A 69,424-nucleotide genomic window follows, 5' to 3' on the forward strand; every position below is an offset into this window, starting at 1 on the left:
GCAACACCCTCCGCAGAGATGACATGTCCCAGATAACGCACCTCTGGCTTAAAAAATGCACATTTATTCAACTTTACTTTAAGGCCTTCACCTTGAAGTCGACTCAAAACCACCTCCAACCTCTCCAGGTGTTGTTGGACTGTGGAGGAAAAGACAACAATGTCATCCAGGTACAAAAGAAGACTTTTACACTGCTGATCACCAAATAGCCGCTGCATCAACCTTTGGAAGGTGCTGGGTGCATTACAGAGACCAAAGGGCATACGAGTCCATTCAAAGAGGCCAAACGGAGTGCAAAATGCAGTTTTAGGCTGATCTGCCTCCAATACTGGCACCTGGTTATATCCACTCACCAAATCCAACGTGGAAAACCAGCGTGCCCCACCTAGTGCATCCAGGGATTCCTCTATACGAGGAAGGGGAAAGGCATCTTTTCTAGTTTTAGCATTTAAGTGCCTATAATCAACACACATGCGCAAAGACCCATCCTTCTTTTTAACCAGCACAATAGGACTAGCATATGGGCTGCTGCTTTCCTTAATTACTTGTGCCTCCAGCAATTTGTGAATATGTTCCTTAGCCGCCTCATACTCAGAAGGAGGTATGCGCCTGTAACGCTGTTTAACTGGTGTGTCATCCAAAAGAGGGATATCATGGGTGACTAAATTAGTACACCCCAAATCGCCATCATGTGCAGAAAATACTGAGCAATAACCCTTAAGTAAGGCTCTTACCTGACCCTGTTCCTCAGCTGACAGTCCAGTCACATCCAATGCATCTATTTGCTCGTGGACTGAAGGAGCAACAATTTTCTCTCCCACAGAGGTAATTTCTGATTGTACTGCTTGGACACCTGCAGGTAAGCTGACAACATGAACAGAACTCAATGTACCGATGCAGGTACGAGGGTGTAAAACCACATCTGTAATACCCACATTCACAATGGGGATATAAGCAGTTCCCCTTGCGACCTGTACCAAAGAAGGTGAAATGAGGAGCCCAGCAGGGAGGCTGGAGTCCAAAGACTCAAACAAAACAGCTTTACCTGAATAGCTCTCTGAACAAGTGGCTGGTATGGTTTTCAGTGTGCCACCAGGAATATGGTGAGCCTTCTTACCACACACTTTTACTTTACCATCATCTGGAGGTCGAGTAGTGGCATGATGGCATCTGTGGAGAGCCTGTTTAATGGACTCTGGAGCCATGGAAACAGCAGGTGAGTTGAACAAAGTTGAACCATGATGTTTAAAAAGCTCACCATAATAGCGACCAATCACATTCATCCCCAAAACACCGGGAGCCTGTAATGATACACCACCAGGGGGGTCTTTGACCACCAATACCCCACACTGATGAACGACCTTACCACAAAGTTCAATATCCAGCTCTAAATAGCCTATGTAGGGAATGGCCAGGCCATTGGCTGCTCTAAGCTGAAGCCAATGACAGGACTGTAGTTTCTCCTGACCCCACATCTCAAAATGTTGAGTAAAAAAGCTCTCAGTAACTGTAGACACCATAGAACCAGTGTCTACCAAACAAGGGACTTTGACTCCACCCATGCTCACAGCCAAGTGTGGACACGATGACACCAGATTAGAACCTTCCTGAAAAACCCCACCCCTAGAGCCGACAACTACCCCACCTGAATCGTGGCTCAGCGACTCGGTGGGAAATAGTTTTCCGCCGCCTGAGGTGATTCCTCAGAGGCCCGTACAGGAACCCGAACCCCATCACAATCCCTGGCAAAATGGCCAGCTTTCTGGCAGCGCCTACAGATAATGGAATCTCGAGAACGGCCCTGCTGGCTGGGTTTCTGCAAGCGAGCCATACTCTGGGCAAGTTGATCAAGCTGCGACTGCTGTTGCTGCAACATGTTCCTCAGTTGGTTCAGTTCAGAGGTGTGTGAACTAATCGCCCCTTGGGGGCAGCTCTGAACGCCATACTGCGAACCAAGTGCTAGAGGGGCAGAAGATTTTAAACTGAGTACACTACTCGGTCGCACCTCACGCTCCCAGCGAAGTGCCTCTGCCCTAACCTCAAGCAAGGTGGCTGTTGGCTTCCCGCGCACAAACTGCTTCAACTCACGACGAAGAGCCCCATCACTCACATGCTCGACAAATTGATCACGCAGCAATGACTCTGCATTTTGAAAATCTCTAGGAGCACGGGATTTTACAGCCTCCATAAGACTCATTAGAGCCAGCGAAAACTCCTGCAGTGTTTCACCATCCCGCTGACGGCGAGAGAAAAATGCTTCCTGTAGTGCCACATAGGATTCATAACACCCATACAATTCTTTTAAGACGGCCATAATTTTGGTGGGATCTTCACGCTCCGTGGTAGGTCGAAACTTTATTTCATCGCGTGCCTCTCCCTCTAAGTGATCAAATAAAAAGAAGGCCTGATCAGCTGTGGACAAATGACGTACCCTCATGCAGGCCTGTACTTCCTCAAGCCACTCAGATAACCCAATGCCTCCCTTCCCTCTAAACATGGGACATTTTCTATCACGTGGCACAAAAACAAACCTCTCCGTTGTAGAAGGGCTTGCATCGGAATGTGACGCGGCTGTAGATTGTGCAGCGCTAGGTCCAGGCCTGGCTGCCGCCTGTTCTTGGCGTAACTTCTCATTTTCAGCTCTCAACTGAACAATTAAGCTTTTCAGGTCCTGCATTTCTGCCTCCATAATTGGACCGTGGCACGTAAAGAGGTGATACAATTATGCCAGACTCCAAACGCAAGAGAGGGAGAGAGAAAAAAAAAAAAAAAAAAAAAAAAAAAGTTAAAATTCCACCACTTAACCAGCTGCTGCTTTGCCTAAAAACAATAAAACAGATTCTTAAAAAAAAGTAAAACACTTGAAACACAGTCTCTGCTTAAATTTGCAAATAAAATCCTGCCAACAACGCCAAATGTGGCATTCAGTGGTTTTGACCATATGATTAGTTTGTTGCCAACAACGCCACCTGGGGTTATCACCCAGGAATTAATAGAAGGACGCAGGTCCGGTTTTGCAATCAGCAGGAGACAGGTTTCAAGTCAATAATTTATTATCTCAAAGAATAAAAATACCTGTACGAAAAAAAGAAAATGCGCAAAATAAATCCAACTAGGCTTACCGGTGGGTACAACCAGGTCCTGGATGGTAGGCTCCAAATCAAAGAAATCAAAACAAACACCGGTGAAGTCACTCACTCTTTGAAATGCCCTCCACCCATTTGTGTAAAGCGCTGCACAATCACACCAAAAAGGGACGCCACCTCCAGGTCCGAGCGCACCACCGGCTATCCTCTAAGGAAAATAAAAATCAAACAAATTGTTAAAATACAGGCAGTAAAAGAAATATAAAAATATGTGTAAGTAAAATAATAAAAGTCCTTGTGCTTGACAAGCACGGCAAAACAAGCGATCCAGCCCGAAACGGAGCGCGCAGCCGCTCCTTGTGCTGGCCTTCAGTGGGGGGTGGGCGTGTCCCACACGCCGGTTTCTCTTGGCCGCTAAGTAAGCGGTTACTCAGTCCGGGCAAAGCAGCAGCGTTATGTGTGGCGATCAGTTGAGATTCCTAAATATAAAAACATTTTAAAACAAAGAAATAAATATAAGATTTGTCACTGAATCCACCTACCGATCAGGCCAAGCTCTTCTCACTTGCACCCAAATGGGAACGCTCACAAATGTCGGCACTTGTTGCAGGAACCACTCCACTCACGATCAAACGTGGAGGTAAATACGCTCGTACGTTTCTGCTGATAAAAGGCTCTATATAACTACAATGTACAAGCAGTTATAAATACGCAGGCAGCCAACCTCACCTGTACTCTGCATACAGACAGCTCAACACGGAAGCGCAGCGCGCGACGTGTCAACAGCAAACAACAAGTGTCAGTCCGCAGCTCACCTCAGCTTTTATACTGAGCGCCCTCTGGCGCAATTGGCTCACTTGTAATCACCCCGCCAGCAGGTGCAGCCTCCACCTTCCTCCTGCCACATTATCTCCCAACTTTCTGAGGGTCCTCTACTGCCCCCTGGTGGCCAGAACTTGCGCGCTAACCCAAAAGAACTCACCGCAGTTCCTCTGTGATGAAGGGCCTGGCGAAATCAAAGTTTTTAAAAGAAAGATATGAAATCCTGCTTTAGTTAAGGATTTGGTTTTGATCAGTGAAAAAGAGCAATTATCCATCCATCCATTTTCTTCCGCTTATCCGGGGTCGGGTCGCGGGGGCAGCAGCTTCAGAAGGGAGGCCCAGACTTCCCTCCCCAGCCACTTCTTCCAGCTCCTCCGGGGGAATCCCAAGGGAAGAAGGGAGCGGGAGATCGACAGGCGGATTGGGGCAGCGTCTGCCGTGAAGCGGGCGCTGTACCGGTCCGTCGTGGTGAAGAGAGAGCTGAGCCAAAAAGCGAAGCTCTCGATTTACCGGTCGATCTACGTTCCCACCCTCATCTATGGTCATGAGCTTTGGGTCATGACCGAAAGAACGAGATCACGGATACAAGCGGCCGAAATGGGTTTCCTCCTCCGCAGGGTGGCTGGGCTCTCCCTTAGAGAGAGAAGCTCGGTCATCCGGGAGGGACTCAGAGTAGAGCCGCTGCTCCTCCATAACTCAAAACGCTGTTAGAATTTTTGCTTTACTCAAAATAAATAGCTAAAATACAAATGAAGTATCTTCCCTGATTTGTTCATTTTTATATTTCCAGATATGAATTAAAATTGTTTACTGTTAAAAGCTGACAGGGCTCTTCTAGATGATTTCTCTCCTCTGGTGTTTGAAGGTTTGTTCGTTACATTGACAATCTGCAGAATTTACCACTGGACTCAACATGCAGTTTGTTTCCACTGACAATCATTTGCACACCTGGTCATGCTCACTGCTTTCATATTTGAATACTAAACTGACTTTTATGCTCCTTCCTTTTCTGGAACTGTCAGTTTCCACAGAGTTTTGAATCAATCAAATATTATTTGTATAGCACATTTCAGCAGCAAGGCATTTCAAGGTGCTTTACATAACTGAAGAAAAAATAAAAACAGCATGTGACATTGAATAAACAGTAAGAAAGAGAGAGATTTTGAACAAAAAAAGATAAGAACATACTTTTGTAGCGGAGTCTAAGCACCTGTCGTCGTCCGACTCCGTCGTCCGTTTAACACGAGTATTATCCAGGCCCTGTGCACAGGACAAGGTCCTGTTTGAATGCAGCTTGAGTGAAAGGTGTGTAGATATTAATATTCATTAAAAAATGCAGAAATGTCTGACATCCAAAAGTCACCGTGGCAGTTTTTAACTGCATGATTTTGGCATCAAAACAGACCTTGCTGTTTCTGCTCAATAAAACAGAAACTGTAAAGTTTTGTTTTGTGTCAGTCAGTCCTCTGAGAATTCAGGTTAGATTATTTTCTTGACAGAACTGACTGCAAAAGAGTGAAAGCATTGATACCCTACAAAAAAGCATTAAAATATTCCATTGGAGACACGTATGGACATAAAGCTGCAAACAATTCAATACTCTGATCTGTAACAATCTTCAGGCTGCAGGAGACTAAACTAAATAATCTTTCACAGATTCTTAGACTTTCATTTGTCTGTCACTCTGCTGCTGTCAGTCCTAATTCTCTGCCATGAGGTCCAGTGAAGGATATTTCTATTAACCCCATACTAGTTCAGTAGCCAGAGCCAAAGGTCTTTGAGGAGAAAGCTGCCAACAACAGCATGGCTGCGTTTGGCCTCAGAGCTACTCAGACTTCCTACCTTATACCAAACTGAGGCCCAGGCAGTTGATTGAATGAAGGAAACTATTTAAGTTTTCTTGTCAGCAGCTCAGACAGATCCATCAGAATTCCTGTTTTGGTAAAACTCATGAGGTTTATGGGCCTGGATCTGATGAGTGACATCAAATTGACCACAGGGCCAAATGTGGGGTACCAGAAGAGCGTCAGTACGTGTCGCTGCAGCCAAAGTTTTGAGTTATTATTGTCTTTGATGAGCTGTTGAGCATTTATGATTCCATGAATTGTGTTATATAAATAAACTTTGTCTTGTTTTACCAGGTCACAGTTCACCATGTCCAATATTCGTCTCCTTCTCAGAAGCTTCATGTCTTTCTGCTTCCTGATGCTCTGAGGTTTTCCATCACATCACTCACTCATGAGCCGAATTTGCTCTTCTGCGGCATCGTGTGGACAACAAAGGTACAGCAGGCAAAATGAAGATGGGATGAGTGAAACTTTACAATTATTTTATTAAAAATTAGATTTGTGATGCTAAACATGGTCTGAATTTTGTCTCAATCTGTTTTTATGACACAATGACTAGATCAAAAGAAAACTGGAAACAAATGGAGGAAAATGGTTTAGTTTATTCTGCAGCATATCTCCTCTCTACTGACTTTTCTGCTTCATCGTTTACCTCTTACATGTTGCAGCTTGGACACATTGTCAGCGACGAACCTACGATCATCATTCTTCCCTGCCAAGAAGTATTTGCTGTGCAAATTTATTCACATAATTTCAATTTGCATATTTGAATAAAAGATGCATAGTTAAGCCAACAAGAGGACTAAAGCTGCAATTTTAATGCTTTTCCCCTAACATATACTTTAAATCTGAGTGTCTTGACCAAAATCTAAATGACACAAGGAATGCTGAATATCATATTTGACATTTATTCATATTACATCTGAGATAAGTTGCATAATATCTTTGTTCTGTGGAGCATTGGGCTGCCACCCAATCAGAGGGAAAATATCACTGCATCTTTTTATAATATAAAAACTTTATCATACTGCAACATATATTCTAGAAAAAATCAATTTCTTCATAGTTGAAAAAATGTTAATAAAAAAATCAAATGACACCAGCAAATATTTAATTTAACAGAGACATAACTATATAACAAAGAAAATATAATTTGTATAAATGCTTTTTCATCAATTTTCAAAACTTAGACAGATTCCTAAATTAATTTTTCATACTCAAACGTTTGCTTGCTTTTTCCATTAAAAAATAAAACTGCTCATATATTACTATAAAACATTATTATTATTATTATTATTATTATTATTATTATTATTATTATTATTATTATTATTATTATTATTATGCTGGAAATAAGACTTGATGTTTCCATAAATTTGTCATTTTACCGCCACTAATGTTTGTAAACATTCTGCTACATGATGCAGAATGTCACCATCTAGTGGCCGGACACGAAAACACAAGAACAAAAATCCACAAAGATTCACAAATTTATACAGAAAAATTACTGAGATTATTTAGTCCTTTTTCTAATACAAGTCAAGTTTAGCTGTAAATTTACGCAAGAGGATTAGGGCCACTGGAAAAAAAATATAAAACAGTCCTGACTTTAATCTCAGAAATCTGAGAAAAAAAAATTTCACAATTCTGAGAAAGATGTCAGAATTCTGACTTTAATCTCAGTAATTTCAGAATTCAGAAAAAAGTGACAAAACAGACAAAAAGATGAATATTTGGGACAAAAACAAACCTTTACAGTGCATGTTGTCAAGCAAATTTCTTATCATCACAAACTAATACTCAACCCTCAACATTCATTCAAAACTTATAAATATGTAGCATATTAATGGACTTTCAATGCAACCTTTAGAGCACCTTTGCATTAAAAGCATCATTATTTACCGAACGACACTTCATGACAACTGTCATAAACATTCATAGAGACTTCTTTATGTTCATGACAGTGTCATGTCATGTTTAAGACAGTGTCATGTCATGTTTAAGACAGTGTCATGTCATGTTTAAGACAGTGTCATGTCAGTCTGATCTCCTGATTCTTAGACGTTACACAACACAATGAGGCCCCAAGCTGGTTAAATGCAATTTTCCTCAGAAAAATATACAAAGATGAGTCTGCAAGAGGACTAAGGAAAAGACCAATTGTAGACACAGTCCAGAAGACGGAATTTTCCCAGTGTTTTTCCAACAGATAATATATCACGTTGGGGATGAAAAGCAGAACGTATGTGAGCAAAACCACAACCAGAATTGAAACAATTCGACGTTTTTCCTCAGCAGCAACACTGCGAGTTCCAGACAGAGTTTTAGTGGTTCCAACCAGGCAGAAGATGAACAAGGGAAGAGGGAGAAGGAGACCAACAGCCTGGATGATTTTTACTATATGACTTTCCAAAAGGAGATAAATGCCAAGATTATAAAGAAGAGAAAGGATCCAGACTGCGACACAGATCAACACAGACGTCTTGATGTTTCGTTTAAATCTGTACCACAGCGGCTTGGAAATGGCCAGATACCTGGAATAAAAGATACACGCTGTCAGACGTTACTGATGTAATGGTGTGAGACAGAAACAACAACATGCATGGAAACAGATATTTACCTTTCCAGGGAGACACACATCATGAATCCAATGCTGGCTGTAAGGCCAAAATCGAGGGCACAACGAGACGCATCATTAGCAGTAAGAGATATTACAGGAACTCTGCTGCAGTACTGGATGACATCAGAAAGTAGAAGGTTGAAGATGTAAACTGGAGCAATGTGATCTTCTTTCACCTGCAGGGGAAACAAAAAGAAAATAAAAACAGAAAATGTATTTCTAATTTCCTGCAACAATTATTTGTTTCTATTTCCACAAAAATATCACAATATATATTTTTTTATTATTTTTGAATAACTATTCTTACCCTCAGGCTCAGAAAGAACCAATCGTAATATAAAATGTTCATGTCAAACATACAGCTAAATCAGTGGTTCTTAACCTGGTTCGATCGAACCCCAGGGGTTCGATGAGTCGGTCTCAGGGGTTCGGCGGAGCCTCTGCAGTGGAGGTAAAGACTCACTTGTGTAAAGTCGTGATGACGCCCCGCTTTGCCATCACTTGCTGCAGAGGATCACGTTACATTCCTTAGCCAATCAGAGGATCACGTTACATTGCTTAGCCAATCAGGGGATCACGTTACATTGCTTAACCAATCAGAGGATCATGTTACATTGCTTAGCCAATCAGAGGATCACGTTACATTGCTTAGCCAATCAGAGGATCACGTTACATTGCTTAGCCAATCAGAGCTACGGAGGAGCCCTGATTGAAGGAGCTCCTCTCAGCAGGGATTTGAACTTGTGTCTTTATTTACTTCAGCAAAGCTCACAGTTTTTACCAAATCCTGTAGCTTTCAGTGAACTTCTAAATCTGCTCTTTAGTCGCATCTTTTCGGGGTTGGTACTGCCTCTAGTGGCGTGGAGGTGGTAACACAACTAATATAATTACATTACTAAATCAGAATACCACAAAGTATTTATTGTTTATTATTAATTTTTCATTCTCTTAAGAATGTAAAGCTAATTAAATGACCTAAACACCTAAAGACCTTAAAGTGGTTCCAGTTTCTCTCGATGGCCAACCTGTTGAAACTGTGGTAAATGTTAAATACCTTGGGTCGTTCCTGGACAGTCAGATCAACTTTGCTGAAAACACTGACTATATTTTGAAGAACTGTTCTCAGAGACTCTACCTTTTAAGAAGACTTGGTGATCATGGGGTGACCCAACTAGAATCTAGTTGGGTCAGATCATTGGTCCCCCAGAGTTGCGTTGCGTATATGACAATATGCTCTAGTTGGGTCACCACTATGTCTTGAATTTGGGGGAAAAAATCATATTTTATTTATCACTACAGAAGGGTTCAGTGAAGGCGCATATGAAACTGGTGGGTTTGGTACCTCAAAAAAGGTTAAGAACCACTGATCTAAATATAGGTTAACATGTACTCACCTTTGACAAAACAGCAAACATGGCCACCAGAGTCACAGGAAATCCAATAGCAATAGAGACACAATTTGCCACATACAAGACTTGAATATATACATTGTTACTGGTTCTGTTAGATGCATCACTGTAGTTGGAGATGATCTGACTGAGGGAATCTTCCATTCTTCAATGTCAAACCTGCATGAGTCAAATAATGAATAACAGAAACTAGATTTTTAGCTTAGCTTAGTTCATAAACAAAGTATTAATTTTCTTTTAAAGGGAAAATCCTGGGAAAGAATGTTTTGCAAAGAATAAACATTTTAAGTGTTTTTAGTAGAAAAAATTAAACTTATATTTAAAAAAAAGCTGCAGAATGTAATTCTTGAAAATAATGAGGGGAAAATAATCCTTATTTAACATATGTACTCAGTTTCTGCTGTTTAAGCAGTTCCCTAAATTAAACACATGGGATATATTATTCAGCAACATATTATATTGAATGTGTTTTTCTCTTTCTGTACAGTCAAAGAAAATATATATTATTTACCTTTCAAAGTTTAAAGATCCTGAAATGGTTCCCGTTTGTAGCCAGTTATCTTCTCAACTCAACCGTCTGCAGGCTGAGCGTTCTGCAGACAAACCAACTTTATCATGTCTGAACAATGACTTCTGACTTTTGTTTAAAGGAAATGGGTGCAGAGATGATGTGATAAGTAAATTTCTTTATCAACAGGAAGAAAACATCTAAGATCACAACAAAATGTTTAAGTTTTTAAAACTCAGTTTTCATGAATCAAGTTGTTTCAATTCAATTCAGTTAATTTATATAGCACCAATTAACAACACATATCTCAGTGTTCTTTAGAAAACAAGTGCATTTAACTTAAATTACTAGTTTAACTTACATCAGTTTAAATCATTCATGTTCTGGACTCTGCTCCACAAGCAGCTCCTCATCTGTAAACTATTACTGTAGAGAAGAAAAGCTGCAGTCATGGAACATTTCACATTAATACACATGTATGCAACAGGGACCAGTATGGAGATGCTGGTGCAGGATGTTCTGCATTGGTCTCTTCTGCTGTTGCTTCATCACCATGTTGGTTCTTCTATCTCCTCTGTGTGGCGTCAGCTGGTGGCTATGACTCAAGATGGGGTTTTCCAGCTTTGGGCCACATGACAGACTGGTGGGGGTCACTCTAACACATTATTGTGTTTTATGCTGTTTGAGAAATGAGGCCCTGCACACTGACAACTACTCTGTTTCTATCTGTGTGCAAAATAAAATAATACACATTGTCAGAGAATATTGTTACAGAAATTTAATTCTGAATACAAAGTTATTCTTTCAGATGAAGAGACAAGAAGATGAAAAAACAAACCTTCACAATGTCGTCAAGCAAATTTCTTATCAAACTCCTACCAAACCCTCAACATTCATTCATAACTTACAAATATTTTCATACCAAGAAAGTTACATTTTTACATTTTTCCAGCTCATCATGCTGTGTTCATAAAATCCAAATAAAATGTGACAGACCCAAATAATCTTCATGTGTACATGGTTGTACAATGTTCAGAGAGTCAACAGCGTAAAAATAATTTTAAAAGGCTCCTGTAGCCACCAGGCTGTGTTAAAATGTGTCTGTTTTTTACACCATGTCAAACACGAGATGTTTCCTGTTTCTGCCAATTTCTCACAATCTAAGCAGCAGTTTTGCTTCATCACAAGAGATTTTCGGGTTAAAAAGTCTTGAGTTTTGGAGAAATGTTAGTTTCTCCAGGGACTGTTTCTCTGTCCAATTGAATGCTTTTGTTCTATATAATGAACATTTCAATTAAATTCCTCATATTACTATTAGATACACACTATGTGGTTCAGAACAGTTAATTTGCTGAAAAGCTGAATTGGTTAATCCAAAGCAGAATAAAGAAAGTCTTACTGTTTTCAGCATTTTTCAAACATTTCAAATGACACTTTCTAAATGTTGTACCTGGTTTAATCCAACATGTCGGATACATTAAAAAGTCAAATAACTTAAACATGTTGGAGATTCAGAAGCTGAGACAACTCTGACAAGCAGGTTGTCATTTCAGTTGTGGATTTAGTATTTAAAAGATCATAAAAAAATCTAAATATATAATCTGAAAGCAATATATTTGCAAATAATCCCAAAGTTCACTTTGAAGATATGTGTGTTTCACGGGAACCTAAACTGCTGTAGACCGAACAGCGGACATGCTGACATCATCAGTGCTGCTGATCTCCTGATTCCTGGACGTTACACAGCAACACAATGAGGTCAAAAGCCTGTCAACTGCACTTTCCTCAGGAAAATATACAAAGCTGAGTCTGCAAGAGGACTAAGATAAAGACCAATTGTAGACACAGCAAAGAAGATTGAATATTTCTTGTGATTCTCCAACAGATAATACATCACGTTGGAAGAAAAAGCAAAATATATATGAGCAAAACCACAACCAGGATGGAAACAATTCGACGTTTTTCCTCAGCAGCAACACTGCGAGCTTCAGACAGAGTTTTCGTGGTTCCAACCAGGCAGAAGATGAACAAGAGAAGAGGTGGGAGAACACCAGCAACCTGGATGATTTTACAATATGATTTCCAGAAGTAGATAAATGCTAAGATTAAAAGAAGAGAAAGGATCCAGACTGTGACACAGATCAACACAGACGTCTTGAAGTTTCGTCTAAATCTGTACACAGCGGCTTGGCAATGACCAGATACCTGGAATAAAAGATACACGCTGTCAGATGAAGTAGCACAATAGTATATATTACTGCATTGTTATTTTTACAGACATGTCTGTTTAATTCTTTTACAAGTAATCATGTCAGCAGTTTTTAGGCACATAGTGCAAGAAGCACGTGCACCTGAAAGGTCAGTTAAAGTAAGTGATAAGTACAGCGGGCAAGACAGGTTTAGAGTAGGTGTCGATGTATCAAGTTGGTTCTTATTTCCAATGTGTGTATACGTGTATGTGTGTGTCAAAGCTGGATGTGGTTTAACAGATTTGTATAAAGATTATGTACAGCTGCACTGTGCTTGTCGTCACCAGCGACAGCCTCAAACGCTTCAACGACCTTGAAATAAAACATTTAAAGACAAAGATCGATCTCCATCATTCCTTAAGTTTCTCTGTCCTTTAAGAATTTCCATAGCACAGACTTTATTGATGTTATTATTAATGCACATGTAAACAGTATTTACCTTTCCAGGGAGACACACATCATGAATCCAATGCTGGCTGTAATGCCAAAATCGAGGGCACAATAAGAGGCATTATTAGCAGTAAGAGATATTATAGGAACTCTGCTGCAGTACTGGATGACATCAGAAAGTAGAAGGTTGAAGATGTAAACTGGAGCAATGTGATCTTCTTTCACCTGCAGGGGAAACAAACAAGAAGAAAATGAACAAGGGGAAGGGCAGGAAGAAAATAAATGTCAAGATGTATGCATATATCTGCATGTATGGATTGAATGTAATAGCTAGCAATAAAGGAAGAGGAAGGACCCAGACCACAATGCAGACCACAACAGATGTTCTGCTGTTTCTCCTGAATTTGTACCAAACTGCTTTGCCAATGACCAGATACCTGAAATAAAAGATCAACTTATTTAGTATTTGGAGGCAGGTGAAGAACAGACACGCTAATGGAAATATAGAAATATAAAATTCAGAGAAACATGATCACCTTTCCACTGAGATGCACATCATGAATCCCACACTGACTAATATTCCCCATATACAGAAGAAACCAGGGATGACATCATCCGTAGACAAACTCATAGGAATTCTGCTGCAGAGCTGAACGAGATCAGAAATGAGAAGGTTGATGATGAAGACTGGAGATCCCTGATCCTTTTTCAGCTGCAGGACAGAAAACAGGAAAAAGTCAAACAGGAATGTTCATAACATGTGGGACGTTTCCTGTTACTGAGGGAGGAACAATGTTTAAAGGGAGAAGCAATATGTCAAATAATTTATTTAAATTTCACTGTACTCACCTGCAGAAAAACGGCCGTTATGAGCACCAGAGTCAAAGGAAGTCCAATCCCGATGGTGATCACATTTATCCAGTCTAAGAATCCACCGTTCTCATCAGTGTTGTTGCTTCTCTCGCTGTCGTTGAAGATCATGTTGCCGGAGTTGTAACAGTTTTCCCATGATGTCCAGTTGATGTGGAAAACTTTCATTCCTCAGTGTGGAAGCTGATTTGTGAAGGCAGTTTCTATAAACAATGATGGTTTGATTTCATGTAAACATTGTTCAGTTTAAGTTTTTGCATGTGTGTACAAGTCTTGAATAGAATATAAAAACGTCCTCTATGTTCTTCTTGTTTTTCAAGTACTGGCTGTAATTCAGCATGTTTAGGTTGACCAGATTTGATTTGGACACTTCGGTGTCACAGTAGATGTTACTGTTACTAAGGGTTAGGATTACAATGTTTTAATCAACCGTTAACGGATTGGAGATGTTTTTTAGCTTCCATCCACATCAACATCCTGGTTCGGGTTTCTCCATAGAAAGTAAATAGTTTCAAAGACAACAGTCAGTTTGTATAGTTTGTGAAGAAACTCTGTTTTATATTTGTCTGAGTTTTTCATCAAATAGGTAACCATGAAAGTCCTTACAGGTCACGAACTTCAGGTTGTGTCAAGTGCAGGGAATCTCCTTCAATCAATATGTTAGACATTAATCTTCAGAATCTGGATTTGCTTTAGTAAAACCAAATGTTCACCATCCGCATGTGCAGCAGATCTGAATGAAAATCCAGAGTACTGAATTGGAAATCTTCATCACTGTTCATCGTCTCAGTAAATGTCTTTCAAATGATAAAAGCGCAAGAAATTTCCGTTTCAGTCAAGCACAAAACAATGTTCACTATAGAAGACATAAAACAAAACATTTCATCCTGTAACAGTTAAACTTTAAAAACATTAATCATTTGCTCTCTTTGATTTCCACCATCTCAACAGCAGAATGGCAAGAAAACAAACATAACTCTTAAATGTGCAATGTTATTAGCAATAATAATCTTATGAGTGCATGACTTACATTTTGCTTGTCCAAAGCCAGTTAGGTTCATGCAGCCAGAGATTCTTTAACACGCTCACACATTCATCTATGGGCAGAGAGCTACTGTTCTGATGTTTCTGTAGCATTAATTGATTTGAAGAAACTGAGCACTCCTAAGACTGTAGGATAAATTATCTCTTATTATGTTGGTTTTAATGCTTTCCTAAGAAACCATTTGGAAGAAAATCTTATTATTAAGTAACGGCTCCTAGAGTCTAATGGGTTGTGATGATGTAAGACTGAATAAAAACTGCTAAGTGCGCTAAGATTATTGTGGGTTTTTAAAGTAACATGTGGAACATTTTGGTCATGTGACGATGCCGACTGCTGCAAACTGCACCAAAAATCACAGCCATCATTGATGCACCTCAAACTGAAAATGTTTTTTCTTTGACTGTTGGGAAGTGATGGATATTTTATTCCCAACTTGGAGACGTCACATGGAAGTGGAGAGTTTGTAAAAGGTGTAAGATATGCTGACACCACAACAGTCTTTGACTCACTTCAGTTCACCAGTACTTACCTCACTTCCCAGTTTGCGTTTCCTTTGGCTTGAACAAAGCAGCCTGATAAATTTGACTGGCAGCCAATTAGAAGGATGAGTTTCACCATCCATCCTCTTACACCCTTGTCCCTCAGTGGGGTCAGAGGGTGCTGCTGCCTCTCCAGCTAGTGTACCGGGCGAGAGGCAGGGTCACCCTGGACAGGTCGCCAGTCTGCCGCAGGGCAACACAGAGACACACAGGACAAACAACCATGCACACTCACACCTAGGGGCAATTTAGACAGACCAATTAACCTGACAGTCATGTTTTTGGACTGTGGGAGGAAACCGGAGTACCTGGAGAAAACCCACCATGCACAGGGAGAACATGGAGACTCCATGCAGAAAGACCGGGGCCGGGAATCGAACCCAGAACCTTCTTGCTGCAAGGCAACAGCTCTACCAACTGCGCCACTGTGCAGCCCAGATGAGTTTCACATTTTAATAAATTATTTTAACTTATATTTTAAAATACCAAGCATGTAAAAATAGATCAAATTTTATGGTAAAAATATACAACTAAACATTTATTATTAGATTTTTTTGCATTTCCTTCTGATCTCCAACTTTCTGAGGGTCCTCTACTGCCCCCTGGTGGCCAGAACTTGTGCGCTAACCCGAAAGAACTCACCGCAGTTCCTCTGTGACGAAGGCCTGGCGAAATTCAAGCGTGACAAGTTTTTAGTAGAAAGATATGAAATCCTGCTTTAGTTAAGGATTTTGGTTTTGATCAGTGAAAAAGAGCAATTAGTTCTGATAAAAATCTGAGTGGATATCAAAAAGCTTTTACTCAAAAGTTTCAGGATATTTGATTTGTAAAAGAAATAACTCAAAACGCTGTTAGAATTTTTGCTTTACTCAAAATAAACAGCTAAAATACAAATGAAGTATCTTCCCTGATTTGTTCATTTTTATATTTCCAGATATGAATTAAAATTGTTTACCGTTAAAAGCTGACAGGGCTCTTCTAGATGATTTCTCTCCTCTGGTGTTTGAAGGTTTGTTCGTTACATTGACAATCTGCAGAATTTACCACTGGACTCAACATGCAGTTTGTTTCCACTGACAATCATTTGCACACCTGGTCATGCTCACTGCTTTCATATTTGAATACTAAACTGACTTTTATGCTCCTTCCTTCTCTGGAACTGTCAGTTTCCACAGAGTTTTGAATCAATCAAATATTATTTGTATAGCACATTTCAGCAGCAAGGCATTTCAAGGTGCTTTACATAAAAAAAGAAAAAATAAAAACAGCATGTGACATTGAATAAACAGTAAGAAAGAGAGAGATTTTGAACAAAAAAAGATAAGAACATACTTTTGTAGCGGAGTCTAAGCGCCTGTCGTCGCCCGACTCCGTCGTCCGTTTAACACGAGTATTATCCAGGCCCTGTGCACAGGACAAGGTCCTGTTTGAATGCAGCTTGAGTGAAAGGTGTGTAGATATTAATATTCATTAAAAAATGCAGAAATGTCTGACATCCAAAAGTCACCGTGGCAGTTTTTAACTGCATGATATGGCATCATAACAGACCCTGCTGTTTCTGCTCAATAAAACAGAAACTGTAAAGTTTTGTTTTGTGTCAGTCAGTCCTCTGAGAATTCAGGTTAGATTATTTTCTTGACAGAACTGACTGCAAAAGAGTGAAAGCATTGATACCCTACAAAAAAGCATTAAAATATTCCATTGGAGACACGTATGGACATAAAGCTGCAAACAATTCAATACTCTGATCTGTAACAATCTTCAGGCTGCAGGAGACTAAACTAAATAATCTTTCACAGATTCTTAGACTTTCATTTGTCTGTCACTCTGCTGCTGTCAGTCCTAATTCTCTGCCATGAGGTCCAGTGAAGGATATTTCTATTAACCCCATACTAGTTCAGTAGCCAGAGCCAAAGGTCTTTGAGGAGAAAGCTGCCAACAGGCATGGCTGCGTTTGGCCTCAGAGCTACTCAGACTTCCTACCTTATACCAAACTGAGGCCAGGCAGTTGATTGAATGAAGGAAACTATTTAAGTTTTCTTGTCAGCAGCTCAGACAGATCCATCAGAATTCCTGTTTTGGTAAAACTCATGAGGTTTATGGGCCTGGATCTGATGAGTGACATCAAATTGACCACAGGGCCAAATGTGGGGTACCAGAAGAGCGTCAGTACGTGTCGCTGCAGCCAAAGTTTTGAGTTATTATTGTCTTTGATGAGCTGTTGAGCATTTATGATTCCATGAATTGTGTTATATAAATAAACTTTGTCTTGTTTTACCAGGTCACAGTTCACCATGTCCAATATCCGTCTCCCTCTCAGAAGCTTCATGTCTTTCTGCTTCCTGATGCTCTGAGGTTTTCCATCACATCACTCACTCATGAGCCGAATTTGCTCTTCTGCGGCATCGTGTGGACAACAAAGGTACAGCAGGCAAAATGAAGATGGGATGAGTGAAACTTTACAATTATTTTATTAAAAATTAGATTTGTGATGCTAAACATGGTCTGAATTTTGTCTCAATCTGTTTTTATGACACAATGACTGGATCAAAAGAAAACTGGAAACAAACGGAGGAAAATGGTTTAGTTTATTCTGCAGCATATCTCCTCTCTACTGACTTTTCTGCTTCATCGTTTACCTCTTACATGTTGCAGCTTGGACACATTGTCAGCGACGAACCTACGATCATCAATCTTCCCTGCCAAGAAGTATTTGCTGTGCAAATTTATTCACATAATTTCAATTTGCATATTTGAATAAAAGATGCATAGTTAAGCCAACAAGAGGGCTAAGACTGTAATTTTAATGCTTTTCCCCTAACATATACTTTAAATCTGAGTGTCTTGACCAAAATCTAAATGACACAAAGAATGCTGAATATCATATTTGACATTTATTCATATTACATCTGAGATAAGTTGCATAATATCTTTGTTCTGTGGAGCATTGGGCTGCCACCCAATCAGAGGGAAAATATCACTGCATCTTTTTATAATATAAAAACTTTATCATACTGCAACATATATTCTAGAAAAAAATCAATTTCTTCATAGTTGAAAAAATGTTAATAAAAAAATCAAATGACACCAGCAAATATTTAATTTAACAGAGACATAACTATATAACAAAGAAAATATAATTTGTATAAATGCTTTTTCATCAATTTTCAAAACTTAGACAGATTCCTAAATTAATTTTTCATACTCAAACGTTTGCTTGCTTTTTCCATTAAAAAATAAAACTGCTCATATATTACTATAAAACATTATTATTATTATTATTATTATTATTATTATTATTATTATTATTATTATTATTATTATTATTATTATTATTATTATTATTATTATTATTATTATTATTATTATTATTATTATTATTATTATTATTATGCTGGAAATAAGACTTGATGTTTCCATAAATTTGTCATTTTACCGCCACTAATGTGACGTGTTTGTAAACATTCTGCTACATGATGCAGAATGTCACCATCTAGTGGCCGGACACGAAAAAACAAGAACAAAAATCCACAAAGATTCACAAATTTATACAGAAAAATTACTGAGATTATTTAGTCCTTTTTCTAATACAAGTCAAGTTTAGTTGTAAATTTACGCAAGAGGATTAGGGCCACTGGAAAAAAAATATAAAACAGTCCTGACTTTAATCTCAGAAATCTGAGAAAAAAAAATGTCACAATTCTGAGAAAGATGTCAGAATTCTGACTTTAATCTCAGTAATTTCAGAATTCAGAAAAAAGTGACAAAACAGACAAAAAGATGAATATTTGGGACAAAAACGAACCTTTACAGTGCATGTTGTCAAGCAAATTTCTTATCATCACAAACTAATACTCAACCCTCAACATTCATTCAAAACTTATAAATATGTAGCATATTAATGGACTTTCAATGCAACTTTTAGAGCACCTTTGCATTAAAAGCATCATTATTTACCGAACGACACTTCATGACAACTGTCATAAACATTCATAGAGACTTCTTTATGTTCATGACAGTGTCATGTCATGTTTAAGACAGTGTCATGTCATGTTTAAGACAGTGTCATGTCATGTTTAAGACAGTGTCATGTCAGTCTGATCTCCTGATTCTTAGACGTTACACAACACAATGAGGCCCCAAGCTGGTTAAATGCACTTTTCCTCAGAAAAATATACAAAGATGAGTCTGCAAGAGGACTAAGGAAAAGACCAATTGTAGACACAGTCCAGAAGACTGAATTTTCCCAGTGTTTTTCCAACAGATAATATATCACGTTGGGGATGAAAAGCAGAACGTATGTAAGCAAAACCACAACCAGAATTGAAACAATTCGACGTTTTTCCTCAGCAGCAACACTGCGAGTTCCAGACAGAGTTTTAGTGGTTCCAACCAGGCAGAAGATGAACAAGGGAAGAGGGAGAAGGAGACCAACAGCCTGGATGATTTTTACTATATGACTTTCCAAAAGGAGATAAATGCCAAGATTATAAAGAAGAGAAAGGATCCAGACTGTGACACAGATCAACACAGACGTCTTGATGTTTCGTTTAAATCTGTACCACAGCGGCTTGGAAATGGCCAGATACCTGGAGTTAAAGATACACGCTGTCAGACATTACTGGTGTAATACTGTGAGACAGAAACAACAACATGCATGGAAACAGATATTTACCTTTCCAGGGAGACACACATCATGAATCCAATGCTGGCTGTAAGGCCAAAATCGAGGGCACAACGAGACGCATCATTAGCAGTACGAGATATTACAGGAACTCTGCTGCAGTACTGGATGACATCAGAAAGTAGAAGGTTGAAGATGTAAACTGGAGCAATGTGATCTTCTTTCACCTGCAGGGGAAACAAAATGAAAATAAAAACAGAAAATGTATTTCCAACTTCCTGCAACAATTATTTGATTCTATTTCCACAAAAATATCACATTACATATTTTTTTTATTATTTTTGATTAACTATTCTTACCCTCAGGCTCAGAAAGAACCAATCGTAATATAAAATGTTCATGTCAAACATACAGCTAAATCAGTGGTTCTTAACCTGGGTTCGGTCGAACCCCAGGGGTTCGGCGGAGCCTCTGCCCCGGAGATAAAGACTCACTTGTGTAAAGTCGTGATGACGCCCCGCTTTGCCAGCACTTGCTGCAGAGGATCACGTTTCATTGCTTAGCCAATCAGAGGATCATGTTACATTGCTTAGCCAATCAGAGGATCATGTTACATTGCTTAGCCAATCAGAGGATCATGTTACATTGCTTAGCCAATCAGAGGATCACGTTACATTGCTTAGCCAATCAGAGGATCACGTTACATTGCTTAGCCAATCAGAGGATCACGTTACATTGCTTAGCCAATCAGAGGATCATGTTACATTGCTTAGCCAATCAGAGGATCACGTTACATTGCTTAGCCAATCAGAGCTGCGGAGGAGCCCTGATTGAAGGAGCTCCACTCTCAGCAGGGATTTGAACTTGTGTCTTTATTTACTTCAGCAAAGCTCACAGTTTTTACCAAATCCTGTAGCTTTCAGTGAACTTCTAAATCTGCTCCTTAGTCGCATCTTTTTGGGGTTGCTACTGCCTCTAGTGGCGTGGGGGCTGTAACACAACTAATATAATTACATTACTAAATCAGAATACCACAAAGTATTTATTGTTTATTATTAATTTTTCATTCTCTTAAGAATGTAAAGCTAATTAAATGACCTAAACACCTAAAGACCTTAAAGTGGTTCCAGTTTCTCTCGATGGCCGACCTGTTGAAACTGTGGTAAATTTTAAATAACTTGGGTCGTTCCTGGACAGTCAGATCAACTTTGCTGAAAACACTGACTATATTTTGAAGAACTGATCTCAGAGACTTTACCTTTTAAGAAGACTTGGTGATCATGGGGTGACCCAACTAGAGCCTAGTTGGGTCAGATCATTGGTCCCCCAGAGTTGCGTTGCGTATATGACAATATGCTCTAATTGGGTCACCCATATGTCTTGAATTTGGGGGAAAAAATCATATTTTATTTATCACTACAGAAGGGTTCAGTGAAGGCGCATATGAAACTGGTGGGTTTGGTACCTCAAAAAAGGTTAAGAACCACTGATCTAAATATAGGTTAACATGTACTCACCTTTGATAAAACAGCAAACATGGCCACCAGAGTCACAGGAAATCCAATGGCAATAGAGACACAATTTGCCACATACAAGACTTGAATATATACATTGTTACTGGTTCTGTTAGATGCATCACTGTAGTTGGAGATGATCTGACTGAGGGAATCTTCCATTCTTCAATGTCAAACCTGCACAAGCAAAATAATGAATAACAGAAACGAGATTTTTAGCTTAGCTTAGTTCATAAACAAAGTATTAAATTTATTTTAAAGGGAAAATCCTGGGAAAGAATGTTTTGCAAAGAATAAACATTTTAAGTGTTTTTAGTAGAAAAAATTAAACTTATTAAAAAAAAAAGCTGCAGAATGTAATTCTTGAAAATAATGAGGGGAAAATAATCCTTATTTAACATACGTACTCAGTTTCTGCTGTTTAAGCAGTTCCCTAAATTAAACACATGGGATATATTATTCAGCAACATATTATATTACATGTGTTTTTCTCTTTTCTGTACAGTCAAAGAAAATATATATTTACCTTTCAAAGTTTAAAGATCCTGAAATGGTTCCTGTTTGTAGCCAGTTATTCTTCTCAGCTCAACCGTCTGCAGGCTGAGCGTTCTGCAGACAAACCAACTTTATCATGTCTGAACAATGACTTCTGACTTTTATTTTAAAGGAAATGGGTGCAGAGATGATGTGATAAGTAAATTTTCTTTATCAACAGGAAGAAAACATCTAAGATCACAACAAAATGTTTACGTTTTTAAAACTCAGTTTTCATGAATCAAGTTGTTTCAATTCAATTCAGTTAATTTATATAGCACCAATTAACAACACATATCTCAGTGTTCTTTAGAAAACAAGTGCATTTTAACTTAAATTACTAGTTTAACTTACATCAGTTTAAATCATTCATGTTCTGGGACTCTGCTCCACAAGCAGCTCCTCATCTGTAAACTATTACTGTAGAGAAGAAAAGCTGCAGTCATGGGAACATTTCACATTAATACACATGTATGCAACAGGGACCAGTATGGAGATGCTGGTGCAGGATGTTCTGCATTGGTCTCTTCTGCTGTTGCTTCATCACCATGTTGGTTCTTCTATCTCCTCTGTGTGGCGTCAGCTGGTGGCTATGACTCAAGATGGGGTTTTCCAGCTTTGGGCCACATGACAGACTGGTGGGGGTCACTCTAACACATTATTGTGTTTTATGCTGTTTGAGAAATGAGGCCCTGCACACTGACAACTACTCTGTTTCTATCTGTGTGCAAAATAAAATAATACACATTGTCAGAGAATATTGTTACAGAAATTTAATTCTGAATACAAAGTTATTCTTTCAGATGAAGAGACAAGAAGATGAAAAAACAAACCTTCACAATGTCGTCAAGCAAATTTCTTATCAAACTCCTACCAAACCCTCAACATTCATTCATAACTTACAAATATTTTCATACCAAGAAAGTTACATTTTTACATTTTTCCAGCTCATCATGCTGTGTTTCATAAAATCCAAATAAAAATGTGACAGACCCAAATAATCTTCATGTGTACATGGTTGTACAATGTTCAGAGAGTCAACAGCGTAAAAATAATTTTAAAAGGCTCCTGTAGCCACCAGGCTGTGTTAAAATGTGTCTGTTTTTTACACCATGTCAAACACGAGATGTTTCCTGTTTCTGCCAATTTCTCACAATCTAAGCAGCAGTTTTGCTTCATCACAAGAGATTTTTCAGGTTAAAAAGTCTTGAGTTTTGGAGAAATGTTAGTTTTCTCCAGGGACTGTTTCTCTGGTCCAATTGAATGCTTTTGTTCTATATAATGAACATTTCAATTAAATTCCTCATTATTACTATTAGATACACACTATGTGGTTCAGAATCAGTTAATTTGCTGAAAAGCTGAATTGGTTTAATCCAAAGCAGAATAAAGAAAGTCTTACTGTTTTCAGCATTTTTCAAACATTTCAAATGACACTTTCTAAATGTTGTACCTGGTTTAATCCAACATGTCGGATACATTTAAAAAGTCAAATTAACTTAAACATGTTGGAGATTCAGAAGCTGAGACAACTCTGACAAGCAGGTTGTCATTTCAGTTGTTGGATTTTAGTATTTAAAAGATCATAAAAAAATCTAAATATATAATCTGAAAGCAATATATTTTGCAAATAATCCCAAAGTTCACTTTGAAGATATGTGTGTTTCACGGGAACCTAAACTGCTGTAGACCGAACAGCGGACATGCTGACATCATCAGTGCTGCTGATCTCCTGATTCCTGGACGTTACACAGCAACACAATGAGGTCAAAAGCCTGTCAACTGCACTTTTCCTCAGGAAAATATACAAAGCTGAGTCTGCAAGAGGACTAAGATAAAGACCAATTGTAGACACAGCAAAGAAGATTGAATATTTCTTGTGATTCTCCAACAGATAATACATCACGTTGGGAAGAAAAAGCAAAATATATATGAGCAAAACCACAACCAGGATGGAAACAATTCGACGTTTTTCCTCAGCAGCAACACTGCGAGCTTCAGACAGAGTTTTCGTGGTTCCAACCAGGCAGAAGATGAACAAGAGAAGAGGTGGGAGAACACCAGCAACCTGGATGATTTTTACAATATGATTTTCCAGAAGTAGATAAATGCTAAGATTATAAAGAAGAGAAAGGATCCAGACTGTGACACAGATCAACACAGACGTCTTGATGTTTCGTCTAAATCTGTACCACAGCGGCTTGGCAATGACCAGATACCTGGAATAAAAGATACACGCTGTCAGATGAAGTAGCACAATTAGTATATATTACTGCATTGTTATTTTTACAGACATGTCTGTTTAATTTTCTTTTACAAGTAATCATGTCAGCAGTTTTTTAGGCACATAGTGCAAGAAGCACGTGCACCTGAAAGGTCAGTTAAAGTAAGTGATAAGTACAGCGGGCAAGACAGGTTTAGAGTAGGTGTCGATGTATCAAGTTGGTTCTTATTTTCCAATGTGTGTATACGTGTATGTGTGTGTCAAAGCTGGATGTGGTTTTAACAGATTTGTATAAAGGATTATGTACAGCTGCACTGTGCTTGTCTGTCTACCAGCGACAGCCTCAAACGCTTCAACGACCTTTGAAATAAAACATTTAAAGACAAAGATCGATCTCCATCATTTCTTACGTTTTCTCTATCCTTTAAGAATTTCCATAGCACAGACTTTATTGATGTTATTATTAATACACATGTAAACAGATATTTACCTTTCCAGGGAGACACACATCATGAATCCAATGCTGGCTGTAATGCCAAAATCGAGGGCACAATAAGAGGCATTATTAGCAGTAAGAGATATTATAGGAACTCTGCTGCAGTACTGGATGACATCAGAAAGTAGAAGGTTGAAGATGTAAACTGGAGCAATGTGATCTTCTTTCACCTGCAGGGGAAACAAAAAGAAAATAAAGACAAAAGATTTCCTTCCAACTTCCTACAACAATTGTTTGATTCCATTTCCACAAAAATATCACATATATTTTTTATTATTTTTGAACAACTATTCTTACCCAGAGGCTCAGGGAGAACCAATATTAATATAAAATGTATGAGATATCAAACATACAGCAAAATATAGGTTAACATGTACTCACCTTTGACAAAACAGCAAACATGGCCACCAGAGTCACAGGAAATCCAATAGCAATAGAGACACAATTTGCCACATACAAGACTTGAATATATACATTGTTACTGGTTCTGTTAGATGCATCACTGTAGTTGGAGATGATCTGACTGAGGGAATCTTCCATTCTTCAATGTCAAACCTGCACAAGCAAAATAACGAATAACAGAAACTTTAGCTTAGCTTAGTTCATAAACAAAGTATTAATTTTATTTTAAAGGAATCTTAAAGAATGTAAAGGAATTCTTTGGAATATACACATTTTAAGGGTTTTTAGTACAAAAAATAAAACTTATGTTAATGATAAGTGGAAAATTGGAAAATAATCCATATACCAGGTAGGTGGTAAATTTCTACCTTAATGGCATCCAGGAAAATCTTGATTCTAATGTGTCTTAGCAGTTTCATTTAACTAAACACCTGGGATTTTATTATTCAGCAACATATTATATTAAATGTGTTTTTCTCTTTTCTGTACAGTCAAAGAAAATATATATTTACCTTTCAAAGTTTAAAGATCCTGAAATGGTTCCTGTTTGTAGCCAGTTATTCTTCTCAGCTCAACCGTCTGCAGGCTGAGCGTTCTGCAGACAAACCAACTTTATCATGTCTGAACAATGACTTCTGACTTCTGTATTAAAGGAAATGGGTGCAGAGATGATGTGATAAGTAAATTTTCTTTATCAACAGGGAGAAAACATTTTACACATGTATGCAACAGGGACCAGTATGGAGATGCTGGTGCAGGATGTTCTGCATTGGTCTCTTCTGCTGTTGCTTCATCACCATGTTGGTTCTTCTATCTCCTCTGTGTGGCGTCAGCTGGTGGCTATGACTCAAGATGGGGTTTTCCAGCTTTGGGCCACATAGAGAGCCTGGTGGGGGTCACTTTATGTTGACCTCACTGCAGCTAACTCACCAGAAAGGATGGCACCGTTTTCAACAAAGTGACCTGAACTAATTTCAAGTAAATTATATTACAAATAATCATCTTAATGTAAAAACTGTATTTATTCTGCTGCTGCTTCTTAATGTTGCACAAGTGAAAAGAGATGCGGTCAGATGAAATGGGTTCTGAACACAGACAGAGGAAGTGAAGGTAGAAATGTTTCACAAAATGACGCCTCCATAATTGTTCATAATCTGACAGCAGAGCCTGTCAGATATTACCAATATGTCTGCTGTCTCAGATTATTGTCTTTACAGCTGTACTGCACTGGATCCAGCTTATTTTTACAGCAGTGATGCGTCTTCTGATTACATATGTTTCATGTTAAGTTCAGTTTATAGTTATAAGAGCTTCTCATCCTCAAAGCAAGACGAATAAGGTTTTCAGTGTAACAGAATGGGTCATACACAGTACTTTGTCCTGCCACTACACAGAGTAAACCCTCCTTTCTCTGTTCGGTTCCCAGATCACCTTCTCCCTCCCCTGGGCATGAACATGCCTGGACAGTCCCTGTGCTGGTAAATGGTCAGCATGAAAAAGTTTTATTAGACACAAGAAGTTTCTATTCTGTGGTTCTTTCTATATGTGTGCCAAGAGAGCTATGGAGTGATGTTAAGACAAAAATATGTTGCATTCATGGTGATGAAATGGATTATCCTATAGCTTAGATTTACTTTACTATAAGAGGCCAAACTCTTTTATTACCTGTGGCAGTAGCTCTGAGGCTAAGTCTATGGAGGTATTTTGGGCTTGGATGTTTCCACTTTGTCTTATTTAGTGTCAAACACAGAGGCTGATCATTTGACTCACTAGGAGTTATGAGGAAATTCTGTTAAGAATCCAACAAGATGCATTATGTCACCATCTAGTGGCCGGACATGAAAACTGTTGAAGCTCACAGGACACTGGAGTGAGACTCTGCACACTGACAACTACTCTGTTTCTATCTGTGTGCAAAATAAAATACACATTCTCAGAGAATATTGTTAAAGAAATTTAATTCTGAACATAAACTGGTTCTTTCAGATCAAGAGACAAAAAGATGAATATTTGAGATGAAAACAAAGCTATACAATGTCGTCAAGCAAATTTCTTATCATCACAAACTCCTACCAAACCCTCAACATTCATTCATAACTTACAAATATTGTCAGAGCAAGTAAAAACTTATCCAGCTCATCATTTTGTGTCTCCATCCATTTTCTATACACCCTTGTCCCTCAGTGGGGTCAGGAGGTGCTGCTGCCTCTCCAGCTCATGTTCCTGGCGGGAGGCGGGGTCACCTGGACAGGTCACCAGTCACCAGTCTGTCGCAGGGCAACACAGAGACACACAACCATGCACACACACACACACACTCACACCTAGGGGCAACTGTGGGAGGAAACCAGAGTGCCTGGAGAAAACCCACCATGCACAGGGAGAACATGGAGACTCCATGCAGAAAGACCAGGAATTGAACCCAGAACCTTCTTGCTGCAAGGCAGCAGCTCTACCAACTGCTCCACTGTGCAGCCCCATTTTGTGTCTCATAAAGTCCAATTAAAAATGTGACAGACCCAAATAATCTTCATGTGTACATGGTTGTACAAAGAGTGAACAGTCTAAAGATAATTTAAAAAGGCTTTCTTACATAAAGTTCCTGTAGCCACCAAATACAAGCTGCGTTAAAGAGAGTCTGTTTTTCATTCCTGTTTCTGCTCATTTCTCACAATCTAAGCAGCAGATTTTCTTCATCACAAAATATGCTACTTTTCAGTTGAAACAAATAGATCACCTTTTTAACACTGTAGATGATGGAAAAAATAGTATATGAACATTAATTTTTACATAACACAACACGGAACGGTCTGCAGAATTAAAAACATACAACTTCAAGTCATCCACCTCCTGAGAGGGTTTGGAGGCTTTATGGTTGTTTTTTATAAAGAAGTCTCTGGTCCAATTGAATATTTCTGTTATATATAATAAACGTTTCAGTTAAATCCGTGCTGAAATAAATGTCTGGTTTGTTATGATAGGAAACACTGTATGTGGTTCAGAATCAGTTACATAGCAGAAAAGATACATTGATTTAATCCACAGCTGAATAAACAAAGTTTTACTGTTTTCAGCATTTTTTGTTGATAGAAACTTTTTCACCGGAAACTCTGACACTTTCTAAGTTTGTACCTGGTTAACCTGACAACTCTGAGAGTCAAGCAGGTTGTCATTTCTTCCTTTGGGTTTTGGATCATGAAAAATTCAAAATGTCATCTGAAAGTTTTCTCTCTCTCTCCATATGATGTAAAAATATTTGTGCTTCAATGGCACCTAAACATCTTCAGTATGTTGAGGTGGCATGTTGACATCATCTGTGCTGCTGATTTCCTGATTCTCAGAAGTTACACAGAAACACAATGAGGTCAAAACTCTGTCAACTGCACTTTTCCTGAGAAAAACACACATAACTGAGTCTGCAAGAGGACTAAGATAAATAGGAATTGTAACCACAGTAAAGACGGGAAAATTTTCAAAGGGTTTTTCCAAGAGAAAATACATCATGTTGGGTATGAAAAGTAGAATATATGTTAGCAAAACCACAACCAGAATTGAAACAATTCGACGTTTTTCCTCAGCAGAGACGCTGCGAGCTCCAGACAGAGCTTTAATGGTCCCAACCAGGCAGAAGATGAACAAGGGAAGAGGGAGGAGTGTACTAGCAGACTGGATGATTTTTACTATATGAATATCCAAAAGCAGATACATGCCGAAGGTATTAAGAAAAAAGTAGATCCAGACTGCGACACAGACCAACACAGACGTCTTGATGTTTCTTCTAAATCTGTACCACAGCGGCTTGGCAATGACCAGATACCTGAAACAAAGGATACAAGCTGTCAGACATTACTGATGTAATGGTGGCAGAAAGAAACAATAATATGTGTAAACAGACATTTACCTTTCCACGGAGACACACATCATGAAACCAACGCTGGCTGAAATGCTAACGTCGAAGGCAATAAAAGAGAAAACATGAGGTTCGAGTGAAAGCGTATAAATTCTAATGCAGTACTGGAGGATATCAGAAATCAGCAGGTTCAAGATGTAAACTGGAGCAACATGATCCTCTTTCAACTGCAGAGGAAACAAAATGAAAAGTGAACAAAAGCTGAAAATTGAATCCCAAAATTTAAGTTGATTCTGCTTCCACAAATATTACACACTGTTTGACTTTCTTTTGTTCAACCATTCCTTAGATCCAGGTTCAGAGAAAACCAATATAAAAAAAAATCTGCAAACCACAACAAACATACAGCTAGATCTAAGTTAACTAGAACTCACCTTTGATACAACAGCAAAGATGGCCACCAGAGTCAGAGGAAGTCCGGCACAAATGGTGATCCAATTTGCCCAGTACAAGATTTGAAAATAAACTTTGTTCTCTTCATAAAAACTGTTATTGGTTCTGTCAGGTGCATCAGTGTAGTTGAAGATGCTCTGACTGAGGTTTTCTTTCCATGAGGTTCTGCTGATGAGAGAATCTTCCATTCTTCAATATCAAACCTGCATGAGAAAAACAACAAATAATGGAGACTTGATTTTTCTCTTAGCTTAGTTCATGAATGTAATATTACATTTCTATCTAAGGGTAAATCCTAAGAAAAGCTCTTTTGTAAGGAATCAGTTTTAGTACAAAAATAAAGCACATATGTTAAAAATAAACACTGTAATTCTTGAAAGCAATGAGTGGAAAATTATCCAAATGTAAAGTGTCCTCAGTTTCTACCTTATTCTACTGGCATGCAGGTAAATGTTATTTCTAATGTGGCTTCCATAAAATTAAACACATGGGACATAATATTCAGCAGTGTGTTAAATTAATGCGTCTTTCTTTCATTTCTGTACATTAAAAGAAAAAATATTTACCTTTGAAAGTTTAAATATCCTGAAATGGTTCCTGTTTGTAGCCAGTTATTCTTCTCATCTCAACCGTCTGCAGCCTGAGCGTTCTGCAGACAAACTTATGTTAGAGTCTGACCAATCACAGCTGACTTCTCTATTAAAGGAAATGGGCGCAGAGATGATGTCATAAGTCTATTTTCTTTAGAAACAGGAAGACAATGTCTTGTAAGATCACATTTATTTTAAAACTCAGTTGTCACGAACCAACTTGTGTAAAATTTTATTCAGTTAATTTTTCTAGTACCAAATATTCTGTCTATGAAATTTGTAAAAAAAAAGTTAACTTAAGCTTCAATCACCTGTTTTACCTGTTAAACTTAAATGCAACAGATTAAATCATTAATGTTTTGGACTCTGCTGTCATCTCTAACTTTAGAAAAGCTGCAGTCATGGAAACATTTCACATTAACATGTATGTAACAGGGAAAAGCTTGGAGATGCTGGTGGGTGCAGCATGTTGTGCATCTTCTGCTGTTGCTTCATCCCCATGTTGGTTCTTCCATCTTCCTTTATGTGGCGTCAGCTGGTGGCTGTGAGTCCAGATGTGTTTGATCAACTGTGGGCCGCAGAGAGACTGGAGCGGATCGCTTTATGTTGGCCTCACTGAAGCTAACTCACCAGAAACTATCGCAAAAGTAATTTCAACTAAGTTATATTTAAAATAATCATCTCACCATTAAAGTGTTATTTATTTTCCTCTTGTTATTTAACATTGTACAAGTGCATAACTTCTCTCTACTGACTTTTCTTCAGCTTGAACAGATTGTCAGAGATTAACATCGTGCACCATTCTGTCCGAATTTAACGCTGACTGAAACGCGAGTTAAAAAAATATGTAATAAATCAAAACAAAGGACAAAAGTGGAGCTGGGATGTTGGGAAGGAGTCTGTATCTATGTCAACATGCAATACATCAAATTATGTATAAAAAGGAGAACTGTGACAGCACCATGACATCATAAACTGTGAAATTTTATGCAACCACTATGTCCAGTTTGACTTGACCAAAGACCACAGTTCAGTTAATATTACAATATTACATCAGGCCATGTCAAAATCCTTTAAAGAGTAAAAACTATCAAAGACAAAAAATGAGGATGAGAAACCAAGAGAAGATTTTTCACCATCATCAGCCAATCTTTCCAACATTTCCAGACAGATGTAACGGATGGAAAGACTTTAAACAATTCAGATTCTGGGACAGATTAAAGGTCAACATGTATCCCACATGTATCCTCCACATCCTGACATTAAAAACCATTACAGCAGATTCACAGCTGTAAGAAATTAAAATAAATGCTCAGGTCTGACTTCAAGCAGCAGCAGAAAGTAAAGAACGAATCTGTTATAAAATACCAATGAATATCAATGAATGGCTGTAAAAGGAGCTACAATCATAAAAATATTTCTAAACTAAATATAAAAATCCAGTTTACTTCAACTCAGCTCACTATTATATGCTTCCAGGTTTGTGGTGCATAGAAGCTGAATACTGCTGGTTCTGGAGAAGCAGAGCAGAACCAGAACCTGTGGAGTCTGGAGTGTTGGTACAACAGCTGCAGCAGATCTTTAATGTATTGTGGTGCTAAACCGTTCAGTAATTTATAAACTAACAGTATTTTAAAGTCTATTCTCAGTGGAGGGACTTTAAAACTGGTGTGATGAGCTCCGTCTTCCTGGTTTTAGTCAGAACTGCAGCAGCAGCTTCTGGATCAGCTGCAGCTGAAGGACTGATTTGTCTGGCCGACCTGTGAAGATACTGTTGCATTGATCAGTGTAACCAAAGGTAAACACATGGTTGGGTTTCTCTAGATCTCGCTGAGACTTTAGTCATTACATATATTTTCATGCCAAGAAAGTTTACATTTTCTAGCTCATAATTTTTCCCCATCAATTCCAATAATATGAAACATGGCAAACTAAAATAAGCTTCATGAAGTTCATGGTTGTGTATGATTTTCAGATGGTGAATAGTCCAATAATTAAACTAAAAAGGCTTGGATAGAAAATGTTGCTGTCGCCACAAACAGATTATATTAAGTCATTTCCTCTTTCTGCACATTTCTAAGAAACTAAACAGAAGTTTTGTTGACCACAAGCAGAGATGAGGTTTTTCATTTGAAAAAGATTGCTCACTCTATTAACACTAAAGATAATGAAAATTAATAGCATATTAACATTAATATATGTAAAAAACATAAAATAGAAATGTTGGGAAGAATTCAAATACAACAACTTTATTCATCGACCTCCCGGGAGGATTTTGAGTCTTTATGTTTTTTTTAATTAAAATTTTCTATTTGTTTAAAGAACTCTCTTGTCTGATTAAGTATTTTTCTACAAATTGAACATTTCAATAAAATCCCCCTGATTTTACGTATCTGCTTCGTTTCATGTGGATGTTTGTGGTTCAGAAATAATAAAATTATTAATCTAGAGCTAAAACTAGTCTCCCCGTTTTCAGCCCCGTTTGATGACAGAAACTTTTTAAAATAAAAACTGTTTATGTAACACCTTCTGTTGTACCTGACTAAATGTTATGTGTGAAATAAACAGAGAAAGACGATCTATGACAGTTTATTTAAAAAAATGTCAGATACAGAAGTTATGAATCTGAGAATTAAACAGCTTGGAAATAAAGACAGAACCCAAATTTATGTAGTTAATAGATTTTAGTTCCACAAACATAACATGAGCTGCTTTTGTCCTGCTGTGTTCCTGGCATGTGTTTTAATTTGCTTGATGGCAGAGAATGTCCAGTCAACAGGGCAGAGGAAAATTCATGACCAGAGCTGGAGGTCAACTCTGGTTTCCCCAAATGTTCTCCGAAGCACCACAGCCTAGACGAGTCCTGGTGGTCAGGATGGTTGTTCTGCTGAGAGGTGAAGCTCAGCCCGTTCAAAATGTGGATCCAGAGTGAGAATATTCTTGGCAGATGAAAGCAGGACTTTCTTCAATCTGATCAACATCAGGTCCTCTGCGGACAAAAGAGCCTCCAGACTTTTTTTATAGGTTGGGCAGATGAGGCCACTAAAATTTTAAGGTGGCGAATCAAAACGAAAACATAATCTTACTATATCTTCCTATAGCTGATTACTAAGGGATATCAAGATAAAGAAATATATTTTTAAGTCACACAAAAAAATTCAGACATCTATAACTACGTCTTCAACTACCACCAGTTTAGCACTTTATTTATTGCAATTAGCATTTAAGTTCATGCTCCATGTGGACACAGCTATGCTGCTTTTGAAGCAAAAGCTCTGCTGTTGAGTTGCAAAATGATTGCAGCTTGAACCACAGAACCACTGGAGGCTGTTTTCACATTTGTGTCTGACACCAAGCAGTGGAAACATGAGCCTCTTTACTGGCACAAATGTATTTTCTCGACTTCCTGTCACAAAACTCACCACACTGATGCACTTTAAGAACAGAGGTAATACATTTTGGGGCAGAAAACTGTGAAACTGGTGCTGTTAATGACCAGATCCACTCATTCCTGAAGTCAGCAAAACTCAAAGCAGCATGTCAAAAAATGTAAAACGGTGTAAAAGTATAAAAACAATGAGTAGAAGCTCTTTCCAGATAAACTGCGACTGCAGAGTCTGGATCAGCTGAAGATTCTTTTGAAGTGAACGATTTACGTAGCAGTGGCTGGTTGTTCAACTCTAAAAGATGTAAATCCACACAGCAGCTTCTCTGGATCCTACAGATGCTCCTGGTTTTTCAGATGGACATGTGAAAGAAAGCATGAAATATCTTTAACAAAGTTATTTACCTAAAATTGTCAAAAGCCTGGAATTGGTCTGATAGAAACGTCCTCGGTCGGTAACAGACTGGAAAAAGGATATTTATGCTACCTGCTCTGTCGAAACACCGGGGCTGCCTGAACTGGTGTTGCCCATCTGTTGCTCATCATGCATTTTGCAACAACAAATTGAGATCAGAAGCTTGTCTACGGCACTTTTTCTCAGGAAAAGATACATAGTCAGGTCAGCAAGAGGACTAAAAGTCTGCAATATGAATGTTATATTGTTATAAACATCCATATGTCTGATTTCTCTGACCAAAAACCAAATGATACTGGGAAAGAATAAAACTGTGTAAGTAAGGAGCACTACAACCAGAATAGCCACAATTCTCCGCTTTTCATCAGCAGACACACCGTGGGCTGCAGACAAGGCTTTAACGGTCCCAACCAGGAAGAACGTTAACAGAGGCAACGGCAGGAGGAAGAAGACGGCACAGAAGAACCCTATGATCTGAAAACCCAACTTTAGTAAAATAGAAAGGATGAAAAACATAGGAAGCATCCAGATGACAATGCACACCACCAGAGATGTCTTGATGTTTCGCCTGAAGCGATACCACAATGGCCGCGCAACGGCTAAATACCTGCAGGAAAGGAAGCAAATATTAGATTTATAAAGTATTGAATCTGAAAAATCAGACAAGTATAATCAGATAGTTACCTTTCCAAAGAGATACACACCATGAATCCTATGCTGACCATCAAACCATAAAAGTAGGTGTAATGGACGACAACATTACCATGGACTAAGTTCTCTGCAATCATGCAGCAGAGCTGAATTAGGTCAGAAAGAAGAAGGTTGATGATGTAGACTGGAGTGACGTGATCTTTTTTTATCTGCAGGAAAATATAAATATGTTCAGAGATGTTTCTTGTAAACATGATAGAGTTCTGATTGGGCCTAAAATAATCCATCCTGACCCAGAATGAGCATATCCACATTCTGCCTGAGGCCCAAATTAAAACAGACATATTAACATTTTACTGCTTTTGCATTTAAGTAAGCAGCGAAACTTCCTGTTTTAAATTTTGTTTGACATTTCATAAGCTCCAGCTTGTCACATGTTGAAACGGCAGGATCAGCAGGTGCCAATCATCTGGGATATGTGATTATCGTAACTTTATATTGTGCATTCACATAGCCGACTACCGAGGAAACAATCCTGGCCCAACCCAGGCCCACATTTTTACATTTTATTCTGACAAACACTCATAATCAGGGCTTCTCTCTGAACTAAATCTCTTTTATCATTTACTCACCAGGAGATAAACTGCAAAGATGGCAATAACAGTCAAAGGAAGTCCAATGCTTGCGACTATCAGCTGCCCCACATGTGCATACACGGTGACATTGAAGTTGTGATTGCGCATGTTGGATTCCTGAAAGCTCTGGTTGTACATGTCCCTTTTGTCTAATGAGGAGGCCTCTTGGTGTGAAACCTGTTTATGGAGAAAAGCCATTGGAAAATAATCAAGTTATAATCAATTTTCCATTGACAACAGAAGAAGAAAGACAACAAAGAACTTCACAAATAGAGCAAAGTAGTAAATTGTGTGGACTTACAAAGTACCAAATCAGCAAATCTAAACGTCCAACATGGACATCCTACACATTGTCTTATGAAAACAGTACAATTTTATCTTAAACTGCTTCCTGCAACACTGTTACATTTTAAAGGGCTGCTGCTCAAAGCGTAAATGGTAAATGCGCTGTACCTGGGTAATACCCCAAAGTAAATGCTTCACATTCAATCATTCACACGCTGATGATGACAAGTTAATACATTGTTTCCACAGCTGCCGTTCACTGTGCCACAGTGACCTGTGCCACAGTGACCTGTGCCACAGTGACCTGTGCCACAGGTCACTGGGCCTCTGAGGTGTCAGCAGGTGAAATGGTTTACCTAAAGTTACAACAGAGATGGTTGGAGCAAGACTCGAACCAGCAACCCGTCACTGACAGGGTGAACTGCTGCCACCAGGGCCGACCCAAGCCTCCATTGGTCCTAAGCCAAATTTGGTTTTGAGGCCCTTTATTTCTGCTAATAATGTGGATTGCTGCCATCAGCAGTCAGATGATTAAATCATTTGTGTGCCTGGTCTACAGTCATTGCATGTCTGACAGAGCTATTTACATTATATCATATCTGCATACATTTATCAGCAAAGCCGACTTATCTGCTCCGATTTCCTGAATTTTGGGAACATATCGCCAGCTACAGCTTAGAGGAGCTCATTGATATATTAATGCAGTAGCCATGTAGCCTGATGCAATAACATTTTGATAGACAGTGTAAAACATTGATTATTATTTAATTATTGTTATCAAATGTTATGAAGCCAAAAAACCCTCAGAAATATGTCGGGTCAACCAGGAGAATCAACTCATTTAAAGTTAAAGCTCAGTTTCACACAAATAAAAACACTCTAGTATAAATGTTTGGCTGTTGAACTGGACTTTATAGTGAAACTGTGAGTTTTTGTTAATATATTAACGAATCATTATTAAAAAACATTCAGTCCCGGTCCCACCACCTGGTGGCCCCCTAACTGGCAGCCGCTTAGTTTGCTCATGATTTGCGCCGTTGCTACCTACCACCGTGGTGGATAAACGTTTCTGGCTCCCATTGATCAGGGTTTTTCACATAATCGCTCAGTACTCAGGATTTGTTTCGACTCAGAGTTGAGTTGCCTCATTGGACATTTCAGGAACCAGAATCAAGAAGCTCTGAGCCGAAAACAGATACTCTGAGTAAACCTGCTCTGCTCTGCGATACTCAGGAAAGCAGATAAAACGTCAAAATGTGATGCCGACTACATTATTCTTTTCACTGATACCTGGTAATCTTTTTATTAGCTACAACTCTTATAGATCTGTGACTGCAGAACACCACCAAACAATACAGCAGGGTTTCAGACGGCAAGCTACTCATTAATGTCTCCCATCAGACAGTGGGAGGGATCCTATCTAAAAATCTACATCTTAAAATAAAATGTAACTAAAACTAAGTTACATAAAAGAGAAAAGAAGACATTTACACAACCTGCGCAGAATGAAACAAACATCAGTCTGCTTATGAGGAAAATCTTTTGCACGTTTGCAATCGACCCGCAGACAGTAAACATTATGATGGGCACCTCTGCAGTACAGGAACGGTTAAATGCTGCAGTAAGATTCTTGACAACATATCGTAGAAATAAAAATGAAGTGCAGCACGAAGAATTTGTCCTTATTGTGTCAGCTGAGCTATTTCTGGGCTGTAATTTTATTTGAATAGATTATTGAAAGACCACATGTTCTATTTCTTTCAGAGATGCATGACCTTCTCACTTCCAAACCTGTTTTTTTCATCTTCGCAATATTTCCAAAATTCGTTCATCTCTCTCCCGTTCTGATGCTGAGACCCTCATCCAGCCTTCATCTCCTCCAGCCTCGACTTCTGTAACTCACTGTTTATTGGAGTCCACAGAAAACACCTTCAGAGGCTTCAGTTCATTCAAAACGGTGCTGCCAGGATCCTAGTGAGAGCTTGTAAATTTGATCACATCACACCTGCTCTTTACAAGCTTCACTGGCTTCCTGTAACTTATAGGATTCAGTATAAAATTGCGCTTATCACACATCACTGTCTGTATGGAATGTCACCGGATTACCTGAAGGACCTCCTTACTTCACATTCAGCTTCTAGATCCTTACGATCCCAAGCCTGTAATCTTCTCCTCCTTCCTCGATCAAGACTAAGGACTCTGGGTGATGGAGCATGTGCTGTGGCTGCTCCTCGTCTATGGAACTCTCTCCCGGACTATTTGAGAGCCCCGCAATCATTGTCCGATTTTAAAACTGGCTTGAAAACCTTTCTTTTTAGACAAGCCTACTCCACTTTTAAATGACTCTTTTTATTGTTTTTGATTGTTGATTTTATCTGTTTTTAGCTGCACCATGTAGCACTTTGAGATTTTTATTAATGAAAAGTACGCTGTAACTTAAATTGATGATGATGATGATGACTGTGGCAGAAAACATTGTGACCTTCTGCCGGGTCAGTTAAAAAGTAGGACAGACTCAGAGTTTGTTAAAACAACCCTGTTAGCAATCAAGAGTTTGTTCCAGCTTTAACTTGACTCAAGGTAAAGGTTACCTAGCTTTCTGAAAACAGAAAATTATACACATACATGCGTACCACAGTACTTATTCTGAGTTTTCAATAATGCTGCTTTCTAAAATCCCCTGTTCTGAAAAAGGAAACCCTGAGTACCACATAGCAGAGTTGGTCGACTCAGAGCATCGGTTTTCTACTCAGCTTGTCAAGCTGGCTTTCTGAAACAAAGCCTTGTTTTTCTCATATAACAGGAAATCTATCCTGTGAGGTTAAATAAATAGACCAACACCACAAAGCCTAATTTATAACTAAAACCTGTGTGAAGAAACAATTGCATCATTACCAATAAAACCCATTAGATAAATGTTCAGAAAACAAACTGACCTTTAGATGAGTGCAGTCATATAGTCTGATGAACCACAGGAACCAGTGAAACTGTGAGGTGACGAACTGAACGCACGTCAGTTTTATTGGTCAAGCAAAACACAACAAGCCACACAAATGCGTATGTGAGTTTATCAGCGTGAGAATGTGGAGTTTATTTTTTACACTGAGGAGTTTATCAGTAATTAGATACACTTCCTGTGGTGAACAGTCACACCTCATTTCTATTTCTGCAGTGTTGGTGAAGAGTTTTTGTTAAACTCAGTAACTCTCACAGTGTGTGTTAGTGACTGAATCCTCATGGTTTGCATTTTACATAGCGTGTATGTGTGTGTCTGTTGCAATGTACTCTGAATGTGCAAACGCTAAGTTAGCTAGTTTGGGTACAGAGCGGTGAAAGATTTAACATCTTTTCAGACAACAACAAACAGGCAAGTAAAGGCAGTGATGAGTGCATGTTTAACTTTGATCAGATGTTAGTGGCGTCTGTACAGCTAGACATGCTAAATGTTAACTTAAGAAATCTATCTATGTTGGCTTATTTTTTTCAGTCATCTTAATTATTCCCACAGTTTTTCTCAAAAGCTGCACTTTCAGTTGAATCCATGCTGTGTTTGCCCTTCTCTGCCTCTCTTTCTGGTTGCTCTTGAACTCTAGCACCGACTGCTGCTTAGCATTCCCACCTGTAATGACTTCTTGTCTTGTAGTGTAAGGTAATTTTACTTAGCACATTTTCAGCAACCAGGCAGTTCAAAATGATTTACATGAACCAGATGTAACTTAAGATGCCTTAAAATGAGCCGTCATGGCCGACATAATGCAATGTAAGCCTCTGAACCAGATGAGTTGACCTGAAAAACGTGCTGTCATTTTGATCCAACAACAGGTTTTACTCTTCATCTCCTGCATCGTCGTCAGTGGGCATTTTGTTCAGTGCTGAATGGATAATGCTTCACACAAGCTGGAAAGAAAACGTAAAGAATTTAAATTAATCAAAATACAACTTAATGGAAGCTGCTTTCGGGCTGCACAGTGGTGCAGTTGGTAGAGCTGTTGCCTTGCAGCAAGAAGGTTCTGGGTTCGATTCCCGGTCTTTCTGCATGGAGTCTCCATGTTCTCCCTGTGCATGGTGGGTTTTCTCCAGGTACTCCGGTTTCCTCCCACAGTCCAAAAACATGACTGTCAGGTTAATTGGCCTTTCCAAATTGCCCCTAGGTGTGAGTGTGTGTGGTGCATGGTTGTGTATCTCTGTGTTGCCCTGTGACAGACTGGCGACCTGTCCAGGGTGACCCCGCCTCTCGCCCAGAACGTTAGCTGGAGAGGCAGCAGCACCTCCTGACCCCACTGAGGGACAAGGGTGTAAAGAAAATGGACAATTTAGACAGACCAGTTAACCTGACAGTCATGTTTTTGGACTGTGGGAGGAAACCGGAGTACCTGGAGAAAACCCACCATGCACAGGGAGAACATGGAGACTCCATGCAGAAAGACCAAGGCTGGGAATCAAACCCAGAACCTTCTTGCTGCAAGGCAACAGCTCTACCAACTGCACCACTGTGCAGCCTACAAAAGTTTAATAAAATAAAAATTAAAAAAGTTTGAAATATCATAAAATTCAGGCATCAGCTGATATTTGATTCACAACCGACGTATCAGCTACACAACGACAGAAACAGATGACAATTATGAAAGAAAATGAATAAAAATGTCCTTATGTACCGAAAATATCAGGCATACACTTTTCTTCACTAATAGCTCTCTTGAAAAGAAAACTAATATTCTTGCTCATATCTTAATAGTTACAGGTCCAGTTTCCCACATCATTCCTCTAACACGGTGGGGTTAAAGGTCATGTGAGCATCAGTGACTGAGGGCAGCAGTATCATTATATTCAGCCATTGTTATAGTAAGTAAAATGTTAGTGTCGAGAGTCAGGCCTCCAGACAGACCAATTTATATTTTAAAGCCTAATATTCACTCAGTCTCTGAAATAAAGAAGCTGGGAAGCTTTTTATTTTTTCAGTTGTTGGGTTTTAATAAAATAATCATGAAGAATTCGAAATACATCAAATGAAAGCAATCTCTTTTGCAATAAATCCATAAGAATACTTTAAGAAAATAAGATGTAAAGATATTTATGCACCAGTGGCACCTAAACAGCTGTAGTTTGCAGAGCAGACATGTTGTCATCATCAGTGCTGCTGATCTTCTGATTCTCAGACATTTTACAGGAACACAGTGAAGCCAAAACCTTATCAATTGCACTTTTCCTCAGAAAAATATACAAAACTGAGTCTGCAAGAGGATTAAGACATTGACAGATTGCAGCCACAGCTTCAAAAATGACATTTGCCTTCACTTCTTCAAAAACTAAATATAATACAACTGGCAGAAAAAGTAGAATATATGTAAGCAAAACCACAACCAGGACTGAAAAGATTCGATGTTTCTCATCAGCAGAGACACTGCGAGTTTCAGACAGAACTTTAATGGTCCCAACCAGGCAGAAGATGAGCAAGGGAAGAGGGAGGAGGAGAAACACACCCAAGATGTTCCCACTGGTCTTTAGCTCCAGGGGAAGATAAACGCCCAAGATAAAAACCACAGAAAGGATCCAGACTGCAACGCAGACCAACACAGACGTCTTGATGTCTTTTCTAGATCTGTACCACAGCGGCTTGGCGACGATCAGATACCTGGAATAAAAGACATATGAGGTTGGGCATTGATGTACTGGTGTCAGACAGAAACACAGATATAAAAGAATAGTTACCTTTCCAGGGAAACACACATCATGAATCCAACACTGGTTATCAAGCCAAGCCGGAAAGCATAAAGAAAGGAGACATTAGGACCTTCAAGCAACATCAGAGGAATTCTGCTGCAGAGCTGGATGAGATCCGAGATCAGAAGGTTGAGGATGTAAACTGGAGCAACATAATCTTTTTTCACCTGCAGGGGAACAAAGAGAAAAGGAAATAAAGGCAAAACCCACATTTATGTAGATTTTAGTTCCACAAACATAACATGAGCTGCGTCTGTCCTGCTGTATTCCTGGCATGTGTTTTAATTTGCTTGATGGCAGAGAATGTCCAGTCAACAGGGCAGAGGAAAATTCATGACCAGAGCTGGAGATCAACTCCGGTTTCCCCAAATGTCCTCACCACAGCGTAGACGAGTCCTGCTGTGGCTGGACGTCGGCCTTCAGTCAACAACCCAAACTGCCAGACGCTCTGTTACACTGACACAGAGCGGGTTTTCCCAGCAATACGATTTACATCAGTATTAATTTATCATGTTTATGAGCCATTAGTACAGCAAATACTCACTTTGAGTACTTTATAAATCACATTTCATTAGGAATGGCCCTGCCTTTTGCAAAGTAATGAATAGTTTAGTAATGATATCTTGACTGATTACGTGAAAGAACATTTGGCTTTACAGTGTAGTAATTGTGTACTCACCATTGATAAAACAGCAAATATGGTCAGCAGAGTCAAAGGAAGCCCAACACAAATAGTGATCCAATCCACCACATCCACATATTTCAAAACAAGGATTCTGTATTCATCCTCATAACCGTTATTGTTAAACGCATCGCTGTTGTTGGAGATGCTCTGATTGACGCTTTGGTTCCACGAGGTGCTGCCGACGACGATATTCTCCATCCTTCAATGTCAAACCTGCATGAGCAAAATAATGAATAACAGAGACTTGATTTTCCTTTAGCTTCACTTTAACAACACTTAGGATCTGTGCCAAGTCTAAGAGAAAAGTCAGAGACTGTTTTGTAAAGAGTATATGCATTGTTTATGTTTTTACTGAAATGCAAATAGGTTTACTTAGTTTCCTGATTCTCTGTCATAGATTGTTATTCTGTAATTCTCTATGGAAAATTGTCTATGTTTGAAGCAAGTTGATAGTTTCTACATGGAATGTAAATGTTATATTTTATCTTTTTTATCATTGAATTGAACATATGGAATATATTTTCCTCAGCAACATTAGACTGAATGGACCATCTGTGCATGACATAAAAATATATTTACCTTTTCAAAGCTTATCGGTCCTGAAACGATTCGTTCTCAACCGTTTGTCCTTCTCATCAGGTCTGCAGCCGATACACACTGTTTGCATGCTACACCACGTACAGGCCGGCCAACGACATCTGACTCTGCGATGATAAGCTGATTATCTTTACCAGCAGGAAGGAAGCATCATTTAAGATCATAACAAAATGCATCAGTTTTCAAAAACACGACTTTTAGCTAAATTCATTTCAGCCATATGGTGCCAACAAATATCCTCTCAGTGCTCTTTAAGCACTTTTTACTTCTTTACATTAAACCCAACAGTTTAAGTCATGCATGTTATGAGACACTCAGCGATTCTCTGCATCTCTAACTTCAATCAATTTTAGAGAAGCAAAGCTGCAGTCATGGAAACATTTCACATTAACAGAAACAGATGCATGCAGCAGGGACCAGCATGGACATGCTGGGTGCAGGATGCGCTGCATTGCTCTCTTCTGCTAATACTTCTTCAGCCATGTTGGTTCTTAGTGTGGAGTGTGACTCTAAAATAAGTGGTAACAGAGACTGATGGGTCTCTTCCTGTTGGCATCCCTTCAGCTAACTCACCAGAAAAGATGGCACAGTTTCAACAAACTGAACTTAATTAAATTCATGTAAAACTCATCGAGAATAACTCTTAAGATTAAAACTTATTTTTTTTCTCTTCCTCCTTCTTAGTCTTTTGCACAAGTGAAAAGAGATGTGGTCAGATGAAGTGGGTTCTGTCAAACAGAGAGGAAGTGAAGGGAGAAATGCTTCACAAATATACACTTAAAGCTTCTGTAAAATGATACCCATAAAGCATCTGTCTCATCTTAGCTACTTTGAGGGTTTACACCTCATCATCCAGTAAATCTTTTATATGATAAGCAATATCATTGGCTAAACATGTTTAGTTTATGCTAGTTAATGAGGTTATGTCTCTTTCAGATGTTTAAAGATCAACAATCTCACATCTCAGATGACACCAATATTTATGTAATATTCTGGTTAACAAAAGCAAAACAAAACTTTTGTCTTTTCTGTGACAAAAACTGAATCTCACAATAAACCTAATTTGTAAGAAACCATAAATAATGACATCTGGATAAAACAAGGCAACAGTTTAATAAAATGGAAGTGAAGCTCAAACTATCCAAAGGAGCAAAACCAAGAGCTGAACACTGACAGCAATGCATTTGCTCTGCCTTGCATTAAAAAGGTTTCAACATTAAACACATCAACTAATTTGTGCATCAATCAATTTAACCAACAGACAACAAACTTAAAACAATAAACAATGTTGTTCATGCCAATAATCTAATAAATGGATAATTTACCTTTTGTTTGGCTAAATTTGTTCAGCCAGAGAAATACTTTCCAGAGCGCCGACATCTAGCTGGACAGCTGAAAAGGAAACGGCTGTTTTGCGAGCTTCAAATTAAGCTTTTTTTCTGTAGCACTTAGAAGAGCTGGTTAGAGAAACGTCATTAAATTAAAGCTTTGAAATGGATGTTAGCAGTTAATGCACTGGCTTTAATGCTGCCTTCAAGAAAAAACTCAGTATTGAGGAAATCTCATGAATAAATGATGTTTCCTGCAGTAAAGTGCGTTGTCTAGTCTAATCAAATTAAAGATCATTTATATAGCAAATTCACAGCAGCATCAGCCGGTGATGTGAAAAAGTATTCAGCCCCCCGAGTCAAAACTCTAATTCCAGCTGCCAGGCTTGTAGAGTTTGTCTCTATTTTGAGGTTGTGTGAATAAAGCAGTCCTAAATCTATCTGAGGTTGTGTGTGTGTGTGTGTGTGTGTGTGTGTGTGTGTGTGTGTGTGTGTGTGTGTGTGTGTGTGTGTGTGTGTGTGTGTGTGTGTGTGTGTGTGTGCGTGTGTGTGTGTGTGTGTGTGTGTGTGTGTGTGCGTGCGTGTGTGTGTGTGTGTGTGTGTGTGTGCGCAGCAGCGTCCGAGGTTCATTCCTGTCTGCACAACCCCCAGATCTTTATTTCAGGTGAAACCAGAGTCTGACTTTGTCTCCATTCAACCTTAAGAAATACGATGATTATTAGTTATGTATAAAAATATATAATCTTTAATGACGCAGTGTGAAATACAAACTCTTTTTGGAACAGAAGCTCAGTTAATAAAGCAGTCAGTCACTGGGCTCCACTCAGCAGATCTTCAGGCTGACTCAGAGTTAAAGAATAGCTCTGCTCTTATTTATGCCTCACTCTGCACACGCTAAGGGGCGTCTGCCTGCTGTTATCTGTTACCAATGACTCTGTGTGACTGGAACTGGTCTCATGTGTTGGTTAGGGTTGTGTAAGAGTGCAGCAGTGTGCGTGTAAGCAGATAAAATCAATAGAGAAAGGATACAAAGTCATACTTCCATGACAATCCCCCTTGTGAGGTGGCCAACACCGCCTCACCCTCATCACTCAGTGTGCTGCACATGGATCCTAAGCTAAAATATGGTGGGCAGTTCTTTCTGGATCTTTCTAGTTCTGCCCCTCCTGCAGAACTTCATGTCTCCAGTAACGGCCCACGTCCCTCAGTCTGAAACTCCATCTGAGTTTCACATAAAACATACTAAAACTAATGTGCCACTAAGTTTGAAGTGATTAAACATTGTAAAAATATAGCCAGTAAGAATAGAATCTCCATGGCAACCATTCAGATGTGTAAGACACCTGGTTTACTGAGCACTGCCTTTAAATCCAGCTCCTTCAGACTAGCCAGCAGCAATTAGCAATCACCTGGTGGAACTGCACATCTGCTGAGCTAATCATACCAGCTAATTCTCAGCTAATTTCCTGAAGGAAGAATGTTGGGAAGGTCAGGAGTTAGACCCAGTTTCAATGAGATAAATTATGAATCCAAATTTATTTAAGTCATATTTGAGATATCCAGCATTTTTATAGTAAGTAAAAAGTAAAATAGTAACTTGAATTTGCCATCAAATGGAACCGTATGCCTGGAAAATAAATTTTGAATATGCTGCTTAAGCTGGTAAGACAGAGTCATTATTAACAATAAAGTCTAAAAAATATTATCCCTGCAGACCCCACACATCCTGAACACTAACTGCTTGGATCTTTACTCTTAGGTCAGTTTTATGTCTTTTACAACTACTTTTTTGTTTCATGAAATGGTAAAAAAAAATTAAAATAAAAATAGAACACAAGATTGATACCAAAGGTTTTTTTATTGATTTATTTTTCATACTCATTTTCATGATTCACATTATATAATATTATATCATAAATAATAATGATATTCAATGTTTAATACATACAAAGCCAACAAGACAAATAATTTGTTGGGGAGAAGAAAGAAAGAACAAATGTTTCTTCCATGTTTGTTTAATCAGAAAACAATATTAAGTTAATTTGGAAGAAGCTGACAGAGAGACTGAGAGTGAAAATGTCTGAAAAGAAAAAAACAGTACATCTATGTGAAAGGTCACATTGTGATCTGTGAGTGTTTCAGCTTTGGTCTTAACTTCCATTTAAGTTTTAAACATTTCTTTGTTATGTAAATATGTTTTAAATGTTACACAATGTTCAGCTAATTTCTCTCTATTATAATTACTAAGGTGTTTCCATCTCATTTCATGCCTTTAGGTTTATGTTTATCTCTCGTGTTCTGTTCTCGGTTTATTTTAGTTTTTCCTCTCAGATCAATATTAATATTTTTCTCCTTAGTTTGGAGTTTTTTTCATGTCAATCTGAATTCTCTACGTCTATTAAATATTCCCATCTTCTCCCATTTTTCCCTCCACAGCTTTTCCAAATCTTATCTTACCTGCATCACATGTCATTCCCAAATCTTTCCTTTATATAAAATCTCCCAGGATGTCACTACTCTTCCTTTAATCCCCTTTAAGTCTCATTGTTGCTCACTAATAAAAATGTTTTTGGACTTTATCTAAAATTATTTTCTGTGTGAAATAAAGTTTCACAAACTTTAAAATCAACCTGTTATGCAGTCATTCATTCTGTGTTGCCTACTGAAATTAAAACAATTTTTCAGTATGAGATCTGTGAGTTTTTTGTATTTTTCTTATTTACAATTTCATCTTTATACAAGTTTTTTATGTTCTCAAAGCTATTTTGTGTTTAATCGTAGCAGTTACTTCCATCACACTAAAAACTCTACAGAAATAAACACAATTATGGTAAAAACAAGAACAAAAAAGCATAAATGAACAATTTGTCCTGTAAATATGTTTTGTAAAAACTTTCACATGTTCTAAAGTATAAAAGGTTTACATAAATTATAATTCCTAAATAGAGACCCAGTGCCACAGTCATGGTAAAATATATGTTGATAGTTTTTAAACAATTGTTTTCCTAAAAACAAGGTTTTTCTATAAAAGAAAAAGTATTTTAGACAAATGTTAAACATGTTTTGACTAATAAACTATTTACATCATTCTAAAGATCCATAGTTGATTTGATAATGAAAAAAAAATTATATGCAAGCTGGTAAAAATATTAGATGCTTTATTGATTATGTACAGAATTTAATATCTATGTCTTTAGTCTTAATTTTACCTTTCAGGAATTATTCTCTGCTTCTCTCTGCTCCTGAGAAGCCGACCAGCATCATGTTGTTACTGTGATGCCGTTTGTCTGCTGGTTCCCACTGTTAGTCTTTCTGCAGCAACACAGGAGGGCCAGCAGTTTGTCAAGGAGCCACTTCTTCATGAGAATGTATAGAAGCAAATCTGTCAGAGGATTTATCTGCATTAAAGTGCAGGACACATTGAGGAAGTTTATGAATGTGGTAAAGTCTAAATCCCACAACAACCCGAATCCCATCATCAAAAACTCTAAAATAATATGTGGTAAGAATGTCAGTATGTAAGCAAACAACACCAAAGTTAAAACAGCTATAATTTGTCGTCTTTCTTCAGGTGGGACATTATGGGATGCAGACAGGGCTTTAATACTGCACACAAGGAAGAATATTAACAGGGGCAGGGGAAGAACCTGGAGGGATCCCAGCAAGTTTCCATTATTTAAACTAATAAAAACAGAAAGGATCCAGCTCACAACACTGACTGATGCAGAAACTTTGACTTTTCGCTGGAATCTGTACCAAAAAGGCCAGGCAATCAGCAGATACCTGTAAATCATAAGAACAATTATAGAACAAAGGAAGTTTCAGTAATACAAAGAGAAACGTTGGTAAAAAAGCTAAACAAAAAACTAATTTACCTTTCCATGCCAATGAAGGTCATGAAGAAAACACTGGCCATCACACCACAGTAGTAGACATAATAGATGACTAAATTATGTATGAAACCGTCATTTATATTTGCCACTTTCACAATCATACAGAAAATCTGAATGATGTCTGAAATGAGCAGGTTGATGATGAAAACTGGAACCACACGCTCACTTCGGATCTGCAGAAAACGAGGGTTAAATTAAAATAAAGTAATAATAAGAATAAAAACAGCAAAACAGCTAACAAAAATGTTCCTGTTCAGTTAAGAAATTTGCTTTACAAATGCTGAATTTTTAGAAATTTTGCTTTTGTCAAATTTTTGTTTTGATTTAAAAAATTGAAACTTTTCTTTGTTAACATAACAGTCCAGGCTAAAGTCCTTCTAAAGTCAGACAAAAGCAAAGATTAAGCATATTCAGTCTGAAGTAGCTAAAAAAATAATATTTTGTTTTATTTCTGTAACACACCTGAGAGTAGAGACAGTAGATGGCCAGCGGTGCTAAAAGACCCCAGATGGAGATGAATATTATGGAAAACAGTGTCGTATTTCCACCATAACGCCAGCAGAAATCATCTGGATATGGATATGGATATGGAGAGTTGGTGCTATTTGGGAATGTGTTGTTGTAAGAGTTATTGTGGTTAAAGCTGTTATTGCTGTTATTATAGTTTGGGATGAAAGACGTTGCGTTATAATCCATCTTCACAACAGAACCTGCCAAAGACAGTCGGTATTAATAATGAAGCAGAAGCTTTGAACAAGATTCAATAATTCACTTTTAGTCAAATAGACTTAAACATTTAAAAAAGAACTACATGATAGACATTTTACTAAGACCCTTATAAAGAGAAAGTACAGTTTTGGTGGGGCGTTATGTTTTTAAGTAAATATTAATTTAAATGCATTTTTTATAACTGACATATAAAAAGTAAAATCCAGCAAGTAAGTAAGTACACAGTAATCAAATTTAAAAGAATTTTCTCCAGTAAATTATGATACTAACCAAGTAAATAAGTGTAAAGGACAGAAAACAACTAGAACGTGTGGAAGTTAAAATCCTTCTAACATCTGTGCATCTTATCAATTTGCCTTTTGGCTAACAGAAAGTCTCTAATTAGAAATATTTTAGTTTCTTCTGATAAATGCTAAGGTACCAAATATATCTAAACTCTGCTATAAACAGATTTATCTTCATTACATGTTAAAATTAAAAGTGCTAAATCATTATTTTCAGTCATTTAGAAGAATATTACATGCATAGAAGTAAATTTAAAATTTTGTACCCAAAAGATGGATGATGAAACCTCAGTGAGTTCTTCAGAGCTGCATCAGAACTTGTGCTCTCTGCTGTCTTGAAGTAAATTTATAGTGAAGTAAGACATGCAAATATTTTCTGAATGATAAACAGAGATGTTATCTGGACACACCTGCTGTGTTTCTGTCCCAAATAGACACAACATGTGTTACTTGTTTTAGTGGAACCAGTAACACGACTTTCTTTATCCTCCCTTCCTGAATGTATTCTTGTATTTGGTAATGAAATTAAAATTGATGACTGATAAGAGTAGATCACCTTCCACAGGTAAGAGTTACTGATGAAAACAGAACTAATAAGGTTTAATATCTACACAATGTGGTTGTGATAAATTCACACATGCATCAGAAAATTGTAAAATAATATTATTTTTATCTGAGTTTTCCTTCTTTTCATTTGCAGGATCCACATGCAAAACATTTTCCTTTGAAATAATATTCATGTTCAGTTCATGGGAATTCTTTGCTGTCAGTCCAGCAGATTAAATGATTTACATAAGAACAATACATTTATTTTGAGGAACAAAGGAAGTTGGTTTCAGGTAAAACTGATCATATCATCATAACACAATTCCATGTAAACTGAAGACTGACAGCGGCATTGTGCTTTATAATAAGCTTCATCATGTAAATAATTTCAGTTTAAACAAAGAACAGCTTGTAAGTCTAAGAATGAGAAATAAACATTTCTGGTTCCACATTTCTTTTGGACTGGACATGTGAACAAATGCAGACGAGTCCATGAAGACAAAACGACACAGAAACATGGTGCCATGAAGTTTCTCTAATTAATAAATCCATCCGAAGCTTCAGAGACTTTTAGTCACTTTCAACGGTAATTTGTCTGATCAGGTGTCATTTTTAAATGTTCATGCAAACAACAGTTTAAAGTTGTTTGCTTTCAATTTCAATTCAAAGTGAAAAGACCCATTAAGACCAAGACACACAGGATCAGCTGATCCAACAGAACATCCGGTCCTTAGAGGGACCAAAGTCCAGCTGTGAACCCCCTTGTTTAGGGTCAGAGGTCATGGTTAGGTATGGTGTTATCAGGTTTTGGTTGGGTTAGGGTCAGTACTACACCTGCTGTGGTTGGGGTTAAATGTCGCATAAATACATTTACAAAAATGAATTCAAGTCAATACATTTTTGATAGTAAATACAATAAGGTGGGTAGAAATGTGTGTTTAGGGGTTTGTAACAACTCAGACTAAATTACACACATAGACTCTATTTCATAATCATAACCATAAACCAACTGGGCACAAAGTATTTCAGGCTGTATTAATATATAATAGGCTGAGCAGCACACATGCAGAAACGTAAAAATAATGAGTCTTTTTCCTTCCACTTCAATTTATGCGCATATTGTGTTGGTCTAACATGATAAATTTCAGGAAAACTCACTGAAGTTTAGTTTGAAATTGGGATGTGACAAAAAAAAAGAAAATATTGTGTTATATGAAAACCTTTGCCAGGTTTAGTGTTTCACATTTAATTTTGTTTGATGTTTATTTACCTGAACTAATCAAAGCTCAAATTTGGTATAATTGAAAGTTTTTACCAAATTTTATTCCAGCATTTAAATGTCAACTTTGTTTATAGTATAAAAAAATACATACAGCACATGAAATAAAAAATACAAAGATGTATATCTGCTCTTGTTTCCATGTTCATGAACACGACTCGCCTTCAGGCTTTTATCGGGTTCCATGCAAAATGTTGTGGTTTTAAAATTCAAATTTGATTTCTGAATAGTCTGTTGTGTTGAGACAGCAGAATAACAATGGACATTAGAAAAATACATTTTAACTGGAGGAACAAAGAACAAAAGTTGCTTCAGGTAAAACTGATTAAATCTGTGGCACCAATGAAGCTTCAGTTCTGGTTCTGAGCTTCAGTTCTGGTTCTGAGCCTCATTTCTGGTTCTGAGCCTCAGTTCTGGTTCTGAGCCTCAGTTCTGGTTCTGAGCTTCAGTTCTGGTTCTGAGCTTCAGTTCTGGTTCTGAGCTTCAGTTCTGGTTCTGAGCCTCATTTCTGGTTCTGAGCTTCATTTCTGGTTCTGAGCTTCAGTTCTGGTTCTGAGCTTCATTTCTGGTTCTGAGCCTCAGTTCTGGTTCTGAGCTTCAGTTCTGGTTCTGAGCCTCAGTTCTGGTTCTGAGCTTCAGTTCTGGTTCTGAGCCTCATTTCTGGTTCTGAGCCTCATTTCTGGTTCTGAGCTTCAGTTCTGGTTCTGAGCTTCAGTTCTGGTTCTGAGCCTCATTTCTGGTTCTGAGCTTCAGTTCTGGTTCTGAGCCTCATTTCTGGTTCTGAGCTTCAGTTCTGGTTCTGAGCTTCAGTTCTGGTTCTGAGCCTCATTTCTGGTTCTGAGCTTCAGTTCTGGTTCTGAGCTTCATTTCTGGTTCTGAGCCTCATTTCTGGTTCTGAGCCTCATTTCTGGTTCTGAGCTTCATTTCTGATTCTGAGCTTCAGTTCTGGTTCTGAGCCTCAGTTCTGGTTCTGAGCTTCATTTCTGGTTCTGAGCCTCAGTTCTGGTTCTGAGCTTCAGTTTCTGGTTCTGAGCTTCAGTTCTGGTTCTGAGCTTCAGTTCTGGTTCTGAGCCTCATTTCTGGTTCTGAGCTTCATTTCTGGTTCTGAGCCTCAGTTCTGGTTCTGAGCTTCAGTTCTGGTTCTGAGCCTCATTTCTGGTTCTGAGCTTCAGTTCTGGTTCTGAGCTTCATTTCTGGTTCTGAGCCTCATTTCTGGTTCTGAGCTTCATTTCTGATTCTGAGCTTCAGTTCTGGTTCTGAGCCTCAGTTCTGGTTCTGAGCTTCAGTTCTGGTTCTGAGCCTCATTTCTGGTTCTGAGCTTCAGTTCTGGTTCTGAGCTTCAGTTCTGGTTCTGAGCTTCAGTTCTGGTTCTGAGCCCAAGATAAAAACCACAGAAAGGATCCAGACTGCAACGCAGACCAACACAGACGTCTTGATGTCTTTTCTAGATCTGTACCACAGCGGCTTGGCGACGATCAGATACCTGGAATAAAAGACATATGAGGTTGGGCATTGATGTACTGGTGTCAGACAGAAACACAGATATAAAAGAATAGTTACCTTTCCAGGGAAACACACATCATGAATCCAACACTGGTTATCAAGCCAAGCCGGAAAGCATAAAGAAAGGAGACATTAGGACCTTCAAGCAACATCAGAGGAATTCTGCTGCAGAGCTGGATGAGATCCGAGATCAGAAGGTTGAGGATGTAAACTGGAGCAACATAATCTTTTTTCACCTGCAGGGGAACAAAGAGAAAAGGAAATAAAGGCAAAACCCACATTTATGTAGATTTTAGTTCCACAAACATAACATGAGCTGCGTCTGTCCTGCTGTATTCCTGGCATGTGTTTTAATTTGCTTGATGGCAGAGAATGTCCAGTCAACAGGGCAGAGGAAAATTCATGACCAGAGCTGGAGATCAACTCCGGTTTCCCCAAATGTCCTCACCACAGCCTAGACGAGTCCTGCTGTGGCTGGACGTCGGCCTTCAGTCAACAACCCAAACTGACAGACGCTCTGTTACACTGACACAGAGCGGGTTTTCCCAGCAATACAATTTATATCAGTATTAATTTATCATGTTTATGAGCCATTAGTACAGCAAATACTCACTTTGAGTACTTTATAATTAACATTTCATTAGGAATGGCCCTACCTTTTGCAAAGTAATGAATAGTTTAGTAATGATATCTTGACTGATTACGTGAAAGAACATTTGGCTTTACAGTGTAGTAATTGTGTACTCACCATTGATAAAACAGCAAATATGGTCAGCAGAGTCAAAGGAAGCCCAACACAAATAGTGATCCAATCCACCACATCCACATATTTCAAAACAAGGATTCTGTATTCATCCTCATAACCGTTATTGTTAAACGCATCGCTGTTGTTGGAGATGCTCTGATTGACGCTTTGGTTCCACGAGGTGCTGCTGACGACGATATTCTCCATCCTTCAATGTCAAACCTGCATGAGCAAAATAATGAATAACAGAGACTTGATTTTCCTTTAGCTTCACTTTAACAACTCTTAGGATCTGTGCCAAGTCTAAGAGAAAAGTCAGAGACTGTTTTGTAAAGAGTATATGCATTATTTATGTTTTTACTGAAATGCAAATAGGTTTACTTAGTTTCCTGATTCTCTGTCATAGATTGTTATTCTGTAATTCTCTCTGGAAAATTATCCACATTTGAAGCAAGTTGATAGTTTCTACATGGAATGTAAATGTTATATTTTATCTGTTTTATCATTGAATTGAACATATGGAATATATTTTCCTCAGCAACATTAGACTGAATGGACCATCTGTGCATGACATAAAAATATATTTACCTTTTCAAAGCTTATCGGTCCTGAAACGATTCGTTCTCAACCGTTTGTCCTTCTCATCAGGTCTGCAGCCGATACACACTGTTTGCATGCTACACCACGTACAGGCCGGCCAACGACATCTGACTCTGCGATGATAAGCTGATTATCTTTACCAGCAGGAAGGAAGCATCACTTAAGATCATAACAAAATGCATCAGTTTTCAAAAACACGACTTTTAACTAAATTCATTTCAGCCATATGGTGCCAACAAATATCCTCTCAGTGCTCTTTAAGCACTTTTTACTTCTTTACATCAAACCCAACAGTTTAAGTCATGCATGTTATGAGACACTCAGCGATTCTCTGCATCTCTAACTTCAATCAATTTTAGAGAAGCAAAGCTGCAGTCATGGAAACATTTCACATTAACAGAAACAGATGCATGCGACAGGGACCAGCATGGACATGCTGGGTGCAGGATGCGCTGCATTGCTCTCTTCTGCTAATACTTCTTCAGCCATGTTGGTTCTTAGTGTGGAGTGTGACTCTAAAATAAGTGGTAACAGAAACTGATGGGTCTCTTCCTGTTGGCATCCCTTCAGCTAACTCACCAGAAAAGATGGCACAGTTTCAACAAACTGAACTTAATTAAATTCATGTAAAACTCATTGAGAATAACTCTTAAGATTAAAACTTATTTTTTCTCTTCCTCCTTCTTAGTCTTTGCACAAGTGAAAAGAGATGCGGTCAGATGAAGTGGGTTCTGTCAAACAGAGAGGAAGTGAAGGGAGAAATGCTTCACAAATATACACTTAAAGCTTCTGTAAAATGATACCCATAAAGCATCTGTCTCATCTTAGCTACTTTGAGGGTTTACACCTCATCATCCAGTAAATCTTTTATATGATAAGCAATATCATTGGCTAAACATGTTTAGTTTATGCTAGTTAATGAGGAATGTTTTAGGGTGTGAACATTTCTTACAACAAACATCTTAACAGAAAAAATGCATATTATGCTGTTTAAAATCCTGAGCTGAAAATCAGATCTTATTTTGGCTGAAGAACTAAAGACAATACAAAGTCATATTTTTCCGTTTGTGAATTTGAGTTCTGAGAGTTTAATCTACTGCCAAACATCTTTCCTCTCAGAAAATGGAGTTTTCAGATTCTCTCATTGTGATTATTTGGATCAACGTCCGTTTCTGCCTCCCTTTTACTTTCCTGCTTATCGCTCTGTGCTGCCTGGTACGTAGAACCCATTTGGTTTCTGGTCGGAAATGATAATCATATTAAAAACATGTGGACATGTTTGCTAAGTATCCAGTTTTGTCTGAAATGGCTGTGCAGGTGCGGTTGGATCGTGCTCCTGTCTCCTACTACATGAACCTGCTCCTCTCTAATCTGGTTCAGCTCATCATTCTGATCGCTTTACCTCGACACTCAGATTATCACTGGAAGCATCTGGTCTCTGTTCACATCTACGCCTGCTGCGCTTTGGCCTCTCTCTACTTCAGGACGGTCATCGCTCTGGAAAGGTGCTGCTGTGGTAGATGTGACATCCTGCAGCCTGAGTTTTTCATGATTTTTACAATCTTTTCTGTGTTGCAGGTGTTTTTTAATGTCCTCCCTGCTGCCACGCAGCGTGACACAAACCAAACGCCTGCTGATCGTCTGTCTCTGGGCGTTCAGTTTTGGTTTGGGTTCTCTTTTTCTAAAGTTCCTACATGGGCTGCTGTTCCTGATCTTCATGCTCCTTCCTGCTCCTGTGTTCATTGTGAGTCTGCTTTGGACCCTCAGATCCACAAACACAAACTTATCAGTGTCATCTGAAGAAAAAGACAGAACGATGGGAATGCTTCTGGTTCTACTGGTTAATTACTTCATCTCAATCTTCCCTGCAGTTATTTATTGTATTTACTTAGGAGATTTTAATCGCTATCACTTTAAAATTGCTGATATTTTTCTGAGCCTGTTTCTCCTGGGTCCATGTTTGGATTTGATCTTGTTTGTCTTCATGTGTGAAGGACTTATTGACAAGCTGCTGCTGTGTCTGTGCAGCTGCAGGAAGGAAACCAGTGAAGGATCTGATCTCAGCAGCTCATCAGTTTGAATGCAGCACATGAAAAGAAGCAAAGTGAGAACTAAAAGGGAAGAATAAAGAAATAAATGTACTTTAAAACAAACAGATCTGATGTATATGCAGACATAAAGAGTCAAATCCTAATCATCTGACCAGGTAGAGATTTAAAACCATGTAATAAATTCTAACAAAGGTTAAGGATGATGGTAAAAAGGTAAAGGAAGTGGATTAGTCAGCAGAGGAAACTGATTCAATGGAACGATTCAAAATTACTTTACAAAATTCAACAACATTTTTAAATTGTTGCTTTACATTTTTAAATGCTGTATATATGGAGCTCTATGGGTTTTAAACTCCTTCGCCTTACAGGTTTCTGCTCTGGTCAAAATTTTCGGATTTTTTAAATATTTTTATTTTGATGAGAAAAACTTAATCATGTGAAATTTGAGTAATGAATTTGTGATTGTGCCATGTTATAAATAAAGAATATACTTGCTGTCACCTTATCGTGATATTGGTGACATAAATCTACTTACATGTTCGTTCTGCTGGATGTTCTTGCTGCATTTTGATTATTATCTCTGTTTCCTGCCACAGAAGCACTGAAGATACAGAAAAAAAAATCATTTTTACGGTAAAATAAAATAAATGTTTGAATCATGCTTCGTCCTCCGTGTGGCTCCTTCACCAGTTTTCCTCACAACAAGGGAAAATGCACAGCAGCAAGAAAAGGTTTTCAACATGGGGGGCGCGACCCTGCAGGAGGGATGAGAGACTTATCAATCTTTGATATGTCTTCATAAAATTTAAGGTTACATTATTAATCACACATTGACATCAATCCAATATGAAACAATTTTTAAAAAGGAGGCAGAAAGTAACAGGTTTCAGTCAGAAAATCACAAATTCTTTTATTATGATGAAGTTTTTTCATTATGTTGCATTATGAATGCAGAATTATATTTTGTTCTTAACGGTCACATTAGTGGCCCATAACGTTTATACTCACACTGATGTCTAAGGGCTCTTGCTCTGCTTCCCCATCAGTTATGATCCCATATGGTGTCCCTGAAAACCTGGAACTTTGTTCCAAAATTATTAAACATTGAGACTTTTCACACTAATAAACTGTAAAGAAAATACATTTTTATGCAAAAGGCTTTAATATGTACAGATGCAGAATTTCTTAAAACATTTCCTGCTGCATTTTGATCAGTATCTCTGCTTCCTGCCACTCATCTCACCACAGCGAAGCTCTGGAGGCAGAGAAGAAAACCACTCTGAAGAAAAACCCCACTTCACAGTGCAGAAAAAAAAAAAGTGGTCCGTTGTACAACCGTATGAATGTTTAGTGCGGAAAACATTTCAGTGCAGGTGAAATGTCTTTTTAACATTTCTAACATCGAACCAATTCGTCATCACGGCTGCAGATCGGCTGATTTTAGAAGTTGGACTGTTGAGCAGAAAGACATCCTGGTAAAATTATTGTAAGTAAACCAATTATTAATTACCGTCAAAACTTTGACAGCAAACAACTCTCTTTTTATGAATATCTTCCGGCAATTTACAAATGTTTTAGGCGATTTTACTGGAACTGTTTTTACTAAATATTTGTACTAAAAACCTGCATAAAATGTGTAAATGTCCCATAAATGAAGCAGAGCAGAGGAATGTAAGTCTTACTACTGATATCATGTCAATAACCAAATAAAATGCTTTCATAATTATTTATTATTATGTTTTACAACAGGATTTTTCCACACACAGAGAAATGTTTGAGGATTATCTGAATGTGATGATTTGGTTGGACGTCCGCGTCTGTTTCCCCTTCACTCTGCTGGCCATCGGTTTGTGTCGCATGGTGAGAAATTTACCAATTAACTGAATTTGTTCTTTCTTTTGTTGAAATTATTTGCATTGAATCCCTTCGTTATAATCACCCACTAAATGAATAAATAACTTTTTACTAGACTTTTTATCTCTATATTGACAAAAACAAACATTTTACTTTCATCTTAACATACAAACATACATGTATCTAAAATACATTGATCGGTTTTCTTTTTGTTTATTTGTAGCATTTTTTTTTAAATTCCTTTTCAAAAGCTGGAAACATTATTAACTTCAAAGGCCTGATTTAGGAAAAAAATATGTAATAAATTAAATACTATTAATCTTTATGTTGTCATGACAACTTGTTCATTTGGGACTCAAGCAAATTCACTTGATGTTTAAACTTGTGCTATATTTAAATTGCCATATTTAATGTTATCAATATTAAAATAAAACTATTTATGGAAACTTTCCGTCTTTCTCTGAAGATCAAAGTGGAGTTATACTCACGGGTCAAGATTTTTATTTAATCTCACGTCGTTACCTTTGCTATATGATAATTTAAAATGTTTAAATTATCATATTTTAAATGATAATTTAAAATGTTTAAATTATCATACGACATATTCCTGAAAAAAAAAGATTATTTTAAATGACCCTCTAGACTCATAAAATACTTTGGAATTAAATTAAATGATCTAAATAATACAAATGAAACTATATTTCAGAAGACTTTATTAATTCACATCAAATTTGTTTGGGGAAAGAAAAAGATTAAAATATTTGAAAAATCAGAGAAATCTAGATTTTTTTATTTTTATTTTTATGAAATCCATTAAATCTCCTCCTTTTGGTTTTAATATTTACCAAATAGTAAAATCATTTTAGGTAACATTTTCCATTTATTACCTGAAGTAGAACAAATAATATGATCACATTTCTGCTCAGTCATCACTAAATGAACCCTTTTCTAAGCTGATGGACACATGAATGTGATTAGTTAAATGTTTCCTGCAGGTTCAGTTTGACAACCTTCCCTCCATCTACTACACAAACCTCCTCACTGCCAACGCCGTCCAGCTCATCACTCTGATTGCTACTGTCGAAACAAAAGATGGACGTTTTCCTAATTCCACGTGTCTCATAATCTACGGCGGCGTTGCAATGGTCAGTCTGTACCTCAGGATGGTCATGGCCCTGGAAAGGTAACATACATGCAAATGAAATTCTTAGTCGATCTCAGTTTGGTTTACGCAGATCTGGGCAGAGATATTAACAGATTTCCTCCGTTTTGTGTTGCAGGTGTTTCTTCGTCATCCAGCTGTCCTTCATCAGACAAACTAAATATTCTGTAATAATCTGTGTTTTGGTTTGGGTTATCTGCATGCTGCTTTTTCCTCTCCTGATATTTTTCCGCCGTATTTCAGTCATGTTTGTTTTTGCTCTCATTCCTTCCATCATCTTCCTCTTGTGTCCAATCGGGGCCTTCATATCTCTGCCTAGAGCCGCCTCAGTGTCTGCTGAAGGAAAACGTAGAATCATTGCAACTTTTGTTCTGCTGCTGATTAATTACTCTCTAACAACTGTCCCACCAGTTAGTTTCTTGACCTTTGATTCATATTATTATCGTATGCATGAAGGCACACAGCTATTCTTGACCTTGTTTCTGCTCAGTCCTTTCATGGATCTGTTTCTGTTTGTTTTCATGCGTGAAGGACCCGTGGACAATCTGCTGACCTGTCTCTGCTGCTGCTGCAAGATGGAAACACCTGCAGTGGAAGATGGCAGCAGATTCTCTGTCTGACTGCAGCTCAGGTAGAAATAAAAGGAGAGACCGAGCAAATGAGCAAAATATTACTATTATCCCCACTAATAATAATGTAACAGTGATCAGTCTCTAACAAATTATATAAATATAACGCGGCACTGCCTGATTAAAAAAATAGTTTAGTATAAACATATTAATCCATTCAGAATCAAATATGACCTTTTTTCCAGCAGTTGAATTTTACTGAAATAGTAATAAAAAATAATTTATCAGCCAGTAAAAATGTAAGTTAAAAGTTAAATAATCTAATCGAAATTAGTTACTCAGTAATAATTAGGGAACATTTGAAGACATGTCAACATGAGTTTTAAAAAGTGAGTTATGAATGCATGAAAAACTGGTTCAGTAAAGAACAAATGAAACATCAGGTGGACGTTTCATCACATTAATGCTCAGTTAACCTGAAGTTTAAGCTCCATTTTCTCTGCCAAACGGATCTTTTTGGTTTTGGCTAAAGATTAAACAGAATCGAGAAACAACATGGTCTTAATATTAATAAGTAACAGTCAGTCTGTGCATCAAACTCCAGTTATAGAAAAGTTGTTTTTGTTGCATGTATTAGTAGCAGAGCTGTTAGAGTTTGATCCCTGCGATTTGGAGCGTTAATGTTTGTGATCCAGTCACCCTGCAGTCAAACACCTTCTGAAAGCACCTAATCAGAAGCTGATGTTATTGATCAGTAGATGTAATCAGAGTCTCACGTTGTGGAGGAACTTTCACATCGTGACACTGATGCTGCAGTCGATTCGGGTTTGCAGATATTTGTTTTGCTCATAAGGTCTAAAAAGGAGCCGATCATCCTGTTCACACCTGCAGCTGATCAAACGTCCATTTTGGTTCAATTTGTCCAAACCGCGTCGTTACAGAAGTCTGGTGGTTTATTATTCAGATGAAACTGTGTGAATCACTGTTGAGCTGTTGTGTTTTTGGAGCAACAAAAGACACAACCTGCATCAAACCATCAAGTTTTTCCCTTTCAGTTCTTTTTTAATGCATTGCTTTAACATTTAACTCATTAGCTGAATCCTGCAGAGTCTCAGAGGTTAATCTGTCGTTGTCCAGTGTGACCTTGAGGATTTGTTGTGATGTCAATCCTTACATTACAACTCTGTAATTTAGTGGATCACCATGTGTCCTGCAGCCTTTAGCAGCCTCCCTGGTCCAACCTGCATCAAACAGCTGAATCTCCTCCTCAGTATAACGACCAAGTTCTTCACATCCTGTTGAAACAGAGAATCGTAAAGGTCACAGGTCACAGGACACTGACCTCCAAGGACTGGAGGTGAAAACTTCTGCTTTAGAAAATGTATGGATATTTTTACTTGTGAATCATTTTCTCTTAGTAGGTCATTAATTTAAAATGTTTTTTTATATTTCTTCTCAGGTTTATGTTCATAAATTGTGGCTCCTTTAATATCACAGATATAATTTATATCTGTGTTTCAGAACAACAACAAAGATGATGTTCAGTTAAAAGATTATCAGAAAAAATCAGAAACTTGTAGACATTTTTCCTCTTAATTTCATTGGAAGTTGTAAACTTAAAAATAATATATATATTTTTACTCCTGTTACATTTAGAAGACAATGCTAGAATCTTCAATCACTTCTTGATATCATTTCATGTGTATGTGGTTCTGTGTGCATCGTTGCTGAATAAATGCTGCCATGAAGGTAACTTGTGCTCTCTGTGACCCGTTTCTGTTTATTTTGTCAAACGTTTTGGATCATTATGCTGCTAAAAGACCCAATGACAGAAAAACATCAGATTTCTAGTGCAGGTCACAGGTTTGTGCATAAAATGTGGTAAAAATCAGTTCAAAAATATTTCCTCATCACTTCATTGTAACTGCATTATTCATCAATAATCATATGAAACAAAATAAGGTTACTTTAAAAGTCGGACATCGGTCAGGTTTGTGAAGTTCATTTTTGTAAATTCAGCATCAAAGAAAGAATAAAACTGATGTGATCAGCTAACTGATGCAGAAAAGATAAAACCAAAAGTTTGAAAAACTCTTATAAAGATTTATCACCACGGTTTTGTCAAGTTGTTCAGTTCTTAAACGTTGAAGCTCCTAAAATTGTCATTTGCAGTGAAATACCTGGTTACAGAGTCAACTAAACTGATAAAAAAGCTCAAATCTTTGGTGTGAATAAACTGTTTCGAGCTGCTTCAAATCAAACATAATGTGATCCATCCTGCACGCCAATGCAGCTTCAGGAAATCACAGATGATCAGGCCTTTTGTCATAGTCAGCTGACCAGGGAGACAGAGAACCCTAAAGCTTTAGATTAGAACCATTGATGTCACAGAGTGGGTTTTATTTTTACCACCACAGTAAAAACACAGTTTGTAACTGATACAACAAAACCATGCATTCATCTCCACTCCATTCTGACTGCTCTGTTAGTTCCTGCTGCTGCAAGGCTTCACCACAGCATGATGCTGCCACCACCATGCTTCACTGTAGGGTGGTACAGGCCCTGTGATGATCCAATCCTGGTTTATTCCAAATGTTACGTCTTTCATTCACACCACAAGTGTGAAAACTCTCCAAAAAATGTATATTTACATCTTCCTCATGTTTCGGTTGTTGTCAATAGAAATGCATTTTCTTTTTACTTTTATACAAGATGCAGTTTTTTTTGTGCACTAAAAGCACAGCCATAGTCATAATCAACTATTTTTAGTGTTTGAGGTAAAAAGTAGCTAAATCAAAAAGGCCTGATGTTTAAAACAGGACGGTCTGAACTGTGTGTGCTTGTGGTTGTGAGACCCAAACACTTCTGAGCAAAACCACAGTTTCCTTTTTGTTATTTGTGTTTGAACAGCAAAACAAATAAGTGGAGGTGGAAGCCAAACTGAGCAAAGAAGCTGTAAGTAAATTTATTCAGAAATACTTTATTATCTCTGCAATGAAATGCATATCGGCTAAAACAGAAGGTTTAAAGAGATTTATTAGTGACTTGTGTTTTATTTTAAAGTCTTCCATAAAAACTTTATGTTGATCTGAAGCTACATGAGCTTCAAGAGAAAAAGTTAGCTTAAGCTAACGTGTCTAAGCTAAAACCAAGTCTGTAGTTCTGTAAGCCAGAAACACCCAGTGGCCACTTTATTAGGAACACCTGTGACTTATCAGCATAAAATCCAGACCAGTCTACTACATGTCTGCAACTGAGAGCAGAAGATTAAACCTAAACATGAGGAAGACGACTTAAACCGATCATCTGAACAGGGAGGAGGAAGTTTTACAGGCTTTGAATGTAGTTTGCTGTTGGTGTCACGTAGTTTGGTCTGAGACCTTCAGCATCAGATTTACTGCAATTTTATAAACAAGTTTCCACCAAGGATTGTTGAATATCATCCCCAGATGCTCTAATGTCAGCACAGAACAGAAAACTGAGGTTTGACCTGTGTAGTCCCACTGGGCAATAACAGACCTGAAGATGGTTGCTGAGGATGATGAGTTTTCATTTCACATTCAGACTGAAAATCAGAAGCTGACATGAACAACATAAGAGGTTGAATCCGTCCTGCCTTGTGTTAATTCGATATTTTCTCAGCACACTTTGGTCTCCTTCTTATTAACTAAACTTCTTGTGCACAAAAAAAGACCCAGTTTTTCACCCAGTGACAGTTGGAGAAAAGCACCAGCTTCTCTTGCAGCCCTGAAGGACAAACAGCTTCAGAAAATTGATGGATCAATAGAAGAAACAGTTTTTCTGGTTGCTAAATACTGTTATCAAACTTATTTTAAAGGTTTGACAGGTCAGTTGAAAATGTTGTCCCTTTTGGTGAATTACGTTGTAAACTGTATCTTTTCAATCATGAAAAATGTACTAAATGCAAAACACTTTGCATATACCAATCACTAAGATGTAATCCGTTTGTATAGTACTAAATAATAAATAACAATATTACCATTGTCATTTATAAATTCATGACCGTAGGAGCAGTTTGTGAAACGTCCTTCTTGTCTCTAAATTACAGGATTTACAGCACAAACCAAACAGAAATGGGATTTCCGGACTATCTCGCTGTGATGATTTCACTGAACTTCCGGCTTTTCCTTCCTTTCACCTTCCTGGTCGTTATTTTGTGCTGCATGGTAACTTTTATAACACATATATAACTTTTATAACAGATAAAAAGTTCCCCATTTGTTGATAATTATCCCTTTTCCTCTGTTTTGTAATACAGACTTTATTATTCCTGACTGTATTATAAAAGTCTGACATTTGATGGTTTCTGCAGATTGAACTGGACGACGTTCCTGTCAGCTTCTACATGAACCTCCTCGTCTGTAATCTGATACACCTTCTGTCTCTGATCCTGATGAAATCCACCATGGATCCTTTTCAGGAAAACTTACTTATAATCACATATTATTTTAAAATGCACAACTTTGGCGCTGTGACCAGTCTTTGCTTCAGGATGTGCGTTGCTGTAGAAAGGTGCCAAAACATATTTTATCACCAAAAACTGCTTTTGCCTTATCATACATCTGAAATCAGTTTTACAGATGTTTGTGCTGCGGTATTGAAGTTGTATTTCTGCCTTTTGTTGCAGGTTATTTCTGATCTACTGGCCACAGCAGGACTTTATCAGACAAACCAAAGGTTCAGTCTTCATCTGTGTCTCAGTCTGGTTGTTTTGTATTGTTCTTGTCACAAATGTCATCATCTTTAAGCTGCATTATCTGCTGGTGACTGTTGGCCTTCTTTCTGCTCCAGTGTTCATCATCAGTCTGGTCAGTGGCGTTACATATTTACCTAATGTCACATCTTTCCCAGCCGCAGAGAGACACAGAATTATGGGAATTTTTGTTGTAATAATGCTTAATTACACGTTGACAATCCTGCCTTTGCTTATTTATTTTATTTATGTATATCTGCACTCCGCTGAAATGACAGAAATAATTTTTACCATGTTCCTCTTCAGCCCTTTCATGGACCTGATTCTGTTTGTCTTCATGTATAAAAGTCTCACTGACCAGCTGATGTGTGTCTCCTGCTGCTGCAGGAAGGAAAGTCCTGCAGAAGATTAGAAAAGAAAACAGTCTGTTAAAGTGCAGGCAGGTGAACCGAGACTGTAGATATTTACAAATGTTTGGTGGCGTTGAAATCAACATGTTTAATTCATCCAGCGACGCTAATTTTAAAATAAATAACTGAACATGTTATAAATTATACACAATATCATCAAATTTCAGTTTTTACTCTGTTACAAATTAATTTCAGCATAAATATGTGTAAATATTTTTGCTTGTCAGTTTATTGTTATTTCTCAGTCGCATGTTGTAAGAATGTTTATTTAGTTGCCATCTAGTGGCTCAAACTGGTACTACATGTAACAGTTTGATGACGTCACAGAAAGCAGACCGGCAGGAGCAGTGAAAACTAGTTTGGTCTCAGTTACAATGCAACATTTTAAACTTCCAGTTGGTCTTTGAAAGCATTTTGATACCTAAATAAATTTACAATTGATGTTTCTGTTGTTTGAGAATAATTTAGGTTTTTGAATTAAAGTAAAATTTTTATTTTGTACAAACCTTTTCAGATGTAAGCTAATTATTTTTTACCCTGAAGACATTTACTATACTTTTAAATGCTGTATTATTTGCTACTGTCAATTATTTAAAAGATTCAGAAAAGTTGTGTTTGGTCATATTAGTGATGAGTTTATCTGAATGTCGACTCCAAAAAAGAGACAGATCTAAACTGACAGGAAATCAGTGTGAAGTGTTTTCTCACCTGAGAGCTGTTTAGTTTTTACTCGGTTTTATTTTGTATTTCTGTAACGATGTTCAGTGGAACTGATACATAACCTACAGGCTAAAATACAAATTATACCAGTCTGTTTTTTAGTTGTAATATTAAAACAATAGTGAAAAATTGTGATTTAAAAAAAAAGTAAAGCTAGGCTCATTCTTAACAAGAAACACTGTAAATTATTATCATTATTAATAATATTATTAACACCACAATTATGTTAAGGTACTTAACATAATTGTTAAGTACCTTAACAATTATGTTAAGGTACTTAACATAATTAAGTATGTTAAGTACCTTAACATAATTAAGGTATGTTAAGGTACTTAACATACCTTAATTATGTGTCATAATTCACATAATTGGTGAACTATGACAATTCACCAATTTGTCATAATTGGTGAATCACCAATTATGACAAAATATAAAATTTTTAAGACCAAGTTTTGTGTTACAATATTTTAAATTCATTAAACCAAAAAAAACACAAACTAATTTTCCTCAGAAAGTGTTAATTTGTAAAACTCCTCTCAGATCAGCGTATCTGTCGTTCATGAGGAATAAAACATCAGGAGATGACTGTCTGACCACCAGGGGGCGCTGGATGAGCGGTGACATCATTCTGTGACGTCATAGTGCAGCAGATAATAAATTAATTCTCATTAATTAGTAAACATGGAAAAACAGCAGAAGCCTTAAAAATGGCACCAAAGGGTCACATATTGTAGAGAAACATTAAATACCTGCTTATTGGAGGCATAGATGGACATGAAGGATTTAACATGAACTGGTTGGTGGGAGTTTATTTCTTCCTGTGTGTTTTATTTATTACAAAAAGGCTGAAAACAGGAAAACCTGTTTGAGTCTTGATGTGGATATTCAGGAATATGATGAAGGCCGAGTTTGAAAGCAGCACTTTATCAATAAAGTTTCTATCAGTTTTATGTTTCTGTGTTTTCTGATTTTATTTACACAACTTTCCCTAAAAGGTACAGGAAGAGCTATAAGTAGTGTTTGGGATTTGATTTTCTCTTTAAAGTCAGACTCTGTTTAAACTGAAATACCTGATAAAACACAGAAATGGAGCTCAGAACCAGAACTGAAGCTCAGAACCAGAACTGAGGCTCAGAACCAGAAATGAAGCTCAGAACCAGAAATGAGGCTCAGAACCAGAACTGAGGCTCAGAACCAGAACTGAGGCTCAGAACCAGAACTCAAGCTCAGAACCAGAACTGAAGCTCAGAACCAGAACTGAAGCTCAGAACCAGAACTGAAGCTCAGAACCAGAACTGAGGCTCAGAACCAGAACTGAGGCTCAGAACCAGAAATGAGGCTCAGAACCAGAACTGAAGCTCAGAACCAGAACTGAAGCTTCATTGGTGCCACAGATTTAATCAGTTTTACCTGAAGCAACTTTTGTTCTTTGTTCCTCCAGTTAAAATGTATTTTTCTAATGTTCATTGTTATTCTGCTGTCTCAACACAACAGACTATTCAGAAATCAAATTTGAATTTTAAAACCACAACATTTTGCATGGAACCCGATAAAAGCCTGAAGGCGAGTCGTGTTCATGAACATGGAAACAAGAGCAGATATACATCTTTGTATTTTTTATTTCATGTGCTGTATGTATTTTTTTATACTATAAACAAAGTTGACATTTAAATGCTGGAATAAAATTAGGTAAAAACTTATCAATTATACCAAATTTGAGCTTTGATTAGTTCAGGTAAATAAACATCAAACAAAATTAAATGTGAAACACTAAACCTGGCAAAGGTTTTCATATAACACAATATTTTCTTTTTTTTTGTCACATCCCAATTTCAAACTAAACTTCAGTGAGTTTTCCTGAAATTTATCATGTTAGACCAACACAATATGTGGCATAAATGTGAAGTGGAAGGAAAAACAGACGTGATTTTTACATTTCTGCATGTGTGCTGCTCAGCCTATTATATTTTAATACAAGATCCTGAAATACTTTGTGCCCAGTTGGTTTATGGTTATGATTACGAAATAGAGTCTATGTGTGTAATTTAGTCTGAGTTGTTACAAACCCCTAAACACACATTTCTACCCACCTAATTGTATTTACTATCAAAAATGTATTGACTTGAATTCATTTTTGTAAATGTATTTATGCGACATTTAACCCCGACCACAGCAGGTGTAGTACTGACCCTAACCCAACCAAAACCTGATAACACCATACCTAACCATGACCTCTGACCCTAAACAAGGGGGTTCACTGTAGTACAGCTGGACTTTGGTCCCTCTAAGGACCGGATGTTCTGTTGGATCAGCTGATCCTGTGTGTTTTGGTCTTAATGGGTCTTTTCACTTTGAATTGAAATTGAAAGCAAACAACTTTAAACTGTTGTTTGCATGAACATTTAAAAATGACACCTGATCAGACAAATTACCGTTGAAAGTGACTAAAAGTCTCTGAAGCTTCGGATGGATTTATTAATTAGAGAAACTTCATGCACCGTGTTTCTGTGTCGTTTTGTCTTCATGGACTCGTCTGCATTTGTTTACATGTCCAGTCCAAAGAAATGTGGAACCAGAAATGTTTTATTTCTCATTCTTAGACTTACAAGCTATTCTTTGTTTAAACTGAAATTATTTACATGATGAAGCTTATTATAAAGCACAATGCCGCTGTCAGTCTTCAGTTTACATGGAATTGTGTTATGATGATATGATCAGTTTTACTGAACATTCCTTTGTTCCTCAAATAATGTATTGTTCTTATGTAAATCATTTAATCTGCTGGACTGACAGCAAAGATTCCCATGAACTGAACATGAATATTATTTCAAAGGAAATGTTTTGCATGTGGATCCTGCAAATGAAAAGAAGGAAAACTCAGATAAAAATAATATTTTTTATATTTTCTGATGCATGTGTGAATTTATCACAACCACATTGTGTAGATATTAAACCTCATTAGTTATGTTTTCATCAGTAACTCTTACCTGTGGAAGGTGATCTACTCTATCATCATCACTTTTAATTTCATTACCAATACAAGAATACATTCAGGAAGGAGGATAAAGAAGTCGTGTTACTGGTTCCACTAAAACAAGTAACACATGTTGTGTCTATTTGGGACAGAAACACAGCAGGTGTGTCCAGATAACATCTCTGTTTATCATTCAGAAATATTTGCATGTCTTACTTCACTATAAATTTACTTCAAGACAGCAGAGAGCACAAGTTCTGATGCAGCTCTGAAGAACTCACTGAGGTTTCATCATCCATCTTTGGGGTACAAATCTTAATTTACTTCTATGCATGTAATATTCTTCTAAATGACTGAAAATAATGATTTAGCACTTTTATTTTAACTTGTAATGAAGATAAATCTGTTTATAGCAGAGTTTATATATATTTGGTACCTTAGCATTTATCAGAAGAAACTAAAATATTTCTAATTAGAGACTTTCTGTTAGCCAAAGGCACATTGATAAGATGCAGAGTTGTTAGAAGGATTTTAGTTTCCACACGTTCTAGTTGTTTTATTGTCTGTCCTTTACACTTATTTACTATCAGTATCATAATTTACTGGATGAATTTTTTTCATTTGATTACTGTGTACTTTGGTATATTGGTGTCACTTATGTTGCTGGATTTTACGTTTTATATGTCAGTTATAAAAAAATGCATTTAAATTAATATTTACTTAAAAACATAACGCCCCACCAAAACTGTATTTCTCTTTTTAAGGGTCTTAGTAAAATGTCTATCATGTAGTTCTTTTTTAAATGTTTAAGTCTATTTGAATCATTGTAAAATGACTAAAAGTGAATTATTGAATCTTGTTTAAATCTTCTGCTTCATTATTAATACCGACTCTCCTTGGCAGGTTCTGTTGTGAAGATGGATTATAATGCAACGTCTTTCATCCCAAACTATAATAACAGCAATAACAGCTTTAACCACTATAACTCTTACAACAACACATTCCCAAATAGCACCAACTCTCCATATCCATATTCATATCTAGATCGTTTCTGCTGGGCTTATGGTGGAAATACGACACTGTTTTCCATATTCATCTCCATCTGGGGTCTTTTAGCACTGCTGGCCATCTACTGTCTCTACTCTCAGGTGTGTTACAGAAATAAAACAAAATATTATTTTTTTAGCTACTTCAGACTGAATATGCTTAATCTTTGCTTTTGTCTGACTTTAGGATGACTTTAGCCTGGACTGTTATGTTAACAAAGAAAAGTTTTTTTTTAAATCAAAACAAAAATTTGACAAAAGCAAAATTTCTAAAAATTCAGCATTTGTAAAGCAAATTTCTTAACTGAACAGGAACATTTTTGTTAGCTGTTTTGCTGTTTTTTATTCTTATTATTACTTTATTTTAATTTAACCCTCGTTTTCTGCAGATCCGAAGTGAGCGTGTGGTTCCAGTTTTCATCATCAACCTGCTCATTTCAGACATTTCTGCTGAGTTTTCATTTCACATTCAGACTGAAAATCAGAAGCTGACATGAACAACATGAGAGGGTGAATCCGTCCTGCCTTGTGTTAATTCAGGGTGCTTGTAGTGATGAGGATATTTTCTCAG

The 69,424-nt window shown here is 37.6% G+C and overlaps 7 protein-coding genes, 1 long non-coding RNA gene and 1 pseudogene across 9 annotated transcripts; 1 reads left to right on the forward strand and 8 right to left on the reverse strand.

Moving 5' to 3' along the window:
• Positions 1–7,281: 7,281 nt before the first annotated feature.
• LOC145555192 (G-protein coupled receptor 4-like) lies at positions 7,282–9,928 on the reverse strand. Its single transcript, XM_081616632.1, has 3 exons — positions 9,770–9,928; positions 8,437–8,551; positions 7,282–8,308 (listed from the first exon to the last, which is right to left on the reverse strand). Exons 1-3 carry the CDS (start codon positions 9,926–9,928, stop codon positions 7,788–7,790), a joined length of 795 nt encoding a protein of 264 aa, XP_081472758.1. The 3' UTR covers positions 7,282–7,787.
• Positions 9,929–11,959: 2,031 nt separating this feature from the next.
• LOC145555002 (uncharacterized) lies at positions 11,960–13,993 on the reverse strand (annotated as a pseudogene).
• Positions 13,994–19,202: 5,209 nt separating this feature from the next.
• Positions 19,203–21,692, reverse strand: LOC103477194 (G-protein coupled receptor 4-like). The gene is made up of 3 exons (XM_008430141.2): positions 21,527–21,692; positions 20,061–20,236; positions 19,203–19,974 (listed from the first exon to the last, which is right to left on the reverse strand). The coding sequence occupies exons 1-3, from the start codon at positions 21,683–21,685 to the stop codon at positions 19,473–19,475; spliced, it is 837 nt and encodes a 278-aa protein (XP_008428363.2). The 5' UTR covers positions 21,686–21,692; the 3' UTR covers positions 19,203–19,472.
• Positions 21,693–22,905: 1,213 nt separating this feature from the next.
• LOC103477164 (uncharacterized) lies at positions 22,906–25,806 on the reverse strand. The gene is made up of 4 exons (XM_008430099.2): positions 25,692–25,806; positions 25,159–25,332; positions 24,772–24,947; positions 22,906–24,276 (listed from the first exon to the last, which is right to left on the reverse strand). Exons 2-4 carry the CDS (start codon positions 25,315–25,317, stop codon positions 23,733–23,735), a joined length of 879 nt encoding a protein of 292 aa, XP_008428321.2. The 5' UTR covers positions 25,318–25,332; positions 25,692–25,806; the 3' UTR covers positions 22,906–23,732.
• Positions 25,807–27,477: 1,671 nt separating this feature from the next.
• LOC103477165 (G-protein coupled receptor 4-like) lies at positions 27,478–30,203 on the reverse strand. Its single transcript, XM_008430100.3, has 4 exons — positions 30,049–30,203; positions 29,464–29,685; positions 29,081–29,256; positions 27,478–28,996 (listed from the first exon to the last, which is right to left on the reverse strand). The coding sequence occupies exons 2-4, from the start codon at positions 29,668–29,670 to the stop codon at positions 28,453–28,455; spliced, it is 927 nt and encodes a 308-aa protein (XP_008428322.1). The 5' UTR covers positions 29,671–29,685; positions 30,049–30,203; the 3' UTR covers positions 27,478–28,452.
• A 3,354-nt stretch (positions 30,204–33,557) lies between these two features.
• LOC103477166 (uncharacterized) lies at positions 33,558–37,721 on the reverse strand. Its single transcript, XM_081616633.1, has 3 exons — positions 37,593–37,721; positions 35,156–35,335; positions 33,558–34,535 (listed from the first exon to the last, which is right to left on the reverse strand). Exons 1-3 carry the CDS (start codon positions 37,719–37,721, stop codon positions 33,936–33,938), a joined length of 909 nt encoding a protein of 302 aa, XP_081472759.1. The 3' UTR covers positions 33,558–33,935.
• A 2,577-nt stretch (positions 37,722–40,298) lies between these two features.
• On the reverse strand, positions 40,299–44,040 carry LOC145555129 (G-protein coupled receptor 4-like). 2 transcript variants are annotated; one of them, XM_081616509.1, is made up of 5 exons: positions 43,772–44,040; positions 42,429–42,574; positions 41,844–42,062; positions 41,153–41,331; positions 40,299–41,075 (listed from the first exon to the last, which is right to left on the reverse strand). In XM_081616509.1, the coding sequence occupies exons 3-5, from the start codon at positions 42,045–42,047 to the stop codon at positions 40,532–40,534; spliced, it is 927 nt and encodes a 308-aa protein (XP_081472635.1). In that variant the 5' UTR covers positions 42,048–42,062; positions 42,429–42,574; positions 43,772–44,040; the 3' UTR covers positions 40,299–40,531. The 2 variants fall into 2 exon arrangements, with proteins under 2 accessions (XP_081472635.1, XP_081472636.1); XM_081616510.1 differs by lacking the exons at positions 42,429–42,574; positions 43,772–44,040 and having other exon boundaries at positions 41,844–42,164.
• Positions 44,041–46,308: 2,268 nt separating this feature from the next.
• LOC103477195 (uncharacterized) lies at positions 46,309–53,493 on the reverse strand. The gene is made up of 7 exons (XM_081616634.1): positions 53,342–53,493; positions 52,757–52,975; positions 52,066–52,244; positions 51,882–51,988; positions 48,130–48,377; positions 47,650–47,840; positions 46,309–47,557 (listed from the first exon to the last, which is right to left on the reverse strand). The coding sequence occupies exons 2-7, from the start codon at positions 52,958–52,960 to the stop codon at positions 47,035–47,037; spliced, it is 1,452 nt and encodes a 483-aa protein (XP_081472760.1). The 5' UTR covers positions 52,961–52,975; positions 53,342–53,493; the 3' UTR covers positions 46,309–47,034.
• Positions 53,494–54,437: 944 nt separating this feature from the next.
• On the forward strand, positions 54,438–60,737 carry LOC103477167 (uncharacterized). Its single transcript, XR_014091287.1, has 6 exons — positions 54,438–54,568; positions 54,671–54,858; positions 54,932–56,890; positions 57,154–57,264; positions 58,254–58,441; positions 58,539–60,737. It is a non-coding gene; the product is annotated as an uncharacterized LOC103477167 (long non-coding RNA).
• Positions 60,738–69,424: the final 8,687 nt, after the last annotated feature.

The sequence above is a fragment of the Poecilia reticulata genome, chromosome 15, assembly GCF_904066995.2.
Source record: "Poecilia reticulata chromosome 15, P_reticulata-male-v2, whole genome shotgun sequence".
Lineage (NCBI taxonomy): Eukaryota > Metazoa > Chordata > Actinopteri > Cyprinodontiformes > Poeciliidae > Poecilia > Poecilia reticulata.

Bases quoted from the DNA above. Each gene is read 5' to 3' on its own strand.
- LOC145555192 (XM_081616632.1), bottom strand. From the start codon at position 9,928: ATGGAAGATTCCCTCAGTCAGATCATCTCCAACTACAGTGATGCATCT. The intron at 8,552-9,769 runs GTGAGTACATGT...TTTCCCCTGCAG, and splicing joins TGTTTGCTGTTTTGTCAAAG to GTGAAAGAAGATCACATTGC. The intron at 8,309-8,436 runs GTGCCCTCGATT...AACGTCTGACAG, and splicing joins TGCTAATGATGCGTCTCGTT to CGTGTATCTTTTATTCCAGG.
- LOC103477194 (XM_008430141.2), bottom strand. From the start codon at position 21,685: ATGGAAGATTCCCTCAGTCAGATCATCTCCAACTACAGTGATGCATCT. The intron at 20,237-21,526 runs GTGAGTACATGT...TTTCCCCTGCAG, and splicing joins TGTTTGCTGTTTTATCAAAG to GTGAAAGAAGATCACATTGC. The intron at 19,975-20,060 runs GTAAATATCTGT...CTTTAACTCCAG, and splicing joins ATGTGTGTCTCCCTGGAAAG to GTATCTGGCCATTTCCAAGC.
- LOC103477164 (XM_008430099.2), bottom strand. From the start codon at position 25,317: ATGGAAGATTCCCTCAGTCAGATCATCTCCAACTACAGTGATGCATCT. The intron at 24,948-25,158 runs GTGAGTACATGT...TTTCCCCTGCAG, and splicing joins TGTTTGCTGTTTTGTCAAAG to GTGAAAGAAGATCACATTGC. The intron at 24,277-24,771 runs GTAAATATCTGT...CTTTTATTCCAG, and splicing joins ATGTGTGTCTCCCTGGAAAG to GTATCTGGTCATTGCCAAGC.
- LOC103477165 (XM_008430100.3), bottom strand. From the start codon at position 29,670: ATGGAAGATTCTCTCATCAGCAGAACCTCATGGAAAGAAAACCTCAGT. The intron at 29,257-29,463 runs GTGAGTTCTAGT...TTTCCTCTGCAG, and splicing joins TCTTTGCTGTTGTATCAAAG to TTGAAAGAGGATCATGTTGC. The intron at 28,997-29,080 runs GTAAATGTCTGT...CCTTTGTTTCAG, and splicing joins ATGTGTGTCTCCGTGGAAAG to GTATCTGGTCATTGCCAAGC.
- LOC103477166 (XM_081616633.1), bottom strand. From the start codon at position 37,721: ATGATTGCGGGGCTCTCAAATAGTCCGGGAGAGAGTTCCATAGACGAG. The intron at 35,336-37,592 runs GTAAGGATCTAG...CTCCATAAACAG, and splicing joins AAGATTACAGGCTTGGGATC to GTTTCACACCAAGAGGCCTC. The intron at 34,536-35,155 runs GTGAGTAAATGA...TGATTATACTTG, and splicing joins TCTTTGCAGTTTATCTCCTG to TCTGATTTTTCAGATTCAAT.
- LOC145555129 (XM_081616509.1), bottom strand. From the start codon at position 42,047: ATGGAGAATATCGTCGTCGGCAGCACCTCGTGGAACCAAAGCGTCAAT. The intron at 41,332-41,843 runs GTGAGTACACAA...GTTCCCCTGCAG, and splicing joins TATTTGCTGTTTTATCAATG to GTGAAAAAAGATTATGTTGC. The intron at 41,076-41,152 runs GTAACTATTCTT...CTTTTATTCCAG, and splicing joins ATGTGTGTTTCCCTGGAAAG to GTATCTGATCGTCGCCAAGC.
- LOC103477195 (XM_081616634.1), bottom strand. From the start codon at position 52,960: ATGGAGAATATCGTCGTCAGCAGCACCTCGTGGAACCAAAGCGTCAAT. The intron at 51,989-52,065 runs GTAACTATTCTT...CTTTTATTCCAG, and splicing joins ATGTGTGTTTCCCTGGAAAG to GTATCTGATCGTCGCCAAGC. The intron at 47,558-47,649 runs GTAAATTAGTTT...TATGATTTACAG, and splicing joins ACCTTCATTGGCATGGAAAG to GTATCTGCTGATTGCCTGGC.